General features: G+C 36.3%; 4 protein-coding genes and 1 long non-coding RNA gene across 7 annotated transcripts in view; all 5 read right to left on the bottom strand.

Moving 5' to 3' along the window:
* Positions 1–6692: 6692 nt before the first annotated feature.
* On the bottom strand, positions 6693–8738 carry LOC120292829. Its single transcript, XM_039311273.1, has one exon. It carries the CDS (start codon positions 8736–8738, stop codon positions 6693–6695), a length of 2046 nt encoding a protein of 681 aa, XP_039167207.1.
* A 16458-nt stretch (positions 8739–25196) lies between these two features.
* LOC104457184 (BTB/POZ and TAZ domain-containing protein 3) lies at positions 25197–30544 on the bottom strand. 2 transcript variants are annotated; one of them, XM_039308607.1, is made up of 7 exons: positions 30377–30544; positions 29641–29756; positions 28307–28696; positions 27889–28019; positions 27494–27800; positions 26167–26480; positions 25197–25516 (listed from the first exon to the last, which is right to left on the bottom strand). In XM_039308607.1, the coding sequence occupies exons 3-7, from the start codon at positions 28643–28645 to the stop codon at positions 25387–25389; spliced, it is 1221 nt and encodes a 406-aa protein (XP_039164541.1). In that variant the 5' UTR covers positions 28646–28696; positions 29641–29756; positions 30377–30544; the 3' UTR covers positions 25197–25386. The 2 variants fall into 2 exon arrangements, with proteins under 2 accessions (XP_039164541.1, XP_039164568.1); XM_039308634.1 differs by lacking the exon at positions 29641–29756.
* A 12615-nt stretch (positions 30545–43159) lies between these two features.
* LOC104428038 lies at positions 43160–44112 on the bottom strand. The gene is made up of 2 exons (XR_721938.3): positions 43988–44112; positions 43160–43603 (listed from the first exon to the last, which is right to left on the bottom strand). It is a non-coding gene; the product is annotated as an uncharacterized LOC104428038 (long non-coding RNA).
* A 7588-nt stretch (positions 44113–51700) lies between these two features.
* On the bottom strand, positions 51701–62423 carry LOC120292830. Its single transcript, XM_039311274.1, has 2 exons — positions 61725–62423; positions 51701–51826 (listed from the first exon to the last, which is right to left on the bottom strand). The coding sequence occupies exons 1-2, from the start codon at positions 62421–62423 to the stop codon at positions 51701–51703; spliced, it is 825 nt and encodes a 274-aa protein (XP_039167208.1).
* Positions 62424–67871: 5448 nt separating this feature from the next.
* Positions 67872–72089, bottom strand: part of LOC104457186 (mitochondrial proton/calcium exchanger protein) — a 10377-nt gene continuing 6159 nt past the window's right edge. For both annotated transcript variants that reach the window (XM_039313990.1, XM_039313995.1), the window contains exons 10-15: positions 71516–71710; positions 71358–71405; positions 70725–70871; positions 70545–70627; positions 68600–68715; positions 67872–68322 (exon numbers count right to left, since the gene is read on the bottom strand). In XM_039313990.1, the coding sequence (XP_039169924.1) occupies positions 68240–68322; positions 68600–68715; positions 70545–70627; positions 70725–70871; positions 71358–71405; positions 71516–71710 (672 nt within the window). In that variant the 3' untranslated portion in view covers positions 67872–68239. The remainder of the gene's footprint in view (positions 68323–68599; positions 68716–70544; positions 70628–70724; positions 70872–71357; positions 71406–71515; positions 71711–72089) is intronic.

The raw sequence follows: 72089 nt of genomic DNA on the forward strand, positions 1-72089 counted from the left end.
AGGCGATCACATCGTCAAAATTCAACATGGGATTTTCATAGTGAAAATGAACAACCAAATTAATGAGTTGGCTTCTGTTTTAATAAATTATGCTCTTAGTGAAATCCGATCCAGCTTAATAGGCTTAAACTCTGTCAATTATGCCCCAACAAGAAGTAACAAAGGGGAAGATATACACATCCGTTGATGTTTCGTCCCTCACAAGAGCTTGGGCAAAACATTAAGAAAAGAGGGCCCTACTTTTCTGTATTCTCAATGAACGAAACTAAGTTTTTAATTGGCGAATTACATAACTTGTTTACAAATATAAACAAAAAACAAAAAACAAAAATAGAATTTAGAGCCGGGGAGAATATAATGACAAAAGGAATTGTTTATGGGCTGTGTCGGTAAATATATTGAAGCATATTCTACTGTTCATCTTCTTACACTTGGACAAATTTCCTTATCGGGGATAATTGTCCAATAAGTCTTTAGTACTTTGTGAGCATGTATCAAAGAGATCAATTATGAGATCTGAAGAAACAGAAGAAATAAATGGAAAGACCAACTTCTCACAATTATAGAAAAGATGGAAGAGTTGTTTATGTAAAAACGTGAATCTGACTAGTTCATATCAACCATATTGTTTGTTGACGTTAATGCTCTAAGGCATGACTCTCCTATTTGACTCGTGGTGAGAGCTTCAGATATGGTTTCAACTCTAGCCTAATAGTTCATTCAAGACAATACCTGATGAATGCTAACCTGTAAGAACATGACAAGGACAAGATTCTATGTTGTATTAATTTAGACATCTGTAACTAATTTTAGCCGAGAAATGTTCTCAAGCTTTTTTTTTTTAACCTTAATAATTTGAGTCACAACCTAAACAGCAGCCGAGAGGTTTCACCCAGAAACACACGACGAATTGGTGAGTTTTCGCTATTCACTAATTTTCAATTAGCTAGACAAAACGCATTAGTAACAAATAAGAATCTATCATTCCGCGAACTACTTTAATCTCATGGGTTCGGATATAATTACAATGGCATAAAAAATACCAGCTATTTAACTTCTATGGCTGCGAGGCAACAATTTAGTTTCGTACTTCTATTTAACCTTTAAGACAACTTTCAGTAGAGGGCTTTACATAAAACTATGTGGGCGTGCAGTGAATTTATCATAATGATTCCTTGTCTATGACTGCACGATAGGAACCATGGTGTGATAAGTATCACATAGTGCTAAATAGAGCTTGAAAAGTTATGAAGTCTAGATTAAGCATCGCCCTACTACAGACGTAAATGTTCTCATGAATGCCAATTAAACCAACAAAAAGTGCCATATTTTGCTAGTTGTTTATTAAACTACATAACATTAACTGTCCTGACAGAAAAAGCAAGGTGACCAACTGCGGGAAGTATCGACAATCTTGAGGTTTGCTAAACAGAACTCTTTTTTAGGTCTTTTCATGGCCTTGCGCACAGTCTCCTTGGTATATAACCAACATCATAGTTTGAGTTGGATTTGATTATTAGAGGTAACAGAATAAATTTTAAGAGGAAATTGGTACGAGTGGGCTGATTGGACATAGTAGATTATTGGAACTTATTAGGGAGAAATAAAAATTAAGACTGTGGGAGCCGGGTTTCAACAAAAAAAATTCTTGCAAATGTTTGCAAGAATACTCTGTTCTAACCTTTTCCATTTTCAATCATGCAAGGATAGAAATAGGGTAAGCATAAGCAGTTCAGCAGAGAAATGTCTCAAATAAATTGCTAATAAATGCGACTGGATCTAGTAGCAATGAACTCCCAAGTTCCAACCGCAGATTGTCGAATAGTCTAAATCTGCATCGTTGATGGATTATTTTATGAAGGATGCCGATTTACCAATTGCTTCCAAGCATGTTTTGCAAGAAAATTTCTCAAAAGAATTCCACCGTAAAAAAGCCTTATCATAAGAACTCTGTTAATTCTTGATGCAATGGCAAGCATGTAATCCCTTGACCTAGCATTAGGACAAAGCAAACAACTCTGCCAGAAAGCAAAAAACACTCACATATCAACGCTGAACAGTGTACCAGTTTATTACCATCAGATGTGGAAGTTCACAACTTTCCTGTCACCGTCCATCAATTTGAATCAGTGACATGTTTAGTCCCATGTCCTTGTGAGACTTTACTTGGCAGGTGCTCTTCTTTCCCAACATCATTTTACTTGGCATCTTCTAATCTTTGGTTCATCTCATCGTGCAGTGAGACTTTCTCAGATGTAGTAAATAATTGGACTTCGCAATGCTGATACATGTTTGGTGGGTTAGACATCCGTTAAGTTCCTAACTAGACTGATGGCCCCGAGTTCCTCTTTTTCTTGGCAATGTTGTCCTACTTTTTGAGTACCAATTTCAGTCCCCCACTAATTCTCATTCAATCTGCGAGTAAGCATTGCCGTTCGCTTCAGTCACTGGAGAAGTGTATTGAGGATTAAGTCTGACAACTCTCAGCATCCACACATTCAAGGTTATGCCATGCCTCTTCTTCCATGGATGGAACTTCCTAATACTCAATCCATCATTCAAGGCCTCAGGATGTATAGTTAATGTAAAGTTGAATTCGTTTGATACCAGTTAGGACAATAGATGAGATAACAACAAATTTATTAGGAGTATCTAAGACATAGTGTTCTGAAACCAAGTCTGACAACAGATATGGTAACTTACAGTTCACCATTTAGATAGGGTTAAAGACAGACTTCAGTATCCCTTAACTAGGTGACCAGTTCATTCTTGTTTCACTATTTGATTTTCTTATGCAAGATCATAATGTTAAGGGATGGTAGATAACTTGGGCCCAAAAGAAGTGGGGAGTAAAGAGATATATCCCCTAATCACAGCATCCTTTGACTTCTGATCAGAGTAATGGTATCAAAATTTGCTAAAAGAAAATGTAACACACATGGCCCACTTGTACCTCGCTTGATCTGAGCCCAGGTTGCATCACGTGGGCCACAGCTTCAACATTTATCAGGGCTTCAGCTGGATTGTCAAGCTCCGTATACAGGACACAACATTTGAGGCAGAGAAAATTGCCAACATCCGCCTTCATCCCAAAAATAATATCCTTAATATTATGATGTTCCACTGAACAGATCCATAATTTCACACATATGCGTAAAACTGCAAGAGAGTGAAGGCTCAAGTATGACAAGTCATGCTTACTGAAGACTGACACCAGACATATCATGTAATCATTGCCACAGATCCACACTCAGCAGCTAAGTCATGCAATAGCAGCAGCTAGACATACATCATGTGCTGGATGAGTACTCACAGGTCTCAAGAATTCAACTTGGTCAACTTCAAAGAACCAGGGTGCCGCACCAGCAAAGGCATATGTGGTTGAAAAGGCCAATTGAAAAGCCCTTCGCATTAAAATCCTCCAAATATCCTCCCATGAATATTCATTTGCTGTGAATGGCATATTAATGAGCTCTCAAAACAAGCATCCCTTATCAGAATGCTATCTCTGTCTGCCAGAGCTGGCATATCACAGAAGACACAACCTTCGGCAAATAAAGCTTGGAGCCTGGACAAGTCCTCCACCATAGTATCTCTGTTATGTTCTTCTCTCTTTCTTTTTTCTCATTTTATTCCTTCTTTTCTGTCTTGTTAAAGTAATTTTTATCTCTTTATCTCTGGGGAGATGGCCTTAATTGAGATGATTTCCCAGTTCTAGTATAACAAGCCAAAAATGTGAAATAGGTGGTTAGTGCAACTGAATCTGAGGAATCCTGGATTTCTGCAGGAAATTACCAGTATAAGTTAAACAGCAGAATGGATCAGTAATGAGACTATATCAGGGAAGGGACAACTTTGTGAAGATCTGACATCTGAGTATTGTGCTTGAACAAGTCGAAAACCTTGACAAACTGCCAATATTTCTTGGCAAGAGGATGTTGATTAGCAAGCTTGTCCATAGCTTGGATGGGTTTGTTTTATTTATTTTTATTTTTGGTAATTAGAGAATGGTGAATGGCTCGCAAATTAGCAAACTCCTCCATAGTTTTTATGAGTAGAGTAAAGAAAAATGCAAGAATAAATATGGTTTGCGAAGAATAAACACAAATTTAAGGCACGGCCATCAAAGTGACATCATCCTTCAGGATCAGGAGTAACGTGGGTCCTGCAACTGCTTAGTGGCAGCATATGGAAATGTGTATTCTCGCCCTATAAGCCAATGAAGCAATCATCAACTTGAGGGGAGGAAGTAGCATGCTATCATCGATCGGAAGTACTGCTTCATATAATACCTTCTATGGACTGAGTTACTCTCAGTTGGTACGCCATTGATGAGCACCTGACCCATGTAACAGCTCGCGCTATTTGCAAGTAAGTGTCAATGTGGATTGGCCTCTTGAGAACCATTCTGTCTACAGAAGCAGTGACTAATAATAGAGGCCTTGCACTGCCATTGTCAATGAAGCAGTGCTGGTCCAAAATCAAAAGGCGGAATACAATGGGGATGTTCTGTCACGCGCAATTCTAATGATGACTTCCCACACTACATGAACAATGGCTAATGACTAGAGAACTCAGGCATTCTGATTGCAGAACTTGATATGGACAAAGATTGATGAGAATTTAGATATGCACACACACAAATGATAGAGACAAAGTACTTCTTACAACAAAGCAGCAGCATGTTGTTCAATATATTCTCTAATTACCAGATGATCATTTCTAGATTATTCAAATGAGGACTTGACATTCAAACTACAAATAGCAGAGTACTAGAACTGATTACCCACAGACTAAGCACCAGCATCTGTCAGTTTTATATCAGGAATTTATCAAAGCACCACAAACTCTAATATATGACATTACATGGAATTCATCTTCTGCCGAAAAAGCCCATAGGAACTCTCTTTCTTCCAATGACATGGTATGCATTGCGTTGACACAAGCAATAGGCAGCGACAAAAACGCTCGAAATTCGGTTAAAACCACATTTCAACCATCGAACCATCATTCGAACCGAGAAACTTAAGCTGGAGAAACATCGCAGAAAACAAATGACACCACATTCAGAACCAGAAACAAAAGCATCACCATCCGATAGTTGTTCAAAGCTCAGTTTAATTTACCTTATAGCAACATATAGTCCCGGCGAGAGCATTGACATCTTCCGCCAGCTTCCCCATCCTGATCTCATTCGAAGGATTCCTCTACTGATCTTCGAGCACATAATCACTAGAAAAAAAATGCCGAAAACGCTCGCCCTGCTCCTAGACGGACTCCTCGGAACCAATTCGCTCTCCAGCGACGCAGCACTCTCGGTCGCACTGGCATCGCCGACCTCCCCGATTATCTCGGATCTCGCTTCCCATGAGGCGTTGGTGACGGGCAAGAGAAGTACGTATCGGGCCACGAGCTTGATCGGCTTCCGAATCGACGATCCGGAGTCGATGGGCGGAGCGGCAGCGGAGGCCGCCGGAATTGCGCTCGCCCGTCGAAGCGGATGCTCCGTCGTCCGTCGCGGTGGAGGATTGGGGCGATGGGAGTCCCGTGGCGCGAACGGACGAAGCTTTGAGAAGGGAGGAGACGGTGGACTACCGATACAATGTACGGAGGCCACGATTTGACAAGCGAGTAAAAATTATTAATTTAAGAAAATTATTTTTGATAAATCATAATAACTTATAGTAAAAAAAAATAATAAATCATTAAATTTCATGAGTTCTGATGCTTTAGTCATATCTTTTCTGTACATCGCCACTTCAAATCGGGACTCCAGGCAGATGAGGCTTAGCAATGTACAGTAGCATGGTGCGAGTTACGTAGCCATAACCTTCGATAGATACATTCCAAATTTAAGAGCTGATTTGTGATTCTTTCATATAATCCCGCATCTCGTGGGATCGATCTGCGGATGCCTTAGCTCTTCCCAATTGGCATTTTATCATACGAATTCATATGGCTCTCGATTTGTGTATTGCCAATTGACTTTATACTGTCCTGTTTATGAAGAAGATGAATTGCGTTCAAGCATCAACCTTGGATGCCATCTGTCTATCTCTGCATAATTGATCCCCTTGCTAAAGCTCATGGGGAATTATTGATGTCATATCCATTACAAATATACAAAATCATTTTACACTCACAGCCAAAAATAGTCAAATTAGATTATTTAACGAATCGAGCGAGATTACACCACCTGAATTTTTTTTTTTTTTTTTTTTTTTGTGAAAATTACACTTCCTCATTTCAAATCTATTTCCTACAAAACAATCAGTCAGTTGTCGAGAAAAAAAGTCATAGGAAAAGTAGCCATATGGTCAGCTTCCTTATGAGAATGACAATGAGAGGACGATTATACACATTCGTGTCCTTAAATATGAATGCGAAATCCTGATATTACATCCCATCTTTGAGAAAATTACTATCCCTTGTGTAAATTTAAAATCTAGCATTTTACTATAAGAAGCAAAACCTATTAGACTTTCTTATTTTTTAAAAAATTATAAGTATGAATTAATTATTTACTATCAATAAGAGTAGGCATGTGCAATGCTTATATAAGGAACGACAATCCATTCATTCTCCACATTAGTCACAAAGATACACAAACTAGTATATTTTATTCAAACAAAAATTTGTAGAAATGTCATGAGGGTAAAAATAAGACAATATGGATGAAATATCTGAGTAGATTATTCATCAGATTGCGAACGTAGATACTCACCCCACTCATCCCAGAATTCGTAATACATGCCCCATTCAGGTTTGTAGAAGCAACCGAAATGAGCCATTAACAGCCAAATAAAGGTAAGAAGCTCTCCACCTTTGCTCAGCACCTGCACATGTGCCTCTCCCTTAATATTAACTGCTGCATATAGCAACATCCCAAGCCACGCTTGGCTCATGAAATTCCACTTCATTTTCCCAAGATCTTCCATTTCGTGGGCCAAATGGACCCCTTCGTTGAGTAAGGATTCCGAATGGTAATTACCACCCAACACGGCCCTTGCTCGAAAGCCCACTGTATTGTACAATTTTTTGCACATCCCTTCCGGATCCTTGGTCACATCACTGATAATGCGGTCCCGAAGCTCGCGAAGCGTCTCTGATGATATCATTTGGGCAATACCCACCGCCGCCACAGTGGACATAACAGTAGGCTGATTAAGTAAAAGATATAACATATAATCAGACAAGATCTTGCTAAACTCCCTTTCATCATTTCTTCCAATGGATATCTCTATGTTATACCAAATTTCGGTAGCAATATGCAACCTTATAATATCGATATGGAAATTAGCCTTGGTGATATGCTCTACAACTTCATCGAGATTTCTCGACAACAATTTACGCGGGAAAAACAGATTACCACTAGTCTTAACTATATGCCTCACCTTTTCTGGATTATCCAATCCCCTAGATTTTTCTTTCACCTCGTTAAAGATAATAATCCATAGCTTCTTAATAAAGTGATTCTTGGACACATACTTCGCATTCACAATCATTGATCTTTTACCACAGAATCTTTCAATTGTCTGACCAGCTTGATGGACACAAGAGATGATCTTGTCAACCATTTGAAATGGCAAACTGCAAATATTTTTAATAATGATGATGCCCCAGAACTGATTGCATTTACATATCTTTCTTGGACTCTCCTTCAATGCCTCAGAAAATAGGTTGCAAGCAGAGATAGATTCTGACCACCTTAGAAATATTAATGGTGTATCTAAGACCTCGTAAGTAACATTGGTGTTAGGTTCTACTTCACATGTGGCGTATCGAGGCTTCCTCAGGTAATCCATGGTGGATACCAACTTGTGGAGAAATAAATCTAGTTTAGATGACCATGTGGTGTTATACTTGATTCTGGCAATAGTCCAATCGGAGAAAATGAGCATCAACAGAGCTATCCCATCAAGAATAATCCCTCCGAAAAGAAGGACATGAGTAATTTTCACATCAAGCTCGAGGAGTCCATACTTCTTCAAGCGATTGAACTGGCCCAAAGCCACTGCAACACTAGTGCAAGTTATGATGCGGAAAATGTAGCTCCACTTGTGACGTATTGTCAATGCTTTTGTGTGGAGCTTTTCATAAATGAAATCAAGTTCGACTGATATCACTCTCAACGCATCCATTGCAGAAACTTTGGCAAAATATTCACAGCTCATTTCGCGTTGTTGTTTTGTGAAGATGAGATCTACGATGAAAACCTTAAAGATTTGAAAGAATGGGTAAGCATGCTTTATCACAATGCTCTCATCAAGCTTTGCTCTTCCTTCATCAGAACATCCATGTCCATCCCCTAGAACATTGAGTTCTTCAAGCAATTGTGAGTCTTCGGCCATTCTTAGCTCCTTTTCTAAAAGCGTCGATTCCCTAACCCTTGGAAGGCTCGAGAGATAAAGTGCCAGTGTCCTCTCTACAATTTTTATAACCCCTGCAAGAAACACCAAAATCGTTGGGATCATTAGCGACTTGTCGCTAGGAAATATCCGCACAAAGACATAGATGGCAGTGTAGACTTGGAAGATGAGACTGAGCAGATGCCGTGGCCAAAGTGAACTGTCCTCGAGAGAAAAGGCAGTGATGGTGTCTGGACCGCCAAGATGTAGTAAGAGAAATGAGGCCCAAAATGCTTGAAGTCCTTCATCTACTTCTACTACATGAGCACTTGAATTGCCTTGGTTGTGAGAAATGAGCCCAACCGCAAATGCAGCTACCCAATCAGCCATCAAATAGGCCAACCACAAGAGGAAAACAATGTGGCGATCCGTTGTTTTCTTTCTAAGGGGTGCAAATAAAATGAGAAAAACCTGAAGCAAGAGGCTCAGTACGATGAAACCTCGGATGTTCCATTTTCTCCACAAATCCAAGATAAAGTTTAATGCCATATTTTTGTGTAGTTTGAATTTTGTGTCTTCTCTCTAATATAATGTTGGTTATGACAAAACTATCCTCTCAACATCCATTACGAGAGTTTACATGCATCAAGAAAATAGTGCATTGCAAACTTTATAAGGAAGCCTTGAAGTAGAAATTGACAAGCAAAGCAAATGGTTGGGAGGTGGTTTGGGTGATGTTGGGAGAGGGTCAATGCTTGGGACTTTGAGACTTGGGAAGATGAAGAAGCACGTGCAGGGCACTAGCCTTGCTCTGCCTCCCATTCCCGCAAGGATCACAAGAATTTATATAGCTGGCCTTGTACTGTGGCTGTCCTTTTTCCTCCGTTAGAATAGATGATATTATCACTCTACCATCGTAATGAAAACAACATATTTGCCCATCATTTTTCTTAATCGAAGCTTGAGTTTTAAAACATTGACGCAAACAGACATTTAAAGTCGTGTAAAACTCCATCGTATACTTAAAAAAAATCAACAGGTATAATATTATGGGGACAACTTAATCTTATTTATGGTCGCAGCATATTAAATATTAAACACCTCAAATCCCTCCTTAAAAAAGTTTATCTTAACATTGAAAACTCGACATGAAAAGGTCTGCCTTAGATAGGTTAATTATGAGTCCACGTATGCCCTCCTAATACAACAATTACCAAAGCACAAATGTTTTAATGCCAAAGCTTCAAAAAGACCTAAAGCAAGAGGCTTCATATGATAAAGCCTTAAATGTTCTATTTAATCCACGTATGCAAATTGAGTGCCATATTTTTGCTTAGTTTGAATATTGTTGCTTCACTCTAATATAATATTGGTTACAACAACATACATTGAAAAAATAGTTGGAATATATATATAGAAACACACGTTGAGATTATTCCTTATTTGTTTATCAGCAAATAATTTGTGCTGGGTTGATGTTTTATCTTTATATTAATTCTGTCTCAATTCTACTTATACATCTATCTGTAACCATCCAAGTTTTGAATTATGAAATTTCAGTATGAGTTAAATGAAATATTTGGTGATCCAACATTTAGCAAAATACTTGATATTATTGATGAGTTTGATACCATTGAAAAAGTTATATGAGTGTGCTTTTATAGGATAAGTAGATCGACCTAGTTGAAGAACAACATAGTTATGCAAAATATCAAATGAGCATTCAAATTGAGCATTAATAAAATTATGTAATACCGAAATACATACGAGAAAATATTTATTGGCTGCTAAGGTGGTGTGTGTTTTTTACTAAAATCCAATAACAAATTGACACATGTGCGCTGATGTGGAATAAAAGTAAAACTAAAAAAATCTGCATCTGTCCACCCGTGGAAGCTTCCCCTCCGTCGTGCTCTCCGTCTTCCTCTGTCCTTGCTCGCGGCCGGCTCTGTCATCACTTGCAGTCGGCTTGTGGTCGGCCCCGTCGACGGCCGAGCCACTCCTCCATCATCATGATGGCTCGCAGTGGTTTTCCGTCCAGATCTAGACCGGATCGTGCCTCTAGATCTGGTCTCGTCCATGGCGACGGGAGAGGTCGAGATCTCGAAGGCCATGGACAGAGCCTAGATATCAAGGGGGAAAAAAAGAGGAAGCCATCTTCTTGCAGTCGTCCCTTGCAGTTGGCTCGTGATCGGCCATGGCAACGGGCGAGGTTGAGATCTCGAAGGCATGGACAGAGCTCAAATATCGAGATCTATCGTCCCTTGCAGTCGGCTTGTGATCGGCCATTGATGAACGATAGAGACAACGCCTGACCGCGTTTGACCATGGATAAACGATGACGACGACGGCCATGGACAAGCGACGATTTAGGCCATGGATGGCCAGATCTCGAGAACGACGAGACGGAGAAAACAGAGGGAGCCGGCCATGCTCGCTTGGATGCAGCGGTGATCTGCTTGATCACACCGCCGGCGACTCCGCTGGTGGTGACGGCCGGCGACTCCGCTGGTTTCCGGAAGAGGAAGAGGAGAGAGAGCTGAGGGGTGAAAGTTTTTAAATTTTTTTATTTAAATTCCATGTCAGCTGACACGGATTGATGGACGTGTCAATATTTTAGTGGAATGAGTGAAAAATGTATGCCACATATGACGCTGATACGGTGGTAATAAACCGCCAAAGATTTTCTCAATAGATAGACATTTAATCAAGATACAATGTAGTCATATGTGGCTGAAGAATGAGTATTGTTTAATCACACTACTATATTTTAAAGTATTAATTCCTCGGTTTATAGAACCATATAAAAAAAAAAAAAAAAACAAAATTGATTGCACAAGCATCAATTTGACCAAAATTAAAGTTCACGGATGAAATTGAACATCTACTGAGAATTCAAAGACTAAATTTTTGTTTTGTCTCTTCTTCTTATTAATCTAAAAATACAATACTAGTTGATGAAATCGAGTAGTAAATGATGCAATATATCTTTATTGAATCTTTAAACATGACTCACTTGTTCAAGTAGTTAATGAAAGTTTGTTGCATCATCTCTTCTATAAATCAGTTTATCATTTTCTCTTCACTTTTGCAAAGTGGTGCCCATATTGATTTTAGACTGGGTCCTTTTATTATGGGGAAAATACCTAAAATCTATCTTATTGTTGACCCAATGACTAATTACACCCTCTATTTATGGAAATACAATTCACATACCTCTAAGCAAACCTAAATCATAGACATTAGATTGTCCCTCTAGCAAATTCGTTTTAATATCTTAGTTGGGGGTTGGGTGGTTTGGTTTTTGTTTTGTTTCAAGTTTTTTTGGGTGAATGTGAGAATTTAGGATTTTGCGAAAAGTATTTTAAAGAAAATAACATTTTTATATAGGAACACCAAGATAATTGATGTAAATGTGTAAAGTGACCTCCAAAGATAAAACTCAAGTGTGTATTTGATAGTTTCAAAAGTAGAAGTTTATAAGTGATCATTAGGTAAGACTCGAGGCACATTTTTTTGTATCTTACCTTTTTTTCACTTGGACCCCTGGTCTTTTTTTCTTTGTTTTTCATGAATACCCCACAAAATGTTTTTAACTTGCATATGATTTGAGTCATTTGTTTTCTTCTTTTGATTTTTTTTTTTTTTTTTTTTTTTTTTGCTAGAGTTTGTGAATCTAAGTTGGGTCGACATTTGCATTAGCCTTATGCAAATAAGCTTAGTCAATATCAACCATTGAATTACGAAGGTCTCATATAGAGTCAACATAATTCAATGAATGGGATGCATTGATCTCATCATCAATTGTTTAATAACATCGTCGTTTCTCCTAAAGAAAGATAAAAAGCTTCCAATTTTGAATTTTGTCTCCGGCACTGATGGAATTGGCAGTCAAAACTTCCCACCACCAAAAGGAAATTTAGTAGAACTGTCATTGAGTGAGCAAGCCTCTATCTCGAGGAAGATACCGTGGTTGCATTTGGCCCACTCATTGTCTTCTCTATCACTGCCTGTATTTTCAAATCTATTTCATCCACGTGTGAATCTCTTTCGCATGAGCATCTACTTTGAACCCTTCTCCATATTCGACATCATTTCCCTGAAAAACTCGAAAGAATTACTAAAAAAGACATAAACCTATCTATTTCAATTTTAAATCTTTCAATTTGATCAATTTAGTCCTAAATATTTTAATAATTTGCTAATGCAATCATTTTGACCAATTTTAGCTAGAAATCGCTAATATAGACGTCAATCATCTTACGTGGCACAATCAGCACTAACATAGACAATTTTTATGAATTTTTTATATTTCTTTTCATTTCTTTTCTTTCTTTTTTTTCACCGTGGCCATCAAGAGTCATCAGGGCCTCACAATGGATAGTGACCTTTGCTAATCACTGGGCAAGGGCTGCCTAGCCCATGGCCATAATGGCCTTGTCAAGTGACTGGCAAGGGTTGCAGGCCATTGCCGAAGCCCTAATGACCCTCACTAAACATGGTGGAAACAAAAAAATGAAAAAAAAATGAAAAAAGTTTTAAAAAAAATTGAGAACTTTTTTTAAAAATTGCATAAATTAACATCAATGCCGGCACCAACCATATCATGTAGAATGGCCAACGTCTACATCAATGATTTATTGCTAAAATTGGCCAAAAAGACTAGTAAATCGTTAAAATGTTTAGGACTAAATTGACCAAATTCAAAAATTTAGGACTAAATTGATATACGTACAGTCAGTTTATGATTTTTTTTTTGTACTTATCCCTTATGCGTTTGCTTTTCTATATGCACTTTTCTACATCACTCATACATATTTGACTCATTTATTAATCACGTCATACCTTTAAAATATGACACTTTTATAAAGGAGTCGCACAATATCATAATTTTAAGAAATAAACCATTATAAAAATATGTTCAAATGAGTAATAGAGTGCTTAAGTGTATCTAACTAGATCGCATTGACCCAGGTAAAATGTTAACTCAATTAACTAATCGTGTGTTAGCCTGTCATAGACAGATTGAAAAGGTCTATTAGCAAATAACACATTTTTTTTTATTTGTGTATAAAAAGTTATTACATTTAAACTCAATTTGAGTAAGCTTACAATCATGTGTCGTTTTCAGGTCATGTTGATGAGGGTCTAATTCTCTAAAAAAAACCCAACTTTAGGTACAATTCCAAATTTTCCATGAACTTTTTGTCTAAAAAATTCACCAAAATTTTAGTCTAGTCCTAAATCTGTCCACGTGTCCAAAAATCACCACTAGTTTCTTCAAAATTATGAATATCTAGCCAATTAGAGATTCATTATAAGAACTTACGTCTTCATCAATATTCTCTCCCCATATGAAACAACAACAACCTCCTAATATCGATAATATTGAAGAAACCAATGACAATTTTTGGACAAAGGGTTAACAGGAGTAGATTTGGACTAAGGTGAAAGTCGATAATTTTCTTAAGACGAAAGAAAATTCGGGTTAGAATTGAGATTGACCTAATAATGGGTTTTTTTATGAAATTAGGCTGGTTAATCAGTGGTGTAAAAAATTGGCCATCAGACAAAGCAATGCTACAATTCTTAGCTCGATTCTTTTTCTTTAACTTAGACCCACTTCATATTCTTTTTTTCTTTGGTCCAGCCTAAGGACCTTAAACAAAGGCCGTGGTTATCGGAGCCCCCATTCCACGTAAATAAAACTGAAGGGTTAACCACGGGGGGATTTGTAACCAAATTCAGAAACACCCCCGGCCTGATCCTGGCTCTGTTGCACTAGCCTCTTTTTTTCTTTAATTTTGATTTTTTTGCTTTTTTTCCTTTAACTTAGACCCATTTATATTCTTTCTTTTCCCCTTTTCACCCGATGCTAACTTCTACGAGGTTACGTGGTTCAGGTTTCACGCTTTTTCCTTTAGAAAAAATTTTGACAGGAATTTGTGAGTCACGTTGGTGTCTTATAGTTGATGCACAACTCTTGGCTCTTTATTCCAAAATAAACTTATCAAATAATTAAATTAATAGATTATACGATTGTACCTTAAAATCATTAACCATTTTCCTTGCAAAATTTGGAAACAAGTAGGTGTTCTGAGCTTTGGAAAAAGATAGAAAATTGTATTGGACATTCTAGTATGTTTTCCCTGATTTCGTATGTCTTACATTAATGATTCTTAAAATGTGACAGAGCCATAAGAAAATAAACATGCAAAAGTATTAAGCAATGTCATTTTCTTCCTTAAATCTGCATTTGGGATCATGTAAAATGAAGAAAGAAAGGATGAAGTAAATTATTTGTATCTGTTGAAAGCAGAGGTTTCAATATTGCCTTTTCCTTAGTTCTTCTTGTCGTGCTTTGTGTTTTTATGGAATTATTTCTAAAACCACTATTAGTAGTTAGGGTTACGTGGATGAAAATTCTGTTTAAAGTAATTGAACGGGAAAAAAAAAGTCTATCCAAAGTGAGTAGTAACGTGCAGAAATGGTTTGCGTGCAATTTGTTTTTGCAATTCAAGTGAACAACTACACGTATGAAACTTGAAATATTTTCTCCTTCAGACATTTATTTTATGAGATTAGTGTTCATATCAGCAGATTTCATTAATATTAATTAATGAAATGATGACATTGAATGTTTAGTTCAGTTCAAGTGACTAGTCGAACTGATTGTTTTGCAAATCTTGAGTAATTTAATGGGATTGCAACAAGATGCAACATATACATATTGAGATGACTCTTATTTGTTTGTCAAAAGACTTTATCTATTCAAAAATCTAGGAAGGTAAAAGAATTATTAACCATCATTCCTCGAATATAATGGAGCTCAAGATAGATCTAACTCAATTGGTTGAATCACTAGCTGGTAAAATTAAATGTTTACAAATGCATCATGTGTCCCCAAAAGTGGAAGATGCCATTAGGTTATTAACTGTGAAACCCGAACATTATTAATTATGACCTTAGTTCAACCAGTGACAAAATTCCACAAGAAATTTTAATTTATCCAAAGAAATGGAAAAAAGAAAACTTGCCCCTTAATGTGGAGTTACTATAAGTAAGACGCTCCAAAAAGGCATCCCCACCAAAAGCAAGTGGCAACAGGTTTTCACAAATCTCAAGAATCTCTCTTTATCATTTTTTATATTTTTGGATTATTGTTGCTTTTAATTTGAAGTGGTTCCCTTCCTTTCTCTTCTTTTTTATTAGACAAGATTAATTATCATAAAAATAAAATTTATAGAAATATAAAATTTGTCTTTTAAGATTACATGAGCTCAATAAGCTTTGTCAATATAATGGGCAAAATATTCTTCTTCTTCTTTTTCTCACCTCTTTCCCTCTTTATATGCAGATCTATCATTTAAAAGGATTGAAAATTCCGGGTAAAGATTATTGTTTATTTACAAGTATCCAATGCATTAAATGACAAAAGAAAAGTATTAGATGCGTGAATGATGCTTCTTGCTTTGTGCCAGGATCATATTTTATCGTCAAATCATTCCTAGAGACAACAAGTTTTCCACAAATCTTAGGGATCTCTCTTTCTCTTTCTTTCTATCTCTGGATTATTCATTGCTTTGACATGAAGTGGCTCTCTTACTTTCTCTTCTTTTTATTAGACAATATTAACTATTATATAATTAAAATTTATAGAAATATAAAAAATTTCCGTCAAGATTGCATGAGCTCAATAAGCTTTGTCCATATAACAAGCAAACTATTCTTTTCTTCTCTTTCATCGCCTTTTGTCCATATAGGGCAAAATATTCTTCTTCTTCTTCTTCTTCTTCTTCTTCTTCTTCTTCTTCTTTTTACTCACCTTTTTCCATCTTTATATGCAGATCAATCATTTAAAAGGATTAAAAATTCCAGGTAAAGATTATTGTTTATTTACAAGTATCCAATGCATTAAATGCAAAAGAAAAGTATTAAATGCGTGAATGATGCTTCTTGCTTTGTGCTAGGATCATATTTTATCGTCAAATCGTTCCTAGAGGCAACAAGTTTTCCACAAATCTTAGGGATCTCTCTTTATCTTTCTTTCTATTTCTAAGTTATTGATTGCTTTGACATGAAATGGTTCTCTTACTTTCTCTTCCTTTTATTAGACAATATTAACTATCATATAATTAAAATTTATAGAAATATAAAATTTGTCCGTTAAGATTGCATGAGCTCAATAAGCTTTGTCCATATAACGGGCAAACTATTCTTTTCTTCTCTTTCATCACCCTTTTGCCTTTTGGCCATGTAGGGCAAAATATCCTTCTTCTTCTCCTTTTTTTCTCACCTTTTTCCATCTTTATATGCAGATCAATCATTTAAAAGGATTAAAATTTTGGGTAAAGATTATTGCTTATTTCCAAGTATCCAATGCATTAATGACTGAAGAAAATATTAGATGCGTAAATGACGCTTCTTGCTTTGTGCTGGGTTCATTTTTTATTGTCAAATCATTCCTAGACGCAACAAGTTTTCCGCAAATCTTAGGGATCTCTCTTTATCTTTTTTCTATTTCTGTATCATTGATTGCTTTGACCTGAAGTGGTTCTCTTACTTTCTCTTCTTTTTCATTAGACAATATTAACTATCATACAATTAAAATTTATAGAAATATAAAATTTGTCTGTTAAGATTGCATGACCTCAATAAGCTTTGTCCATCTAAAGCGCAAACTATTATTTTCTTCTTTTTCATCACCATTTTGCCTTTTGTCCATGTTGGGCAAAATATCCTTCTTCTTCTTCTTCTTCTTCTTCTTCTTCTTCTTCTTCTTCTTCTTCTTCTTCTTCTTCTTCTTCTTCTTCTTTCTCACCTTTTTTCCATCTTTATATGTAGATCAATCATTCAAAAGGATTAAAAATTTGGGTAAAGATTATTGTTTATTTCCAGGTATCCAATGGATTAATAACAAAAGAAAATGTTAGATGCGTGAATGACACTTCTTGCTTTGTGCCGGGTTCATATTTTATCGTCAAATAGTTTCTAGAGGCAACAAGATTTCCACAAATTTTAGGGATCTCTCTTTATCTTTCTTTCTATTTTTGGATTATTGATTGCTTTGACTTGAAGTGTTTCTCTTACTTTCTCTTCATTTCTATTAGACAATATTAACTATCATATAATTAAAATTTATAGAAATATATAATTTGTCCGTTGTGGCTGCATGAGCTCAATAAGCTTTGTCCATATAATGGGCAAACTATTCTTTTCTTCTCTTTCATCACCCTTTTGCATTTATTCTTCTTCTTCTTTTCTTCTCTTTCATCACCCTTTTGCGTTTATCCTTTCCTTTTTTCCTCTTTACACAGAAATCTGTCATTTAAAAGGATTGAAAATTTCAGGTAAAGATTATTTCTTAGATCTAGGTATCATGTACATTAAGACTATGTTTGACAGTCAGGATAAAATTTAGGATAGGATAAAATTTATCATATCTTGCATTTGATACCTATTCGAGATAGAATGAAGTCGGATATAAATGGAAAATAAACCGGATAAAATTATCCCATGGAGGAAGTGGGTAAAGACGGATAGAATATCTAATATCCATAATATAAAAGTTTTTTCTCAAATAATAAATTTCTTAAATTAACAAATTAAAATTATATTTCAATATAAATAATATTTGAATTCTAATATAAGAAATTTAAAATAACAAAAAAAATAATTTTTATTTTAATCTTATTTTTATATATATATTCGAATTTAATTCTTTCTTGTAATATAAGTTCAATTTATAATTATATATTGCATATTTTAGGTATTTTAGTATTTTAGGTATATTAGTACAATTTTCTATTTAATAAAATTTTATTAGAGAATGATGGAAGGGGAAGAAAGAAATAAAAAAAAAAAGAGAAGAAAATAAAATTAAAATAAAGTAGATAAGAGTATCGCGAGGGATATTTACCATATCCATTTGTGAAATTTGTGATTCATACAAGCGTTTATACCAAACAATACATATATATATATATATATATATATATATATATATATCCGACTTTATTATTACAATCACCAAATAGTAAATAGAATATAGCAAATTCCCCTAAATTTCATATCTTATCAAATCTAGTCTTATCCTCATTAGAAATTCGAATGACTAAATGTAGTTTAAATGACAGAAGAAAAGTATCATATGAATTGATGATGCTTCTTGCTTTTGACAAGTTCAATTGTCAAATTGTTCCTAGTGGCGATAGGTGTTCCACAAATCTCAGGGATCTCTCTTTGTCTTTCTTTTTTATTTATAGATTATCAATTGCTTTCAGCTAAAGCGATTCCCTTACTTTGTCTTCTTTTTTATTAGACAAGATTAACTGTCAGAAAATTCAAATTTATAGAAATATAAAATTTGTCTATTAAGATTGCATAAGCTCAATAAGCTTTGTCTATATAATTGGCAAACTATTCTTTTCTTCTCTTTCATCACCCTTTTGCCTTTTGTCCATCTAGGGCAAAATATTCTTCTTTTTCTTTTCTCACCTTTTTTCCCTCTTTATATGCAGATCAATCATTTAAAAGGGATTGAAAATTTCGAGTGAAGATTATTGCTCATTTACAAGTATCCAATGCATTAAATGGTACAAGAAAAGTATCATATGCAAGGATGATGCTTCTTGCTTTGTGCCAGTTCATATTTTATCGTCAAATCATTCCTAGAGGCAACAAGTTTTCCACAAATCTTAGAGATCTCTCTTTATTTTTCTTTCTATTTGACCTGAAGTAGTTCCCTTACTTTCTCTTCCTTTTTAATAGACAATATTAACTATTATATTCTTAAAATTTATAGAAATATAAAATTTTTCCGTTAAGATTGCATTAGCTCAATAAGCTTTGTCCATATAACGGGCAAACTATTCTTTTCTTCTCTTAAATCACATCACCCTTTTGCCTTTTGTCTATGTAGGGCAAAATAATCTTCGTCTTCTTTTTTCTCACCTTTTTCCATCTTTATATGTACATCAATCATTTAAAAGGATTAAAAATCTTGAGTAAAGATTATTGCTTATTTACAAGTATCAAATGCATTAAATAATAGAAGAAAAGTATTAGATGCGTGAATGATGCTTCTTGCTTTGTGCTAGGTTCATATTTTATCATCAAATCGTTCCTAGAGGCAACAAGTTTTCCACCAATCTCAGGGGATCTCTTTTTATCTTTCCTTCTATTTCTAGATTATTGATTGCTTTGACCTGAAGTGGTTCCCTTGCTTTCTCTTCTTTTCTATAAGACAAGATTAAATGTCATAAAATTAAAGTTTATAGAAATACAAAATTTGTCCGTTAAGATTGCATGACCTCGATAAGATTCGTCCATATAACAGGCAAACTATTCTTTTCTTCTCTTTCATCACCCTTTTGCCTTTTGTCCATGCAATGCAAAATATTCTTCTTCTTCTTTTTCTCACCTTTTTCCCTCTTTATATGCAGATCTATCATTTAAAAGGATTGAAAATTTCAAGTAATGATTATTACTTATTTATTGATATCACATGTATTAAATGGCAGAAGAAAAATATCATATACATAGATGATGCTTCTTGCTTTGTACCGGGTTCATGTTTTATCATCAACTCATTCTTATCTCCATTCTATTTGCACATCCATCTATAATTACCTGGGTTTCAAACCATCAAACTTCAATAGGTAGCGTAGTGAAATGTTTGGTAATACTACGTCTAACAAGACACTTGACATTATTGATAAATAAGATACAATCTAATAAGTCAAATGAGTGTGTTTGTGAATGATAAGTAAGTTTTCTTCATTTTTATGTTTTTGTTTTGTCTAAAAACATGCTAGCCTAAGTTTTCATCTGAGGAGAACTCAAATGACAAAAACTAAACAAAGCGATATATCAAACGAATTATGACAATATAATCACAAGCAGTACAGTAAGTAGAACCCGAGATATCAGGCAAAAATATAAAAACACTTTGTTTCTGAGCTACAGATAGGACTCCCATAAACTAATGTATATACGCAATCAACTTAGCTTAAGAAAAGTAAATTTTCTAAGTTAGGTGATAACGTTGCCGGATTAAACATAATGAAATTAAACTAAGAATAAATCAAACTTAGCACTAAAAACGCCATTTCTTACCAAATGCCTCTTCGATTTTTAATCATTTTTTTCTTTTTCTTTTTCTTTTTCTTTTTCTTTTTCATCCATGGTAAACATGATTTAAACTCTAGCTATACTATATGCATGTTAAGATATAATAAACTAGATACAAGACTAGAAATTGAACTACTATATTATGCAAATATGTGATTGTGACGTGTAGATGATGTAATCATGTAAAAGGAATGTCCCGAGATAGGTCGAGACCCTTAGCGAGGCCGAATGGAAGCTCTAGGCTTGTTGCCAGCCCCTTAGGCAGTATAGACGGCAGGTTTGGACCTCTATTCACCCACTAGGTGGCCCCAAACCAACCCAAAACACATCGAATGAACACTGAAGAGCCATGAACATGCCATACAAGCCACAGTTCAGCAAGCCCAAGTCTGAACCGAGAACTTCCTATAGCGAACCGAGCCCAAAAGATTTCTGAGAAACATGCTAACTTGATAACAACTTGATTGCAATTGGTTCTAACATGCAACTCCGCTAAAATGCAAGGATAGATAACATTCGTAACACATTAGATGAAGCCAAGCATACCTTCAAATCATTCCTAAGAACCAGTTTGCATGTGACATACGTGGGATATACAAACTAAACAAATGGTTTAATCTAAACATATATAACATCCAACACAAAAGACATCACAACACCCTAATCTAATATTACAAGAATTACGACATCAGCATAGACGAGGATGAGCCTAGATTATCCATGGAGACACTCGGCCAAGCTTCAACACTGGCCTAAACCAAGGCAAACAAGCAATATATCAAAGCAAGCAGGATATACTTAAGCATGACCCTTAAATCACGGGAAAATTGTCCAATAAATTATAAATCTATTGCATTTTTGTTAATTCAGTCATAAACCTTTTAAATTTTCCAATTGGATCCTAAACATTTTCACTTTTTGTCAATCGAGTTCATTCAGCCAATTTTGGCCAGAAATTGCTAATATGGATTCCAACCGTGTTATGTGGCATGGCAAGTCTTGACATTAACAAATTTTAATGATATTTTAATATTTTTTTCAAATTTTAATTAATTTTTTTTTTTCTTTTTTTCTTTTCTTCTCTTTTTTCCTTTTTTTTTTTTCTTTTTTTTTCTTTTGTTTTTCCCTTCTTCCTAGCAACGGTTAACTGGCCAAGGCTAGCAACCTCAAGGAGCATTGAAGCAGGACAGTGATGCTTTCGATTCGACCTTTTCACCTTCTACGACCGCAAAACAAACAGAACAGAGGGGTCCCAGGAATAGCTATAGTCGGTGGTTTATTGTGAGGGACAACAATAAATGACACCGTGAAATCTCCTTGCCACGACTGGGTTGCTTTGATGGTGCTCTCTAAGAAACCCCCAAAAAACGAAGACGTATGGATGCCAAGTCCCAATCTCCTTGAGCGAGCCATTACGGAGAGAGAGAGCTTTCCTCCACAATCGCCATCCTGCTAGCCCAAATCTTGACATTCGAGGATCCTTGAAGCTGCTGGCCTTGACTCAGTCGCCCGTTGCTGGGCCAGGGCGATTGAGCGAGAGTTGCCCTCGCCCGCCCAAACAAGGGCAGCCCTCACCAGTCCAGGCCCAGGCATCCCTCACTCGAGGCTGGCGACCTCCACTAGCCATAGACAAGATCTGGTGGAGGGAAAAAGGGGCCCAAAAAAGGAAATATTTTAAAAATTAAAAATATTACAATATTATTAAATATTGTCCATGTCAAGGCCGGCCTTCCTACATGGCACAGTCGGCATCCACGTTAGTGATTTCTAGCCAAAATTGACCAAATAAACTCCATTGGCAAAAAGTGAAAAAGTTTAATACTCAATTGACAAAATTGAAAAGTTTATAACTGAATTGGCAAAAATACAATAAGTTTTGGACTCTTTGGACAATTTTCTCCAAAAATTACTCAATTGGCAAAATTAAAAAAATTTAATAATTTTTGGATTTTTTGGACAATTTCCTAAAATCACAGCCAAGTAAGAATATCCAAGAAAAATTGATTACAACATTGATCTACGGTGATGGAATGGAACACACTAAACCGTAAACCAAGATGAAACCTAGACTCCGCAATCCTCTATTACGAGTTAGAAATAAACAGAAAGGCGTGAAGAACAACTAAACAAAATGCTATAGAAAAGTATCACTGCTAAGAGGAGAGTTAAAGAACCGGTAGACCGAGGTAATGAGCTTGTAGTGCCTGTGAGAGCAAGGCAAGCTTACCTCGGCCTCAATCTACGATCACGAGAGTGAGGCAAATTCGATCCCTAATTTTTATAAAATGCGTGAGTGGTCCATAAGAGGGGAATCTTAGGTATCTATAAACTACAATACCTCTAATTTCTAACTGTAGAAAAAAAATACAACAAGAAAAATGAATTCAAAATTATGTAGAGTCGCTTTTTTTTTTAGGGAGGTGAATTTGGTCCCTAAATTTTATAAAATGCATAAATAGCGTATGGGAATGGAAACTTGGGTATTAACAGACAACAAAATCTCTAGTTTCTAAATGCAACAAGATAAATAGTGCAAAATTATGTAAAATCTCTGTTTTTTAGAGGTTGAATTGTGTTGTTGTCTGCAAATTCGATCCCTAATTTTTGGCAAATGCAATAAGGATGCACGAGCAAAAATTTAGATTTCAACATGAGGTTATCTTCCATATCAAGAAAAAAAAAAACCCTCTTAAATCAACTTAAAATTGAGAACATAACTTGGCCAAATTTATGTTCTTTCATGGGTTAGATTCAAAGGAGGTAATACCTCGTGCTAGTTGCCTGTCCTCACCTCTTGAATATAAAAAAACTTAACAAGTAAAATGTTTCAAATTTATAATTATATATAGAGTACTCTATTAGATATCTCCAGTGATTTTACATTAATCCAATATAGATCAGCATAGTCGAAGATTTTGGTAGTTCTACAAAATGTCAAATAAACATTCAAATCAAGAATTAACAAAATCATGTAATACCCAATGAATTGGCTAAATATGTATGTGTTTGATGAAGATATGATGGAACCATATTTGAATCTTAGTGTTTCTCAATTGAAATAATCTTTGCACTATGCTCACCATTTTAGAGGTGAAGTCTTATACAATGCTATATAATTAATACAAATGCATACAGCGGTTTGCATGCGTTCATCATAGTATATTGAGCTAAGAAACCAGAAATCCATGCTATTTGTCAAAGCCATATTATATGCTTAAGAATGGACTAGTGTAGTTTAGTCAGATTACTCATAAAATATTATAAAGGATTAATTCCTTGTGTATAGAACCATATAAAAAACGAAATTGATTCGACTCACAGCATACAAATATAAATTTGATTAATTTAAAATTTACAGTCATTGAACATTTATTAAAAGTTCAAGGACTAAATTTGGTAGCATCTCTTCTTTTATTAATGCTAGAAATACATGAAATCAAAGTTGTAAAAGAGGTTGCACATCTTTATTGAATATTTGAAAATGATCCACTCGTTAAAGTAGCTATTTCAAGTTTGCTGCATCATTTCTGCTGTAGATTTGTGTATCATTTGTTTTATTTTGTAAAGTGACGCTTATATTGATCTTAGACTAGGTCCTTTTCTTCTTGGGAAAGTGTCAAAACATCTCATTGTGAACCCAATGATTACTTATTACCTCTATTTATACAAATACCATTCACATATCCTCTAAGCAAAACCATACATAAATTGAAAACACCAATTGCCACTTCTTGCAAATTTATTTCAGCATTTTGCTTAGGCGTTGGGTGGTTTGTGTTATTTTTAATTGATTTTTAGTATTTTGCAGAGTCAAAATTGTGTATTGTCCCGGATAACTAATATGAAGTTCTCAATATATATTGATAAGTTTCTATTAATCACTAGCATGTATGGAATAACTTTTACTTTTTTGCTTAATTTAAATCTTACAATTCACGCACTTTTAACTTTTTTTAAATCCAAAACTTTGGAAACTTTCATAGTACTCAAATGTTAACTCAAAGACTCACATTTAATTTTTTCATAATTTTCCAAAATTTTAGTAATCTTTTAAGTTTTGATGGGAAGTAAAAAAGTACTTTCGAGTTTTATTTAAATCCAAAAGAACGTGCACACCTTTAAAATTGAGTTGGTAAATGTTCAAGCAAAGTTAGTATATTAAGTTCACCATTTCGCAACATGCTTACGTTATTGATTTCGACTTATACGATATATATGACTTCAAAAGTGAAAAAGACGATAGATGTTTATGTCACACAGATAATTGCACGTGTATTAGTAGATATCATTCAAATAACTTTATTAAGTATCCAAAATTTTGGTAAATTCCATTAATATGATGATAATCTTCGAAATGCATACATTTAGATTGCTAATAAGTTCTTCATCAATTCTGACTATTATTAATACCTGATGACAGTTTATGCCTCTCGAATTTTTATATTGTGCTTTCCACTATTAAAGTTTATTTAAAGGGTGATTCATTAAAATCCAATGGAGATTATGCACAAACAGAAGAAATTTCTTGTCTGGCCTGGGACAATACTTTTGATTATGCGGGTCCGATCCAGATCCAATCCCTCTTGATCGCAGTGGGTTTATGGACCTGGGTCTAGGCAAGAATTCTGCCAAAACCAGTTGCACTCATGATACAATTGCAAAAGATAAAGACTTGTGGTTGATGGAGTAAAGCACTCTGATCCGACCCAAAAAAAAAAAAAAAAAAGAGAAGCTAAAAGTCAAATGTGAGTAATGTATATACATTATCCAGCCAACTAATGTACAGGTCACTGTAAAGACTTATAGTATAAAAAAGAACTATAAGTTCCCAGCAATTTATTTATTCTTTTTGAATTGGGATGAATCAAGCTTGTGGACAAGCATGGCTTTTAAAGAAACAAGGATATCACAATAAACCTGAGCACCGAGCTGAGAATGGTCCCAATGTATTCTTAGCTGCAATTACTTTGTTGACCAACATTTTCCACTTGGAGTCATCTTTCTTGCTCTGATGCCGAATCTTCACTCTAAATTGCCTGGCAAAAGCAAACGAGACATAATGTAGAGCACTCAATTTCACTATACAAATCAGTTCAACGATGGTGCTGTTCTTCAACTCTACACCCCAATAAGATGACTCGGCCCCAATATGCATCTCGCATCATCACTTAATTTTAAATCATAGAAAATCATTTGGGAAGAAAAACACTTGTCCTCAAAAGTTGACTAATCAACCAGTTTCTTTAAATCAGTGTTGTACTCTTTTCTGTGCAAGACACTTGAAATGCGAACTTACAAGTCAGCAATGCAATTCTCACTTGACCATCTGAAGCGAGTTTTGCTCAATATCCAAAGCTTTCTAGGACCTAATTAATTAGGTGAATGAACCCACTGGTCCCGGCTCTACAAAAAGGCAAAGTAATGGAATTGGGTAGGCTGGGGACGTTTAGTTTCAAATGTGGGGTTCGACTCCCACCTCTACAAAGTGGCAAAGTAAAAGTTTGAGAGAGAGAGAGAGAAGAGTTAGAATAGGACGGACACCCCCCAAAAAAAAAAAAAAAAGAGGAATAAATGAATGAAAAACAACCCATACATCATGGGCAGTCACATCTAGACACATCCTGCATCCATCTAAACTTCTCCAGATTAAAATTGAGGTGACAAACATAGAAGTTCTTTGACTTACCTACAGAGAGGAACCTTGCAATCATCAGGCTCAGTACACATCCGAGAGTGCAGTTCAAGAAGCTGCCACATGCGCTTGCAGTGTACACATCCTCCAGGAACACGGACCTTGCAACTGGCAAAATGACGTACTAAGGTCTCAAGTCCTTTACAAGCAGGAAATCCACAGACAGGCTGCGATGCTATAAGGAGTTTGTCGCGTGGTCCAATCGTCCGGCAACCATCTCTGCATATGTGAAGGAGGGCTTCCATGGCCTCGTAAAGTTGCAAGTATACCTGTCTCTCTTCCATCTTCCTCAGCCTCTCTTGTTTCCTCTGCAACAACGGTAGTCATAAGACCACAACACAAACAATTCTCAACAGTTAAGTTTATCATGAAAGTAACATATCCACCAGTATGAGAATGATGCATAGTTATTTTCGTAGGGTAGGAGAAATGACCAATCTTCCAGGAATCAATCTGGTTGTCATACCAATAAAAGTGAAATCACAACCTTGCTCAATAGCAACAAGAGGAGCTTGATGCAAAGAATAACGTAACCAAAAAGATAAGAATGTAGACATTCAGTGATTCTTTGCTACAAAGGACTTGGAAGAGGCTAAGAGCAAAATGTTAAAGAAGAAGATCCAATAGAGCTGAAGCATCTCTTAATTCTAGCGCATCTAAAGAAGGAAACGCAAGCATAAAATTGAGAACAATCTCAAGAAAATTTGTCAATGCGGTAAATCAAGGGGGAGAGGATAAAATAGAAGACATCCTTAGTGAAACCCTCACATGCATCTAGAACTGATGAGACCTACCCCATCTATGTGGGAAGTCTTACTACTAACAGTAGTAGCAGCAACAGCAGCTAAAGATCAGTCATGAACCATGGTCCATCGCAACACAATAACACAGTAGCCAAAGATCCGCAAAGTCATAACCAGTTCAGCTACTTATGTATCTCATGTAACCTGTGGAATAAAACCATTCACTGCAAGTAGTAGATGTCGTTGTGAATACGATTGTACCATTTCAAGTTCTAATCCTCACTCCGAACTCCAAGTAATTGTAGCAATGACATTCGCATGAGTTGCACATTATGATCCATAAGCAGATAGCATTCAATAACCTACTACCATGCTATGAGTAGATCAGACATGCAAAATGATTCCCATTTTGCTTGGGTTTTCTTTAAACCTATCATGAAAGCCTTCGTTTTCTAAATGACATTATAGATCACCTCCCTCCATGCAATGATGCCATATACCATAGCTGGGGCCATACCGACTCCTGCATTTGAGAAATGGGGCAAACGCTACTCCAAGGAAGGAGGAAATCGACTTACAGAATCTACTTCAACAACCGCCTCTAGGAGCTCCTGTTCAAGAGCAGGATTAGCACGCTTCATTACTTTCCAACCTTCAGTCAAGGATATACTTTTGAAGTCCTTCAGAACCATGCGGATACAAAAGAGGGAAAGCCTCGGTGCATCACAGTATCTAGCCAACTGGAGCACATCTACAACATTTTCTTTGGTCAGCCAGTGATACTCCAGATAGTGAGTACAAACCCTTTTCAACGATGGAACTGAATAGGAGTGCGACAGAATCAGCAAATGGAGAACATACTTCGTCATTGTTTCTTCTTCATAGCTGCATCCAGATTTATACAATATTAGAGCAAATAATCCAGACAACTGGATGAGGGGGAAAACTGAAATAGAAAGGATAGTCATCATACCAGGATGAGTAAAGAAAGCGAATGAACGCTTGGACGGCTTCACTAGGGACCCCAGGAATCCTCATGTACCTCATACCATTCATAACTGTTGATTGATACATTATATTACGAAGCACTGGCGAAGCAGCAGACTGCAAGGAAGAAAATTAATTTGTAAGACTAAATCTTGACCCGCATTATTTATCTCTCTTAATTGATGGTCACGATGTAATTTGCTCAATGAGCCCCACTAAACTGCCCTCGCAATTAAAGAAACAGATAGATTGATGGACAAACTATAGAAGGTGGCATTTAAAATTAATACAGTAAAATCATATGCCAGTCCAGATCATCTCTAAATCATCATGACTTTTAAAACATCTACAAACAACTGAAATGAAAACATCAGGTAAAGGAAAAGGAAGTGTAATTAACTCACCAGAATACTGGAATGTGCCATAATAAATGAATTTTCTTCCATAAAAATGTAAACATCTGCGCCATATCCATCCATGAAAAGGCTATCCCATGTTTGTTTTGTTTCTCTGGGGACTGAGCTACAATCTGGAAGTCTTGCACGGTTGGATCTTGTAAAGGTTTTAACAGGGGGAGAAGGTGGTTTTGGGATATTATAATTATTGGAGGAGGAAGGAGTGGGAGATTCCAGCGCAGAGGAAATATCGGCTGGATCTGCTTCCTCCAGTTGCATATTGAAATAGCCGCAGAATGTTTCACCTGCAGAGGATGACCAGGGATAATCCACATCTGGTGAAGCCATCAGCTTTGGAACTTTAGGAGAAAATACTAGTTGGCGCTTTTGCAAGTGGATCTGCAGGGTAAAAAAAGAGTAGCAAGATTATATACACTTGCTTACCAGAGGAAAGAGAATTGCATTGGCTAGTTGGAAGAATTCTGTTATCAAGAAATTGACCCCCTAACATAAATCTTAAAAGAGTATCTTCATTCTTTAAGTTTTATCTCGTGGTTCACTTGTAGCAGTAACAGATTACCGAGCTGTTAAGATTTCCCTAAATAAAACTCCAGATTGCGCAGCTGCCTAGATGCCTTTGTTAGGATATCTGACCCAGAGTAAGCATAAGATGCACGATTATAATTCATCACCAACAGCAGTAAGAAGCTACTGAATTGAATTACAGCTAATCTTAGAGAGTGTGATTCCACATACTTTAGTAAAAAAACTAGTAATACAAATGCATGCAAGAGTTTGGATCTGCTAGTTCAATGGATGTAGAAGAACACAAACACAGACAGAACACTGCTGGCATTTTGAGCGGCATCATTATCCAGATCAATGTCGGAAGACAAAACTCATTTGCCATGACATAATAGCCATTTGGCATTCACTAACCACCCCTCATAAGCCAGCAAAATTGCTAGTGGGACATCGGCTGTTGTGCCCCATCAATTATTGCTTACTGCATTTGACTCCATCGGACCACACAAGGCAAGGAGGGAATTCCATTCCTGCTGTGCCTTTTCACTCTCAACCGTCATCGAGTAAATAAGAATGACAGAGAAACATGGTTTCTAGTAACAAGCAGTCCCCAAAAAAAATGAAATCTTCCTCAACTACAATCGTCTTTGGCACTAAATCACTTTAATGACAAGGTTCCTTATGTCCAACAGACTAGCATTCAATTTAACCAACTAAATTCCTCTTTCATGCACTTTAATCCAATTTCTAGCTCCAGCAACAGCGGCAGCTATTGTATCCAGAGAAGCAATCACTTTAGAAGTTAAGGTGCTGCCTACCTTAGAGCAAAGGTAGATGCAAATCTTTCACCCAAAAAAAAAAAAATCTGAGATTTGCTTTCTTCAACACTAGTCCACCCGAATCTGATGCTGTGCATAAACAGGAGCTAAAGAACCTGAAACGAAATGCAAAAAACCAAAACAAAAGAAGTCCCTGAATAAATAAACCATTAAAAAAACGAAAAATCTAGATTATACTTTTCTACTGCACAGGACCCAATAGAACCCTCTGGAAATCCCAAGAAGCTAACCACAACCCAAAAAACGTTATTTAACATCGACGCCATTCGCCTCGAGAGAATTCCAAAGAAAATGCAACGCGGTCTCAATTTCGAGCTACACGGATAAATGCATCGACGGTCCGAAGAGACGACAAACATTTCCAGGCCACGGAAATCGCAGCAGGAACAGAGGCCAAAAAAACCCACCCGAATCGCTATTCAGACACGACATGCAGAGTAAAAATCTAAATATTTAAAAAAAAAAAAAAAAAATCAGCAACGAGCTTAACGACGACGGTATCCGGGCTCCGGATCAAGACGTTCACCACTAGCGATCGAGAAGATCCCCCACGAGCGATCCGGACAGCGGAGAGAACATCCGGCTCCCGTCTCGCCGGCCGTCGTCGAAGGAGGCCGGGGAAAGAACCGGGTTCGGCCGGACCGTACGGACGCGGAGCAGAAGCTGAAACAGTGATGCGAGAGAGAAGGAGAGAGAGAGCGAGAGGAAGACCAACCTGGGTTTGGCTACGACGGCGAGGAGCGGAGGAGGGAGGGAGTGTGGGTCAGTGGTGGGAGGAGGGGAGAGGTGCTGCTGCCACCGCTGCTGCTGCTGCTTCCATTAATGCGGGCGCGAGGGGAGAGGAAGGAACAAGATGACGATGTCTTTTCCGGTGGAAAGAAAGATCGCTCTTGTTTTTTTGTTTTTGTTGAAATTTAAGAAATTAAGAAGATTTTGTTGGTTGGTTATTTCATTTTATTTTTCTTAATTTCGGTTGGTTGATTATTTAATTGTTTTTGTGGCGGGCGGGGGGAAGTACGACGTGGTGGGTTCCGGCCTTGCCTCAGCGTCTACGTACAAAAGAATATTTTGTCCCATTTTCTCATGGCCATCCTTCGTCTCGCCCTATGTTTTCTTCTTCTTCTTCTTCTTTCCTTTTTATTGTTCTCCTTTTTTTCTTTTCTCTTTGAGAAAATCCAATTTTGTTAATGAATCCCCGATTTATCAAATTTTTAGTAACTCTCAATAAATCATATAAATCGAGAGTTAGAATCTTGAAACTAGTGGCATAAATATGGGACGACTCACATTCAATGACAAAATTAATCAGGTCGGCTCCTTCACTTTTGTAATCATAATCATTCGTTGATGTATTTATGTGTCATTTAGATGCAAGAGATCTTTTGTGATGCCTTTATCTTGTTAGAGATATTAATTGTGAATTATGTATTGACTATGAACCCATAATGTATCCCAAACAATTGCATATGCACAAGGAGAAAAGGGGATGGATCGCATTGGAAAGAAGGTAAAAATGAGAAAGAAAATTAAGATTGTTAAAAGAAATTATAAATGTGGTAATAATAAAAAAAATAAAGATAGAATGATGTATATCCAATCCCACATAAGGTATGCCTAATAATGCGAAGGGATAATTATATAAATGGTCCATAATTTTTGTCCAATGTACAATATTATCCTTAAACTTTTAATTTGTTTAATATGATCCCTAAATTTTATTTAAATGTGCAATGTCGAATCATAACTTTTAATTTGTTCGATAAACTTTTAGTGCATGTTCAATTTAATTTCCAAATTATATTAAAAATGTTCAATATTGTCCATGAGCAAATATTAACGAAGAGATAACATTGAACGCTTTTTTTATAGTTCATACACTAAATTGAAAATGAAATAAAAGTTCATGGACCACATTAAGCAAATTAAAAAAGATTATGGATAATATTACACATTAGCTAAAATTCATGAATCATTTGTATAATTTTATAATATTAAATTGCTCCGAAAATATGGTTTGCCCAAATAAAAGCAGGAACGTGAATCAAGCATGGTTGGACTTTTGCATGAAGTGGGGACACTTTTTCTTTCTGGGGATTCTCAATGAGTCTCTCGTGGACTTTTTCCATAAATAAAAATAAAAATACCAAAGTTGAAAAGTAGAGGAAGAAAATGGTTTTGGCTTCTGAATTCCATGAAATTCCACACTTGACTTTTGTGCGCATCAGAAATCAGGCTGAGCTTGCATTTTTGTCCGGTTGTGTTAGAGCAGGCGACACCTATCCACCCCTTATTCTCTCTCTTGTTTGCTCCTTTTTTGGTGATATTATTGTTAGATTGGATATACTTTTTTTGGGATTACTTATTCGCCAAGTGAAATTTATATCGTACGTGGAAAGATATTTCCGTCAAGCAATAATTAACCATTAAAAGAAGCCGGATCTGTAAATGTTGAAGAGTACCCAACCCTGCCCCTTGAATTATAGGAGAAAATAATGGAAGGTTTTTTAATAATTTCGGAAGCGCCTTTCTTCCCCCCCCTCTCCCCACTTGTAATTTAGTTTTATATTTTTTTTGGTCAGTAATTTTATATTTTAAAGAGTTATTCATCACGTCCAACTATGTCAATATTTTTTGTTTAACCGACGGTTCATTCAAATTCTAATGAACCAAAATCAGTATTCTCTCCGAGTGAATGGAAAAGATGACATGGCTCATTCCTTATGACATATAATACACATATAATCGAGGGGTAAATTTGCCAACTAACAGAGTGTTTGAAATTAAATAAAATCATCTTATAGTTCTTCAAAGCATGGCAGGGGTTGAATTTCCCATGAGAATCGACTCACATCTCCTCGTTGTCCTTCGATTGTTATCTTTTCCACTTCTATTCGATTGCAAAGATTTATGCAAAAATTCTAGAAATGAGATATAACCACTTCTAGTCCTAAGCATGACCTTAAAGAGTAGTGCTGGATACAAAACAAGAAAAACATAATTTATCAAAGAGGGGGATGAGGCATGCAGGCATTAGTGCATCAACACAAGAATGCAATTCAGCAGCCCACAGCATTTAGCCCCCACTGGAGGAAACTCCTGGTCCTTATGAGGAACCTATTCAATTGCAAAGACATGCAAAAATCTAAGAGTGAGATATAAGTTGCTTTGACTTTAAAATAACTGAATTTGGGTCAAACCAAATCATCGATGCAAATACATCTTACCAAAAAAAAAAAAAAAAAAATCATCGATGCAAATACAGGACCTAATTCACGTTGGAAATCCGACTTGAAAAAGAAACTCGAGTCCCCCAAAAAAAATTGAGCTAGCTTTGCCTTTTCTACGGATCTCTTTTTCTTTTTTTGGGTCAAATAACATAAATCTATATGCAGGGTTTATGGGACTAATGAATGCACAAGATCCTATTTAGCCAAGATTATCCTAGGTGATTGCGATTGTCTCTTTAAGAAGACAACTACTAACTCCACCTCTTTCTTTATTCTATACATTATATAATTTAATTTATCCAGGATTAAGATAATGAAAAAAAAAAAGATGGATTATGAAACAATCATAAGGTGCTCCTCATCACGAACTTCGAGAAAAGAACGTTCGTGAACCGGATTGTTCAGTCGGCTGTTTCTTATGTTATCCCCTACACCTTCTCAACCAACGTAGGATATACTATTTGTAATTGTAAAATATATATAGATTACTTTTGGTATAAGGTGTTGGTTGTGTGCTTAAATTAGTGGCTCAAGCACTCAACTTTATTCCAAGGTGAATTAAGGGTGCGACAATATCACAAAAAATTTAAAAATTAGAAAATATTTTTGGAGAAATGTTCTGTTATTTCGTTTATCAAAATAAATGAAATATATATTCATCATCAAAATAATCAAGTAGAAATTGCTATCAATAATAATAATAAAACTATTTTTTGCAGACTAATTTTGTTGAACGATATAATTAATTATTCTCTAAAAAATAGTTTCTCCAAAAAATAATTTTTAAATCTTAAATTTTTCATAAAATGAGCGCTTGAAAGGTAAGTAATTCGCCAGTGGCGTTGAGTTCATCGTGACGACAATAACGATGGGACCAACGCGGGATATACGTCCGAAGGGGAGATCCATCAAGCACTCAGAGCCTGACACGTGTAGCCCCGGCAGGCAAAGGTCCAGCAAGTGGGGCGGCGAGACGGAGGACAGGTTAAGCAATGTTCCAAATTCTACATATAAATGATAATTTCTAATTTTTAAAGGAAAAAGTATAGAGAATGGGACCCACTTTGGTCCATACCTTTTACTTGTGATTCACTGATACGAATGGACCACAAAAATGAAATTGAGAACCCTTCGTACTCTTTCATGACAAGTTCATTGACACGACACGATAACATTATTCCCACATGATATATTATCATACACCGTTGTCCATGTCTGCTACTGTTATATATCCTTGTGACATTATTGATGCTTAGTATAAAGATAATGTTTGACTTCAAACTCATTTTCAAATCTAGTGAATGCAACTTATCAAAATATACTAATTGTTTCAATTTCGAGATTGCTTGCTCATTTGTTTAATTTGATGAAATTATTCTCTTGTAGTTATTTCTAATTGTTAACACAATATAGTATAAGTTCCCGCATGCTCTGGTAATTCTCAAAAAATAAAGTGCAGCTGATTGGCTTTCGTGTTAGTGGATTTGTCCAGGCTTTTCATTATGAGCACATTACTTTAAGAGAATGAGAAATCGATTCAATTAGGTAACATCGATTCAATTAGTAACCCTTTCTCCAAAATTAATAAGTATGTATCAGATAAAGCACCTAATTGTTACCAATGCTCCAAGTTATACACCAAACAAATTATTTTATTGTTACAAATCACCGATTTTTTTGCTCCAAGTTATACACCAAAAAACAAATTAAATTTGAGTTGTCTTAAATTGTTGTTGTCTTGTTGTGTTAAAAAGCAGGCGACGTCCATGTATTCTTTTGTTTTTTTTTTTTATTTTCATTTGGAATGGTGTCAGCGTTGTATTCTTTTTCTTTTCTCTTCTTCATTTGGATTGGTGTCAAGCTTTAGTTATTTGTTATAAATATATGCCTCAAGAGCCTCAGATATGTATAGATGAACAATCCAAAAGGCGAATGCATCTTACGTTCATTTTAACTAGGGCGGTCATGCAAAGTGAGTAGGATTTGCCAACCATAGAGTTTTTGAAACCAGTAAAACCATCAAAATATAGTTCCGCACAAATTGAATTCTTGATATCATTACTCGAGACTCAATTCAAATCTTATCATCCTTTGATTGTACGTATTTTTTTGCCTGCTATATTATTGCAATGGTTTATGCAAAATCTAGTGAGAAAAAAAGATGCATTGACTCGAGAATAGCCAAGTTTAGTCTAATCAAATCATCAGTGCAAAATTAGGACCTCACCTCATGGGATTTCCTTTTTGTGAAAATCAACATATGGTTTATGTAACTAATGAATGCACAAGAATAGTAGCTCCTCCATAGATTATCCTAGGTGATTGCAATTGTCTCGACAACTAGGAACTCCACCTTTTTCATTTATTTAATACACTCTAAAGCTTATCCTTAATGGAAAAAATGAAAAACTGATGGACCACAAAACAAGCGTATGTGAGGTTCAAATCTCTCCTCATCACGAACTCCGAGAGGAGAACTTTCTCAAAACGCATTATGCGGTCGGCAGTTTCTTATGTAATCCCTTAACCTTCTAAACCAACATAGGATAAATTTATTGTAAACTTTTTAATGGTTTACATATATCTTTTAACTATTCTTTTTGGGGGATAAAGGTGTTGGTTGTGTAAATTAGTGGCTCTCTGGCGGAGGGACAGCGCCCAACAACATTCCGACGTCAATTTTAAACATAGTTTTATTTTTTGGATTAATGGAAGTGCATCATCGTTTGTACAGCTCGAAGAAAGCAAAGCACACGATAATGGTATCAATCCATGTGGGGGTGTCCAACTCTCCGTGCCCACATCTACACATACAATATCTCCTAACTCAATCGGTTCTTGCACACCAAATTAAGTTTACATCCTAGCCCCGGTCAAGAGGTTGATCATTCAGTCGGAGAAAGAGAATTTGCAAAGCAATGCTTCCTCATAACTTGATCCCGACTGATTTTTTTTTTTTTTTTTGAGTGTGAATTAATTTTTTTTTGTGATTGTGCAACAGAAAAATGCATTCCCATGTCAAATATCTCGCAAAACATCCAACATGATTCCCTTTTCTGTATTACTGGATGGAACTTGGAAGGTTCTGTGTCAATTAGCAAATAACTCATTTCTTATTGAATGTACCGAATACAACTCATAAAAATGAAGTTTATATGAGTATACATATGTCAAATATTATGAGTTTTTTTTTTGGGAGGGGGGTTTCTCTAAATAATATGAATTGGACAGCACTAGTTGTCTGAGTGATTGAAAATGAATTAATGGGCAACCGCAAATAACTGCGCTTAAATTCCATTAATTTGACTTTAGATTAGTAAAAGAAAAAAACAAAACGCGAAAAGATAGGATATAAAGAATTGAGTGGACAGAAACAATAACGATAGGACCAACATGGGAAATGTGTCCAAAAAGGAGATCTTCTAACCAATCAGGATCTGACACTTGTAGTATTGGTGGGCGATGGGACCCACTTTTGTCTACATCCTTGATCGTGATTTACTGATGAAACCATACCCCAAAGTGAAAATGAAGAGAAGCTCGGACCCATCCCGCCGCCCTACCCCTTCGATTCTCCTTAATGACAAGTTTATTGACAATGACACGATAACATAATTCTAAAGTCTTATCTACCCTTTTCCCCACGGTTAATACAATAGCAACGTTCTAGCTCAAACTTGTTTTGAATTGAATTATTTAATCCAATGGAATTATTTCCCCCTAATTATCACTAATCACTTAGGCAATACAGTTCCACTTCGGCATTGTTTGGTAATTCTCAAAACACAAAGTGTAGATAGGCCGATTGATGTTCATATTGGTGGATTTGTCTAAGTATTAGTTTTATACAAATGGTTTTAAGGAGTGAGGGGTTAACTCAATAATTTAAGTTTATTTTCAAAGAATATATATATATATATATATATATATATATATCATAAATTATGTTCCAATTACAGTCACTACTTTGAGTTATATACGCCAAACGGATTAGTTGACTCATTTTATATTTACTGGATTCAACTTCCCAAATTTTGCTTTTGGGGTTTCTCAATGAGTCTAGCTTTTTTCAGCAACAAAAACACGAGGGAAAAGGCCATAGGCACTGTCCGGGTGCTGTAGGGGCCGTGGGACCCCAAATAGCACAATCGAAAGGGGCCGGAGGATCCTCTGGTCCTGTTACCCAAAAAAAAACAAGGGAAAAAAAATAAAGGGCGAAGAATGTTAGATGCATTTGGCTTCTTAAATTCCATGCACTTCCACTGACTTTTGTCTGCACGAAGTCAGGCTAAGTTTGCACTGTCTTCCTGTTAAAGCAAGCGACGTCCGTTCATTTCTTATTCTCTATTTTGTTTTTCTTATTATTTGATATTATTGTTGTTGTTATTGTCGTTGTATTCTTTTTCTTTTTTTTTTCCTTTTTGTTTGGGATGGTGACGAGCTTTTGTTATTTGTTATAAGTATATGCCTCAAGAGTCTCGGATACGGACAACTAAACAATGCATTTTGTTATAAGATGGTTGTGCAAGATGTGGGTCATGCAAAATTAGTAGGATTCGCCAATATAGAGTTTTCAAAAGGGAAAATGTCACCAATGATCCTTGAACTTTTATTTAATGTTCAATTTCATCCCCGAACTTTCGATTTGCTCAATTTTGTCCCTGAACTATTAACAAATGTTCTATCTAGTCCTTCCGTTTGTTCAAACCGTTAAGTGATGACATGGATCATTAATTGATAACGTGGAACTAATTTGGATTACTAGAATTATGAGTCTATATATATCTTAATAAAGGAAACAAATTAGGGGTCAGTTGGAGATGAGAACACTGATCACAAAAGCAGAGAGAAGTGGTTCTATATCTCTTTTTTGGGCGGTGGCCACAATTTGACTTGTTTTAAAGGTAATTTCCATGTGAATATTCCACATGTCCTTTTTTATTTTATATTTAAGAGACTAAAAGCCATGTAAGCCAATTCCGTTAACTTTAACTAACGAAATGACGAAATTGGTCAATTTTCAAATAGTCAGGGACTAGATCGGATATTTATCGATAATTCATGGACCAAATTGAACGAATTAAAAGTCTAGGAACGAGATTGCACATTAAGTGGAAGTTTAGGGATTGTTTGTGACATTTTCCCTTTCCAAAACCAGTAAAGTCATCTTATATAATTCTTAGGAGAATGACACGAATTGAATTCAAGATCATCACTCGAGGCTCAACTCACATCTTATCATCCTTCAATCATGAGTATTTTCTTTTTAGGCATCCTATTTTATTGCAGTGTTTTATGGGAAATTTAGGTGAGAAAAAAGGTGCATCAACTCGAGAATAACCGAGTTTGAGTCTAATCAAATCATCGGTGCAAAATTAGGACCTAAACTGAACCCGAAATCAACTTAAAAGAAACCCGAGTCCCAAGAAAGATCGAACCATTTTTGCCTTATTATAGATATTTTTTGGGTGGTCAACTGACGACAATCAACGTATGGTTTACATAGCTTGCGAATGCACAAGAAGAGGAGCTCCTATTTAGCTAAGATTATCCTAGGTGACTGCAATTGTCTCTATATGAAGACAACTAGGATCTCCACCTTTTTCTTTATTCTATACATTCTAATATTTAATTTATCCTGAATCAAAAGAAAATGAAAAGTTGATGGATTATACAACAAGAAAATGTGTAGTTCAAATCTATCGCATCATCATGACATTGGGTAGCATAGGACAAATTCATTGTAAAATTTTTTATTTGTTTTTGGGATAATGGTAGTGGTTTGCATAATTTAAAGAAATCGAAGCAAAAAATAATGGAAACACAAAATGAAATTGAAGAGAAGCTTAGCGCCAACCCCACCCCACCTTGATTCTCCTTAACGGAAAATCCATAGACAGGACACGATACCATTATTCTGACATCTTTTATGTAATATATCGTTGTCCATGTCTATAGTCTTATTTACCATTCTGATCCGGATGAAATAAGTCAAACTATTATTCATAATGCATGCCCAATTCAAGTCTGTAGAAACAATCGAAATGAGCCATCAACAACCAAATAACAGCTTGAAGCTCTCCATCTTTGCTCAGTACACTTTCCATCTCTTTGGCCAATTTGATCCTCCCAACTATCGTTGATCTACAACCCATTGAAGATGCAATTCCACACCACGCTCAAAAAGTACCATGCATGCCTTCTCCACATCCATGGATGCAACATTATTGATGACGTGCTATTGGTCGTATGACGTCTCCTTTGATCTTTATTGGGCAATCAGCAAACACCACATTAGACTGATTATATACAAGATTTAACATGTAGTCCGAGAGGATCTTACTAAATTCCCTTTTGTCATCTCTAAATGAGAGTTTCTATTTGTCATACCACATTTTAGTAGCAAAATGCCAGATTATTATACTAGAGTCATAAGTAGCCTCGGTGACATACATTAAAAGATTTGTGCAATCAATATCCTCAATTTACTCTCAAGAAACAAAATTTCCTCTAGACTCAAATATCTTTCTCACCTCTGTCAAATCATTTGAATTTTGGTTTATGTCTCACCTCCTTAAAGATAAAGATCCACAACTTTTTAATAAAGGGATTCTTGGACATGTACTTCATATTCACATGAGTGAACAACGTTCAGTGACTGTCTCACCAACATGATGAAAACAAGAGATGATCTTCTCAACCATACAAAATGGAAAATTGTATATATTAGAAAAATTGTTGATGCCCTTGCATCGATCACACCTCTATACATCTTTCTTGAATTGTCCTTTAGTCTATTGAGCTTGTACATCTTTATTAGACTCTCCTTTAATCTCTTAGATAAATTGCAAGCAAAGATGGATTTTGACCACCTCTCAACTTTTAATGATATCTAAGACTGTATGTAACATTGGCGGTTGGTTCTACTTCACATGTGGCAAATCAAGGCTTCCTCAAGTGATAAATGATGGATACCAACTTGTTGAGAAATGAATGTAGTTTAAATAATTCTTTGTTGAGCCAATTGCGCTGCTCAATAATAGTAACAATCCAATATATATATAAAAAAAAAAAGCATAAAAAAGCTATCACATCAAGAATAATCCTCTGATAAAAAAAGGGAATAAGTAATTTTCACATCAAGTTTGGGTAGCCAAGGCTTTTCAAGTGATTGAATGGGATGAAAGCCATCACAATGTTAATGAAGGCTATGAAGTGGATAATATAGCTCCACTTGCAACATATTGCAACGCTTTTGTATAAAGCACCCCGTAAATGAAATGGAGTTTGATTGATATCACCCTTAACACATCCATCACAAACACTTTGCAGAAATATTCACAGCACATTTCTCGTTTTCTACTTGTGAACATGAGGTCTCCAATGAAGGCCAAAGCTATATAATGGAAGAGGTAAGCATGCTTCACCACAATGCTTTGGGCAAGCTTTGGCTTTTCTTTACTAGAATATCCATCCCCTAGAACATCAAATTCTTTAATGATATGTTAAGGGAACCTTCAATTGGGTTCACCACTTCCTTGAGAAGGATAAGGCTCTAGAAAGTAAGTGTCTATGTCCTCTCCACATTTTGTATGACCCAAACAAGAAATACTAGTATTGTTGAGATCAACAGCAACTTATCACTAAAAAATATCCATACAAAGACATGACCAACCAAAATATACTAGTTGTTATCCATCAATGTACATCCATTTTCTGATTTTCATGGTCAAGCCAAAATGATTAATGAATGACTGGAATAAATATGGAATTATTTACATTTGATGATACAACTAATCAAGATGATTTGATGATCTAGCCAATCAAATTATAATACCTCTTATCATATAAAGTGAGAGCCAAAATTTTATGACTGTCTGGAATAAATTTGGAATTATTTACATGACATGATATATCAAATCAAGATTGTTTCTTATGCTTAGGTTTTTTAGTGAGTGTATATTCATTTTTCAATTGTAATCTTCATGCTAAACTAATTTATCATGCCGTTGTAACCATGCATCATTTGGATGTGGGATATCTTTTAGATCCTTTTGTTAGGTTAAAGATATTGATTGGGATTTACGTAGTTAGTATGAACTCATAAAATATCCAAAACCTTTGCAAATATATACACATCATATAAAAAAAATAGATAAAGAAATCAAAGCATAGTCAATTGATATGGAATATTTTCAACATGATAAATGATAATAATGATACGATTATGTATATCCAAGCCCACAAATGTATACCCAATAATGCTAAATTGATGAGGTACATGTTAGGAGCACAAGGTTGCGTGCTGGTGCACATATGATTGCCCATATAAAAGCAAGATCGGGAGTAGAGTAGGGTTGGAGCTATGCATGAAATGGGGACGGGGTTTCTCAATGAGCCTGGCTTTTCTCACCTACCAAAAACAAAGGGGGAAAAAGTAGAGGACGAAAGTGCATTGGGCTTCTAATTCCATGAAATTCCACACCAACTTTTGTTTGCATCGAAATCAAGCTTAAGTTTCAATGTCTGGTTGTGTTAAAGCAGGCGACATCCAACCGCTAAATTCCATGGAATTCCACACTAATTTCGGGATGTTACTGTTATCTTTTTCCTTTGGAATGTGACCATCCAAAAGTTGAAGATTTCAGTGAACGAGACGGCCTCTGTCGGTTGCACCAACCGTGAATTGGGTGGACCGGAAAAGGAGAGTTGAAACCTCATGAGAATGCACTGAATTTCAAGGCGACAACGATTGACGACAGGACCAACATGCGAAACACGTCCAAAAGGGTAGATCCACGAACCAATCATAGGCCGAAACGTGCAACTTCGGTAGGCAAAGCCTAAGGGTAGAGCAAGTGGAGCGGCGAGACGGAGAAGGCAGAGCAACTTCGCAATGTTATAAAAATGCGAGACATGAGCTAATATTTTCTTTTGACCCAAGAAAATTAATATTTTCTATTTTTCAGAGTGAATGGGACCCACTTTTGTCTATAGCTTTAATTGTGATTTACTGATATGGCGGGACTACAAGAACAAAATTGAAGACAAGTTTATTATTGATTTGAGGCAACTAACATGATTTCGATATGCTATATTATTATTTACTACTGTCCATGTCTGTAGCCTTATCTACCCTGTTGACATGATTGATAATCAATAACAAAGCTCAATCTCGTCTCAAATCAAATAGACATGATCAATTTAAATGTACTAATCATTTCAAATTCAGTATAATTCACTAATTTATCCCGACCATTACTAACATTCACACACCCAAGGTTTTTTTATTTTTAATCTAAACACGTATAATCCCTGCATGTCTTGGTAATTCTCAGAAAACAAAGTGTAGGTAAGTCCATTGATGTTCAAACAGTGGCTCTGACATATGATTCTTAGGAATGATATGTTAAATCAATAATTAACTTTATCTCTAAAGACTAATAAATGAATGGAATGATTGTCCAAAAGTCCTAAATATATTGAAAGTCGATCAATTTAATTTCTAAACTTATCAATTTTATTAATTTAATCCTATACATTTTGATAATTTCTTGATATAGTCATTTCAACCAAGTTTGATATGAAATCGCTAAAATGACTTGCCCTACACAATTCAACCAACGCTAACATTAACTATTCTTACAATTTTCTAATTTTTTATTCTTTTCTTTTCTACTCTTTCCTCCCACTATGCATCTTCTTTTTGGGGCCAACAATTGGGCGAGAGCTTCACACCCATGGCAAACAAGGGCTTCACGACCCTCACCGACCCCTTAAGAAGATGAGTAGTAGGGAGAGAAAAAAAATAAAAACTACACAAAAAAAATTGTAAAATTATTGCAAAATAGTCAATGTCAATGTTGGTGGCTATATGAACAATTTCCACCAAATTAACTGAGAAAACTACATTAAATAACTATCAAATACTTAAGATTAAATCGGCTAAATTTAAAAGTTTAAGACTTAATTGGTCAACATACGGTAGCTATTATGACTTTTTGGACATTTTTCCTTCAAAAGGATTATATCAGTTGTCTTATATCTACCTAATTCAACTTATTTCCCAGAAGTTTTCCATTAGTTCAAGAGTTTCCTATAATTGATTCACTCAAGGTCGAGCCATTCAACAACGTGTCATCTTCTCGACATGACTTGTGAAGGGAACACGTATCATCAGCTAGCATCAAAGAGAGATTATGAGATCCAATGAAACCAATGGAAAGATCATCTTCTCACAAATCAGAATTGAGAAAGAAACGACTCTTCTATTTAACAAAATTTCTTGTTTAGTAATTATTGATGCAAAAGAGCTCCGATTATTTTCTTTGTTTACATACAAATTTAAGATCAGTATCCCCGTTCACATGACCAAATATACAGCCACCTTCCAATGACTCGAGCTAAGTTTACCTCTACACATACGAAGTAAAGCTCCCATAATGGGCATCATAGCAAAAACAACGCCCAAGGAAGGTTAAATCAACAAGCAGAAAGAATATTACACTATCCACTAAGATTTAAGCTTGTGTAGAAACTAATCGAAAGATCAACAGACCGACATTTATCAGTCAGCCAAGCTGCTCTTAAAGACCTGAGGATCGCGGAGCAGCCAACAGTGAGTTTGGGACATCACCTTGCACCGTCTTCAGCAGCATTAGTATCATCTGTCCGACTGCCCAACCTGACAATGTCTTCCACGAGAATCTTCCCATCTAGGATAAAATAATTATACACGCTGTTATCCTCACAATATCAAATAATTTAATCGACTCCTTGAACTTTCATTTCAAAGTGAAAAGACCAAAGTTCGACATTTCAATCGATGCCCCATATATAGGAGGACAGTGTCTGGTCAACCTCTTTTTCTTTAACCCCACCGACCTATCAAAGCCCAATGAATATCGACTAGAATTGCATGCTCTAAGCATACAATAAAAACATATTTCCTTTAGTAAACTCTAGGGAAACCTTTCACGGATCAATTATCAAGATGTTACTAAAACAATTTCAACTGTCTCAAGAGTTGTGCTTTGTTCTTTCCAGATAGTTGAAGAAAAAAACCATGTTGCAAGAGAAATCTAGATCTAGGAGCTTACCTATATCTTTAGATAGATTGCTGATTAGTTCTTGAATACCCTCCTTGTCCAGAGTATTTTTCAAATACAAAGCAGCAGCAGCGACTTCCTCAGGTGTCACCTTCCCATCAAGGTCCCTACACGAGTGGTTATTTCTGATTGTTAACACAATATAGTATAAGTTCTCGCATGCTTTGGTAATTCTCAGAAAATAAAGTTCAGCTGATCGATTTTTGTGTTAGTGGATTTGTCCTGGCTTTTTGTTATGAGCACATTACTTTCAGGGAATGAGAAATCGATTTAATAAGGTAACCATATCTCCAAAAATTATAAGTATGTATCAGATAAAGCACCACTTAATTATTACCAATGCTCCAAGTTATACACCAAACAAATTATTTGAGTTGTCTTAAATTTATCAGATTCACCAATTTTTTTTTTTTTTTGGGAGGTTTCTCAATGAGTCTGGCTTTTTTTCAGCAACAAAAACGCTGGGGAAAAGACAAAGGACGAAAAATGTGAAATGTATTTGGCTTCTAAATTCCGTGCACTTCCACGCCAACTTTTGTCTGCACGAAGCCAGGCTCAGCTTGCATTGTCTTGTTGTGTTAATTAGCAGGCGACGTCCATCCACTTGTTATTCTCTATTTTGTTTTTCTTTTTTTATTTGATATAATTATTGTTATTACTATTACTATTACTATTACTATTACTATTACTATTATTGTCAGCGTTGTATTCTTTTTCTGTTTTCTTCTTCGTTTGGAATGGCGGCAAGCTTTTGTTATTTCTTATAAGTATATGCTTCAACAGTCTTAGATATGTATAGATGAACAATCCAAAAGGTGAATGCATCTCACATGCATTTTAATGAGGGCAGTCATGCAAAGTGAGTAGGATTTGTCAAACATAGTTCTTAGGAGAATGACATCAATTGAATACCTGATATCATCACTCGAGACTCGATTGGCATCTTATCATCCTACTATTGTATGTCTTTTTGCCTGCTATATCATTGCAATGGTTTATGCAAAATCTAGTGAGAAAAAAATATGCATTGACTCGAGAGTTTGAGTCTAATCAAATCACCGGTGCATAATTAGGAACTCACCCAAACCCGAAATGGACTAAAAAGGAAACCTAAGTCCCAAGAAAAATCATACTATTTTTGCCTTTTTACGGGATTTCTTTTTTGTGAAAATCAACATATGTTTTATGTAACTAATGAATGCACAAGAGTAGGTAGCTCCTACTTAGCTAAGATTGTCCTTGGTGATTGCAATTGTCTCTTAATGAAGACAGCTAGGAACTCTACCTTTTTCATTTATTTAATACATTCTACAGCTTATCTTAATGAAAAAAAAATGAAAATCTGATGGACCACAAAACAAGCGTATGTGTGGTTCAAATCTCTCCTCATCACGAACTTAGAGGAAAGGACTTTCTCAAAACGCATTATGCAGTCGGCAGTTTCTTATGTTATCCCTAAACCTTCTAAACCAACATAGGATAAATTTATTGTAAACTTTATATTAGTTTACATGTATAACTATTTTTTGGGGGGGATGAAGGTGTTGGTTGTGTAAATTAGTGGCTCTCGACGGAGGCACAGCGCCCAACTCCATTCCGACGTCAATTAAACATACCTTTCTTTTCTGGATTGATGGAAGTGCATTGTCGTTTGCATAATTCGAAGAAAGCGAAGCACACAGTAATTCTATCAATCCATGTGGAGAGTCTCTAACTCTCCGTGCCCATATCTACAAATACTATATCTTCTAACTCGATCGGTTTTCGGACACCAAATTAAGTTCACATCCTTGCCCTGGTCAAGAGGTTGATCATTCATGTCGGGGAAGGAAATTTGCAAAGAAATGCTTCCCTGTAACTAGACCCTGGGTGATTTTTTTTTTTACTAAGTGTGATAATTTTTTCTGCAATTGTGCAACAATAAATGTGTTCCCGACCCAACCGTGGGTAGCTGTGTTGGTTAAGAATCTATTTTTCATCGCCGAGGTCGAGAGTTCGAAACCCGTAATTGCTAGCGTTGTAAGTGAGGGGCCATGGTATTGGGGTCCTATACTAGTCTCCCCCGAGGTATAGGAGCCCTGCCCTTCGATGCTGTCCGGGCATGAGAGGCCCGTGGTGGAGTCCTCGGTTATCAAAAAAAAATGTGTTACCGTGTTAAATATCTCACAAAATATCGTCGATTCCATTTTTATATTACTGGAACTTGGAAGGAAGGTTTAGTGTCAATTGGCAACTAGCTCATCTCTTATTAGATGTACCGAACATAAAGCATAAAAATGAATTTCACATGAATATACATATACCAAATACTATGAGTCTTTTATTTTTGGGTCTCTAAATACTATCGGAGTTTTTTTTTTTTTTCTGGTCGTAAAATACTATGAGTTGAACAGCGCTAGCTGTCCAAGTGATTGCAAACGAATTCATAGGCAACTGCAAATTTACTGCGCTTAAATTCCATATATTTGAGTATCAATTAATAAAAAATAAAAAAATAAAAATTGGTGGACAGATAAAATAACAATAGGACCAATATGTAGGGGTGTGCATGGTCCGGGCGGACGGTTCCCGACCTAAAACCAGGAACCGCCCGCTAAAGACCGGTTCCAAAAAATTGGAACCGGGATCCACCCGTTTGTTGCATGGATCCACCGGGAACCGGACCGCTGGTCCGATCCGATTCCCGGTGGATTCATGGAACCGTCTCACCGACCACGATATGAAAATCTTAATTAGTTTCAAATAAAATCCGAGAAATGATATTCTTATATAAAAGGCCAACATTCTGCTATAACCTCGACAAACAAACCTAAAGAAAAAATAAACAAAAGAACTAGGAAAGACCGTATTGGAAAGAAAAAATAAACAAAAGAACTGGGAAAGACCATATTGGAGTTCAAAGACTCACCAGAAGAGAATTTTGTCCGCAAACACTTCGGCAACTCTAAAACATCCATAAGTTACAATAGTGAACTACTACTATAAGATATGACAAGGAGTGTGGGCAAGCAATTCAGATTGTCAGCCTCCACGATGTCCATATTAGATATGCTGCGGATACTAGCAAAAAATGTGGGGACATTAGGATGAAACCACACCATCGATGCCAAGTCATTGTCAAGCCTCTCTATTACCAACAAGCTCCAAGGCCTCATCCTGACTAAAAACCATTACTTGCAGATCTACTAAAAAAGCATTCTAGTCCAAGATGTACCTAACAACATCGCGAGTCAAATTACTTCCTCAAATGCCTATTATACTCGCATCACTTGCATCATCGTAGCAACTTGCTCACTCAATCACAAGGACGGATGAGGCACGCATTTTAAACACTCCATCTGACTCATCGAATTCGGTTTTGGTGGTGCATTCGCTTTCGACAATCGCATCCAACTACAAACAAGGGAATCGGCAACATCCCCTGGCACGCGCGACAGCAGAGCACGATCAAATTCACGCTCTCGACGTGACGAGAAACCGAGGAACGAGAAAACAAAAAAGAAAAGAAAAACAAACGGGAGGGCTCGGGAGACTCATGGGTCGTGGCGTATTCCTCGAGAGGGATGGTCTTCCGGTTGCGCCTCTCCCTGGCCTCCGACTACCGCAGCAGCGAAGTGAGCGCGAGCGTGAGCGGCAGCGACAGTGAAGAGATCAAGACCTCGAGCCTCAGCAAAGCGCCGCAAGCCGGAGGGGCGAGCTGCTTCGCGACGTCCAGCGGCTGGTTCGAGGCGGCTGCTGGATAGAGAAGACGACCGTCGAGGGCGGTTGGTTTGTGGAAGCTCCAGACTAAAAGAACACTTCAACCAGTAAACCGGAGAGACACGGCTGCTAAGTGCTAACGCAATCTAGGGTTTGTTTTGTTTTAGTAATTTTTTTATATTAAAAATTAATCGGTCTCCTGGCCAGGCGGGCGGATCTGCTCAGTGGGCCGGGAAACCAGACCGATTTCCTCAAGAACCGGCAGTTCCGGGCTGTTCCGGTCTGGTTCCGGTCCGGTTCCGGGCGGTCCGGGCGGATACCGGTTCTTTTGCGCACCCCTACCAATATGGAAGATGTGTCCAAAAGGAAGATCTTCTAACCAATCAGAACCTGACACATGTAGCATTGGCAAGCGCGATGGGACCCACTTTTGTCTACGGCCTTGATTGTGATTTACTGATAATGACTGGACCCCTAATGAAATTGAAGAGAAGCTCAGACCCACGAACCACGAACCAACAATAACCTACCCCTTCGATTCTCCTGAATGACAAGCTTGTTGACACTGACACGATAACACTATTCTAAAGTCTTATTTACCCTTTTCCCCGCGGTTAATACAAATAGCAACGTTCTAGCTCAAACTCGTTTTGAATTGAATTATTTGATCCGATGGAACTATTTCCCCCCAATTATCATTGGTCACTTAAGCAATACAGTTGCACTTCGGTATTGTCTGGTAATTCTCTAAAAACAAAGTGTAGATAAGCCGATTGATGTTCGTATTGGTGGATTTGTCTAAGTATTGACTTTGAGCATATATTTTTTCAGAGTGAGGTGTTAACTCGGTAATTTAAGCTTATCTTCAAAGAATAATATATGTCCCGGATCAATTACGTTCTAATTGTTGTCGCTACTTTGAGTTATATACACCAAACGGACTATTTGAGTCATCTTCTATTTACCAAATTCGACTTACTTCCGAAATTTTCTTTTTGGGGTTTCTCAATGAGTCTGGCTTTTTTCAGCAATAAAAACATAGGGGGAAAAGATGAAGGACGAAGAATGTTAAATGTATTTGGCTCTTAAATTCCATGCACTTCCACACTGACTTTTGTCTGCACGAAGTCAGGCTGAGTTTGCCCAGTCTTGTTGTGTTAAATCAGGCGACATCTATCCACTTCCTATTCTCTCTTTTGTTTTTTTTTTTTTTTTTTTATATTATTGTTGTTGTTCTTTTTTTTTTTCCTTCTATGTTTGGGATGTTGACGAGCTTTTGTTATTTGTTATAAGTATATGCCTCAAGAGTCTCAGATAAGGATGACTGAACAACGCAAAAGGTGAATGCATCCTATATGCATTTTAACTAAGGCGGTCACGCACGATACGGGTCATGTGAAATGAGTAGGATTTGCCAAATATAGAGTTTTCGAAACATCCTAAATAATTCTTAGGAGAATGACACAAATTGAATTCAAGATCATCACTCAAGACTCAACTCGCATCTTATCATCCTTCGATTGTGAGTATTTTCGTTTTTGGCATCCTATTTTGTTGAAGTGTTTTATGGGAGATTTAGGTGAGAAAAAAAGGTGCATCAACTCGAGAATACCCCCTTGAGTCGAATCAAATCATCTGTACAAAATTATGACCTAAACCAGCCCCGAAACCAACTTAAAAGGAAACCCGAGTCCGAAGAAAAATCGAACTATTTTTGCCTTTTTATGGATATTCTTTGGATGGTCAACTGACGACAATCAACTTATGGTTTACGTTGCTAACGAATGCACAAGAAGAGGAAGTTCCTATTTGGCTAAGATTATCCTAGGTGATTGCAATTGTCTCTTTATGAAGACAACTAGGAACTCCACCTTTTTCTTTACATTATAATATTTAATTTATCCTCAATTAAAAGAAAACGAAAAGTTGATGGATTATACAACAAGAAAATGCGTAGTTAAAATCTATCTCCTCATCACGACATTGGGCAGCATAGGACAAATTCATTGTAAAAAAATTTATTTGTTTTTGGGATAATGGAAGTGGTTTGCATAATTTAAAGAAATCAAAGCAAACAATAATGGAGATGATTAATTCATAACGAGGACATATATGAATCCATGTGGGTGAGTCTCCGACTTTCTGTGCCCACATCTACACCTGATATCTTTTAGCTCGATCCATTTTCGGACATGAAACTTAAGCTACATTCTCGCCCAGTCGGCGAGGGGAACTTGCAAAGAAATTCTTCCTTCCAATTTGACCCCTTATTGTAATTAATGATATGACCAAACCACAAAATGAAATTGAAGAGAAGCTTAGAGCCATCCCCACCTCACCCTTGATTCTCCTTAACGAGAAATCCATAGACACGACACAATACCATTATTATGACAACCTTTATTGTTATTATTTATTGTTGTCCATGTCTATAGTCTTGTTTAACCTTCTGATCCGGATGAAATAAGTCAAAGTAGCATTCATAACGCATGCCCAATTCACATTTGTAGAAACAATCAAAATGAGCCATCAACAACCAAACAACAGCTAGAAACTCTCCCACCTTTGCTCAGTACACTTTCCATCTCTTTGACCAATTTGATCCCCTTGACTAGCAAGGATCTACAATACCATTGAAGATGCGATTCCACACCATGCTGAAACAGTACCATGCATGCCTTCTTCACATCCATGGATGCAATATTATCGATGACGTGCTCTAGGTAGTACAACATTTCCTTTGTTCTCTGTTGGGCAATGCTACCAAAGCAGACACCACCTGAGATTGATTAAATACAATATCTTATAGTTGAAGAGGATCTTGCTGAATTCCCTTTGGTCATCCCTAACTGTGAGTTTCTATCTATTGTACCACATTTTAGTAGCAAGATGCCAGATTATGATACTAGAGTCATAAGTAGCGTTGGTGACATGCACTAAAAGATTCATGCAATCAATATCCCTCAATCTATTCTTGAGAAATAGATTTCCTCTAGATTCAGTTATCTTTTCTCACCTCTGTCAGATCATTCACATTTTAGGATTTACATCTCATCTCTTTAAAGAGAAAGATCCACAACTTTTTGATAAAGGGACTATTGGACATGTACTTCATATTCACATTAGTGAACAACATTTGGTGATTATCTCATCAACTTGGTGAAAACAAGAGATGATCTTCTCAAGCAAACAAAACGGGAAACTATAAATATTAGAAAAACTAATGATGCCCTAGCACCGATTGCACTTGTACATCTTTCTTGAACTGTCCCTTAGTCTATCGAGCTTGTACATCTTTCTCAGAGTCTCGTTTATCTCTCATATAAAAGGTTGCAAGCAAAGACGGAACTTGACCACCTTCGAACTTTTAACGGTATCTAAGATCATGTATGTAACATTGGCGATTGGCTCTACTTCACATGTGGCAAATTAGGGCTTCCTCAGGTCTTAATGGCGGATACCAACTTGTTGACAAATGAATCTAGTTTAGTTGGTTCTTTGTTGAGCCACTTGCACTACCTAGTAATGGCAACAGTCTAATTGAGAAAACAAGCATAAACAAAGCTATCACATCAAGAAAAATCCCTTCGAAGAAAGGGGGAATAAGTAATTTCCACATTGAGTTTGGGGAGCCAATGCTTCTTTGCGTGATTGAATAGGATAAAGGCCATCACAATGTTAGTGAAGGCTATGAAGAGGATAAAAAGCTCCATTTTCAACATATTGCCAACCCTTTTGTATGAAGCACCTCATAAATAAAAAGGAGTTTAACTAATATCACCGTCAACACATCCACTCCAGAAACTTCGCAAAATATTCGTGGCACATTTCACATTTTCTACGTGTGAACATGAGATCCCTTATGAAGACCGAAGCTATATGATGGAGGAGGTAAGCATTGTTCACCACAATGCTCTCAGCAAGCTTTGTCTTCTTCATCAGAATGTCCATCCCTTAGAACATCAAATTCTTTGATGATCTCATTAAGGGAACCTTCAATTGGGTTCACCACTCCTTGAGCACCAGAAGGCTCGAGAAAGTAAGTGCCACTGTCCTTTCTGCATTTTTTATGATCCCGGCAAGAAACACCAATGTTGCTGGGATCACTAATGACTTGTCATTAGGATATATCTGCACAAAGACATGACTAACCAAAATATTATAGTTGTTATCCATTAGTGTATATTCATTTTCTGATTTTGATGTTCTAGCCAAACTGATTTAATGAATTACTAGAATAAATATGGAATTATTTATATTTGATTATATAACAAATCAAGACGGTTTGAAGATACAGCTAACCAAATTTTAATACCTCTTAATAAACCATATAAAATGATAGCCAAAACTTTTTGAATCATTGGGATAAATTTGGAATTATTTACATTCCATGATATAGCAAATCGAGACAGTTTCTTACACTTAGGATATTCATTTTTTTTATTTTGACGTTCAAGCCAAATTGATTTATCATTGTTGTAACCACGCGCCATCTAGACATAGGATATTTTGAGATGCTTTCATTTGGTTAAAGATATTGATTGTAAATTACGTAGTGACTCTGAACTTATAAAACATACAAAACCTCCACATATATATAAAACGAAAGGAAATGGATCACATTAGAGAGAAGATAAAAGGGAAAGAAAATTGATCGGCATATTAAAAAAAGATGGATAAAGCAATTGAACTCATAGTTGAGAGACGAGGGATATTTTCAACATGATAAATGATAATAACGATATGTCGATATATATCCAAGCCCACAAATATATATCTAACAATGCTAAATTGATGAGGTATATGTTAGGAACACAAGGTTGCTTGCCGGTGTGCATATGATGTGCATATAAAAGCAAGATTGGGAGTCGAGTGGAGTTGGAGTTACGCATGAAATGGGGACAACTTCCTTTATGGGATTTCTCAATGAGCCTGGCTTTTCTCACCTACAAAAACAAAAGGGGAAAAAGTAGAGGACGAAAATGCATTGGGCTTCAAACTCCATAAAATTCCACACCAACTTTTGTTTGTATCGAAATCAGGCTTAACTTTCAGTGTCCGGTTGTGTTAAAGTTGGCGACATCCGTCCCCTAAATTTCATGGAATTCCGCACTAACTTCATGGGATGTTACGGTTATTTTCTTCTTTTGGAATGTGACCATCCAAACGGTGAAAGCTTTCAAAGAACGAGACGACCTCTGTTGTGTGCACCAACAGTGAAATGGGTGGACCGAAACAGAACGAGAAGGGAGAGTAGAAACCTTATCAAATACATTGGATTTCATGGCGACAACGATTGACGACGGGAACATGCGAATACGTCCAGAAAGGAAGATTGACGACCAACCAGAGCCCGAAACGCGAAAGTTCGGTAGGCAAAGCCTAGAGGGAGGGAGAGTGGGGCGGCTGAGACGGAGAAGAAAGAGCAACTTCACGATGTTTCAAAAATCAGAGAAATGAGCTAATATTTTCTTTCGGCCCAAAAAAAATTATTTTTCATTTTCAGAAAAAAAGTATAGTGACTGGGACCACTTTTTCTCTATAACTTTAATCGTGAATTACTAATTCGACTGGATCGCAAGAATAAAATTAAAGACAAGTTTATTATTAATTAGACACAAATAACTTGATTTTGACATGCTGTATAATCAGTTATCATTGGCCATGTCAATAGTCTTATTTGCCCTGTTGGCATGGTTGATAATTAATAAAAAGAGTAGTGTTTCAAGCTCGAACTCGTCTTAAATCAAATAGACATAAGCAATCAAGATGTACTGATCGTTTCAGATTCAATATAATTCACTCATTTATTTAATCTGATGATATCATTTCCCCCCTTGATTATTATCAGTCACACACACTTTGGAGTTCAATCCCTGCATGTTTTGATAAGTCGGTCGATGTTCTTATCGGTGGATTTGTCTAAGTATTCATTCTTGGCACTTTGTTCTTAGGAACGGGATGTTAAATCCGTTAATTTAAGTAGTCTTTAAAGATTAATAAATATGTCTCGTAATCAAGCACATTCCGATTATAGCCAATATTTCAAGTCAATACACTAAATGGATGGAATAATTGTTCAAAAGGTCCTAAACCTATTGTAAGCTAGCCAATTCAGTTATTAACTTTTCAATTTGACCAATTTACTCTTTAACTTTTCAATGATTTTCCAATGTAGTCATTATGTCTAATTTTGATTGGAAATTGCTGACACGACCACCGGCTTTCCTAGGCAATGCGGCTGGCATTGACATGAACTATTTTTGTAATTTTTTGAATTTTTTGAATTTTCTTTTCTTTTCTCCCCAGACTAGAAATCCCTCACCCTCCCGAGTCCATCCGAGTCCTATGATGAGTTGCTTCACGCAAGAAATGCTTCCACCGTCCGAACCCTACGATGAGAAGCTCCGAGCGAAGAGTACCTCAGCACATAAATCCTGCGACAAAAAAACACTCGAGGAACTCGACTTTGAAATTCGAAGTAACTAATTCCAGGTACATTTGGTATCCCTCTTTAGTTTATATTGGCAAAAAAAAAAAAAAGTATTTGCATTAGCATTTGGTCAGTATTGCAGTACAGTTCGATGAGTGGATTTAGATATAATTTGTTTGTTTTTAAAAGAAAACTCTTCGAACTCCCTTTAAAAAAGGGCAGCTGCTAACGTTGAAGCTTCACACCTGTAGATCTTGCAAAAATTAGATTGAATTTTTGGAGTTCTAGCTAAAAACATTTATGTTACACTCAACATTTCTCGCTACATTTCATTGCGCATAGGGGGCAGTATAATTTTATGATTTTGACTCTGCCTTAGGAAATTCAATTCGACAATACGGTGGAGGCTTTCGAATCATTTTACGTGTTACGTGAACTTGAATTTTCATTTTCTCAATTTTTTAATTCACTTTTACATCGTCAAAATTCTAAACTTTCTATCTAGCGATGCCAGTCGGTCATGAAGAGTAGGCCAGTCACGAGGAGGAATAATTGGGCCACAATAGATACAGGGCCGGCCTTGCCCATTAGAATCAAGAGATCCAAGCCCACTTAATTAGACTGAATCGGCCCACTTGGAGAGGCCTTGGTGGACTGCTGCCGTACATACATCTAAATCGGTATGCATGGAGTAAATGCGAAACAAACTGAGCCTTAGCGTTGGGTTTTAATGCTAAACGATCCTTCTTTTTGCATTACGTAATGTGTGTGTATGTTATGTGCATCGAAGCCCATTAAATCATCCACATTTACTCCATTCATAGTAAATTCTAGATTTGGTTTTTTATATTTTTATCTTCTTGATCTCATTTTCACTTCAATAGGTCATATCCGCATGTATCTGGATTTATGCACATGCGGCAATAAGTACATTTTTTGTTACGACCTTTATTGTTGATTTTTACCTGCATGTTAAGCTGAGGTATTAGACCGCTTTATGGCTCTGTCCACATCTTGGACACCATGTATATGGTCTCTTCTGGTTCACCTGGCAAGCCCTGAGCCAACCCTAGCAAATCATCATGGCCCGGGGATGTATCGGGTTGATTTCTAGTCATTTTTGCACGTATTTCGAACTCATCGAACTTAGATGATCACCAACCGGATATGTGAAGTGCTGGTCGAGGAATATTTAGTTCGATGACGATCTTTTTTCACGTCTTCAGTTCATTTTGAATAATTTGCGCAATTGTCCAGACCAGAGATGGTGGGCGTTCGGCATTGTTTAGTTCATTCGACAGGTCCCGGGCCTGTCCTTATGGGCCCCGATGGCCCATGGAGGCTTTGGGATGTTTTAGTGAACGGCCGGCACTGTTTAGGGCGCGTGAAGCGGCCGTAGGCGTGCTGGGCGGCCCATGACACGGTGTGGACAAGCACGGTGACGGTCCCCCGCGGGCCCGGGTAGCCTCATACGTATTCATGAAACTTTACATTTTGGCACGTTTTGCTCATTTCTAGTTGGGATGATAACCCTAAATTTTTAATTTGTTCAATGTGATTTTTGGACCTTTGATACATGTTTAATGTAGTATCTAAACTATATCAACATATTCAATATAATCCTTCCATTAATTTAAGATCAGGGACAACACTAAACATTTTCATATAGTTCAAGGACCACATTGAACATTTATGAAAAATTCAGAGGCTGCATTAAATAAATTAAAATTTCAAGAACCACATTACACATATGAGCTAAAGTTTAAAGACTACATTGCACATTAGGCCAAAGTTCATTGAGCATTTATGTCATTTTGCCTTTCTAATTCAATACATAGCATTTCGTTCATTCTCTAGACATTGCATTTAGTCTAGATTATTATTTAAGCCAGTGCTATCATAAAAGGAAAAGAATTAAAAATAATTAAATGAAAAATAGAGTTTCCTTTAGGTAAAGGTCACATTTTTAGGACTCGGCTTCATACGTGCTTAGCCTGGTTTTATTTGTTTCAAAATTTCATTACTTTCATAGGTTAATCAAATGCTAGATTTTGCCCTATACAGCTCGGTTTTTGTCTTTACCACACTTCAGTTATATTGACATTATTATACTATATTTGGTTGTTTCTTTGTTTAAATTTGATTGTGTGAGTCCCCGTGCATGTTAACTTAAGCTCCCATCGTTGGGAAATTAAAAAGATAACGCTAAAAAGATCACATGAAATGTTTTCACGAAAAGAAATAGTTATAAATGGATATGCAAATAGAATTGAGATAGGATCAATTATAATAAAACTACAATCTGAGGCAAAGCAATAAGTATCACCCATACAAAAGATACTTTTCTTTTGTCATAGTGCATGAAATACTATAAACAAGCAAGAAAGAATAATCTTTACTCGATTCCATGCTTGACAAATCTTTCATTCTTTTGAATAATAAATCTATAACCTATATGGGCAGGATTAAATATATGATGAGGTTACCTGATAAAGAGAAAAAGGGGTGAGAAAATTGAAGGGAAGGAATGTTGCCCAGCATGGACAAAAGGCAAAAGGTGAGGAAAGAGAGAAAACGAATATTTTGGGCTTTATATGGACGAAACTTAGTGAGCTCATGCAATCTTAGCTTACAAATTTCGTACATCTATAAATTTTAATTTCGTGATGGTTAATCTTGTCTAGTTAAAAAAGAAAAGAAAGTGAGGGAACAACCTCAGGTCGAAGAAATCAATAATCAAGAAATAGAAAAAAAAAAATGATAAAGAGAGATTCCTGATTTGTAGAAAATATATCGCTACTTGCTTCGGTGGAATACAAACATGCCTTTTGGGAGCGGCCCCCTTATTTTAACTCCAGTTTGGCTTTGGCTTATCGACATGAAAAGAAAAGTCTTTTTTTACCCATTTCTTTGGCTATAGCTACTTTTTTGTCGAATTTTGACATTGGTTGAATCGATATCAAAATTGAGTGAAAATACATTGTCATTATCTTCCCAATTACATAATAGTAGATGGTCTAAAAATTAATAATCTAATGGTTTCTTCCACTTTCGTGGTTAGTGAACATTTACTTTAATCCGCCTTCATCTATCTTGAGCTCCATTTCATTCTTGGAATGATTGGTACACGATTCCTTTTACCTTCCTGGCTTTGGAATAGATAGCGTCTTTCGGACAAATTAGTAAGGAACCATCTCAACGAAATCTGCTGCTATAGATAACAATCTCATAAAATTAATGTCGGATGGAGAAAATCTTATAAGTAAGTTTTATACATGTAGTTATCCACTTGAACTGCCAATAATGATGATGATGAACAACAACAATAATTGAATGCATTACCATCTCCTCATATAGTACTTTGGATAGACACGATAAAGAAAAAGAGTCAAGCCTGTGGCATCGCTTTGTTGGACGGTTAATTTTTTACGCAACTCACTAACACGAAATGAAATGGACACATGATTGTAAGCGTATTCAAATTGTGTTTGAACGGATTAATCTTTAATGCACAAAAAGTTAAATGTGTCCTATGCTAGTTGATCTTTTCAATCATTTGTTATGATACGCTTAGACACGACTCATCAAATGAGTTATATGTTACCCCTGTTAATGTAATCTGATTAGATACAGTTAGGCACTCTGCTACCAATTAAAACATATTTTTATAAGGTTTATTTCTTAAACATTTAATGTTGTGCAACTCGTTTGACAAAAGTATCGGGTTTGATTCTAAAAGATATGACACGGTTAATAAATAATCGAATATGTATGAATGCTGCAGATAAGCACATATTGAAAAGTAAGTGCATAAGAGTTATGCGGGGGAAACGATGTCGAATGTTTAGAAGAGTTCGAAGCTGTTTCACCGGTTTTGAAAACTGCAACGATATATCTTCCACCAAATATTACCTTTAGTTTTTATTTTGAGGGCACTTAGGTTCTGCTCTAATAATACATATGTATGTATGTATGTATAAGATTTTGATTCCAACGAAATCGTACAATACAGGTCCAGAATCAATGATATTATATTTAGACTTTGCCCGATTTAATCAACGGCTCAATTTAAATGCACTTCAACACACTATCAAAAGCTAGCTATGACTAGATGGATTAATGAATGCAAGTCAGAATTTAATTGATGACGCCAGATGATGGGGAAAAAAAGCAGGAAGGCACTACTCCTAGATGGATATGGGAATATAATGTCATAATCTAATCAACAACATTAAATGATAGAAACAATTTCAAGAAGGCATTGCTCCTAGATGGGAATGAGGACACAACGCCAAAATCTAATCGATAATGTTGGATGGTAGAAACAACACTGGGAATGCACTACTCCTATATGAGTACAAGGATATAACATCGAAATTTAATTGACAATACTGGGTGGTAAAACAACACTTGAAAGGCATTGTTCCTAGATGAGTATGAGAACATAACATTGGAATCTAATCGACGGCACTAGACAACAAAAACAGCACTAGTAAGGCATTGCTTCTAGATGGATACGAGGACATAACATCAAAATCTAATCAACAACGTTGTACGATAGATACAACATCATAAAGGCATTGCTCCTGGATGGGTACAAGGAACAATGTCAAAATCTAATCGACGATGTTGGACGGTATGACAACACTAGAATCTAATCAACAGTGCTACCTAAGATATTGATGCTGGCCAGAATTGAATCAACGATGGGAATTTGAAATTACAACTAAATTAGACTAACACGATTAGAGAATAAGACAAAAGACTTTTGTTGTATTATTCCCGAGGGGGGGGGGGTGTCGCCTTCTCGTTGTAGAACTCAGGGAATTTACAAAGTTGTCTCCTAACCGTCGAGCGGCTATTAATTTGACTTGCCCCCTCAAGCTTGTTAGAAGGATAGTCGGCAGAGGGAAACGACTAACCTATTTTACAGAGTTGTCTCATAACCATCAAGTGGTTGTTGATTTGAATTGCTGCCTCAAGCTTGTTGGAAGAATAGTCGGCGGAAGAAACGACTAACCTACTTTGATACGCAATAAACAAATTACTCACGAGTGTACGTTGAATCACTAGCGAACAATAGACGATATTATTTCACGATGGTCCGAATACAATCACGAGGTAAGTATTCTAGTTCCACAGCATTAATGCCTCTTGTTTTCTCAAAGCAATAATGGAATTGTCTTTATTCATTGATGGAGAGAAGAAGAAGAGTGCACAGTTTATCATAACATTCTTTCTGCCAACCATACTAGCCGTTATCTCCCGAAGTCATTTATATAACGTTTCTCTTACTCTTTTAAAATGTGTCTCTCCATCATATCAAGATGAACCAGTGTATCTTTATAACATCTCATCATGGGCATACCAACGTAATGTACAAAGCTCTTGCCACGTTCCCTATTATTCAGCTAAATCATTCTGTAACCGCCTCGATCGTGCCCTTATCCATTGATGATAACTTCCTCAGCTGGGTTTTTATCATCAACCGCCTTCGTTTCACATGCCACTTTGGCTCCCTTTTGGAGTATTTTTGAAAGCCTTACTCTGAAGTTTACTGTTAAAATTACCCCAAGACTTGCATCATGGCTGGACACATGGCTCCTCCATCGTTGACCATCAAATCTCTATTAGTGTACCCATTGACAACCAATCATTCGTCAATATTTATACGGCATATATGCAATTCTCTTTGGCCTTGAAGTGATTTTCGCCCATATGACCGGCACGTGACAGCATGACTAATTTTAAGCATCAACAGAAGCAAATGCTCTTGCAAAAGAAATTCACGTGCAAATGAAATAAACATGAAAATCGAGACGTGATAGTCTAGACAATGAGCGGGCCAATGCAACCACATTAACTTCCTCAGGATAAAGGTTTGCTTGCTCAATGAGAAAAGTGGCTGCTTATTGTTTTTCTCGTTTTCCTTTTGGTGGTGGGAAGTTTTTTCACTGCCAAGTTCCATCAAAGCCATGGACAAAATCCTCAAATCGAACCTTGTTTTCCAACTTTGGGAAAAACAATGATAAATCAGACAACTTATGATGAGACCAATGCATCTCCGTCGTTGACTAATGCGGACCTCACATGGAATCCACGTGATTCGGCGCATGTGACTGAAGGCTTGTGTGCACCTGATTTATGCAAATAGAGCTCAAACGCAACTCACGACTTTTGGCAAAACAATTCAAAAGAAGAAAAAATTCGATTCACCGGTCATGTGCAAGTTAAGAACATTTTGTGGGTCCTTGTGAAAAGAAAAGACAGAAAAGAGGAATATTACATGGGGTCCAAGTCAATGAAAAAAGAAAACATACCGGAAATGTATCTTAACTTTCACCAAATGACCACTTATATATCTCTACTTTACCAAATACATACCCGAAATTTACCTATGGGGGCTACTTTAAATCTTGACCCCATCAACGAAATTATCGTTTCCTTTATAAATGTCAATCATCCCCAAATTCTCACATCTACCTGAAATACTCAAAACCCATCTTCTCGAAAACAAGTAAAGAACCATCTCAACTTGTATATATCCACATTGTGATGTAACCAAAACTCTATTGGAGAGGAGCGGTAAATTTCATATTAAGCAAAAACATGTGGACATGTCTTTTTTGGGGATCAGACTAAGCAAAGAACATCTCTACATGTCTTCATACTGCTGAGGTTGCGGACCAGCGGAGGGAAATCAGAAAAAAAAAATTAAAATAAAAAGGAAAGAAAAGAACAAGCAAAAAAAGAAAAAATCAGAAATTCTCAAAATACAAAAATTTTCCACATCGGCGTTGGCCGTGCCGCATAGGATAGACAGCATTTACATCTGTGATTTCCTGGCTAAAATTGGCTGGAACGAATGCATTGGCAAAACGTTGAAAGATTTAACACTAAATCGGTCAAATTGAAATAAAATTTGATTAGCATCCGTATAATAAATTTACAATTTTTTTTTTGGTTATTTCCCAACCTTTTCACATATTAGACAAGCGTACGTATACCAAATACTCTAACACCATCAAATGTTTCCAAGTGAAGACATAGGCAACCACAAATTAACTGCGCTTAAATTCCACAAATTCGAATATGGATTAATAATAATAATATAGCTTTCGATGGATGAAACGAGCGTCGTTGTATCGAAACAATAATGATATGATCGATAGGAGGAGGATCTACGAAACAATAAGATCCCGACACGTGTAGCTTTGGTAGGAGAATGTTCAAAATCAAATATATGAATGATAATTCTTATTTTTCATAATATTATATTGAATGAGACCAAGTAACAATATACGACCGGACCACGAAAATGAAACTGAACAGAAGGTAGAGCTATCCCATCCCCACCTGACCTTGATTCTCGTTAATGGCGACTTCAATGATATGACACAACAACATTAGTCCAACAACCTATATCGATATATCTTATTGTTGTCCATGTCCAAGTTCTATCGACGCTTCTGATTCGGATGAACTTAAGTCCAATCTGTCTCCATAATACATGCCCAATCCATGTTTGTAAAAACAACCGAAATGAATCATCAACAGCCAAACAAAGGTAAGAAGCTCTCCCCCTTTGCTTAGAACCTGCACATGTGCCTCTCCCTTGACATGAGTCGCGGCAAAAGCCAGCATCTCGACCCACACTCCACTCATCACCTCCCACTTCTTTTCCTTGAGGCTTTCCATCCTCATGGCCAATTTGATCCCCAGGAAAACCGCGGATCTAGGATACCGGGGAGAAGGCGGTTTCGCACCACGCTTAAACAGTTCCATACATGCCCCCTCCACATCCTTGGATGCAACACCTAGGATGATATCCTCTAGTTCATAGAATGTATCCCTTAATCTCTCATGGAAAATTCCCATCACAGTGGACATCACATTAGACTGATTAACTAAAAGATAGAACATGTAGTCAGAGAGGATTTTGCTAAATTCCCTTTTGTCATCTCCAACTATGTTTTTCTCTATGTTGTAACATATTTCAGTAGCAAGATGCCAGACTATAATATTAGCGTCATAAGCCTCGGTGACATACTCTAAAAGATCGGTGTAATCACTATCCTCCAAACTCTTGAGAAACAAATGACCTATAGACTCAAATACTTCATTCATCTGATCAATCTTATTCTTGGATTTACGTTTCACCTCTTCAAAGATAAAGATCCATAACTTCTTAGTCAAGGGATTCTTGGACACATACTTCACATCCACATTCAGTGAAAGAGACACAGTGATTGCCTCACCAACTAGACGGAACCAAGAGATGATCTTCCGAGCCATACGGAATGGGAAATTGCAGATTTGGCGAATCGGGTCCAAGCACCAATTGCACTTGTACATCTTTCTTGGACTATCCTTTAATCTATCGAGCATGTACATTTTTCTTGGACTCCTCTTTAATATATTGAAAAAATATTGCAAGTAGAAATGGATTCTGACCACCTTTGAAATATTAACAGCTTATCTAAAACCACATACATAAAAATGGTGTTTGGCTTTACTTCACATGTGGCAAATCGGGGCTTCCTCATGTCATAAATGCCAAATACCAAGTTGTTGAGAAATGAACCTAGTTTAGATGGTTCTTTGTTTAGCACCTTGCACCTCTCAAAATAGACAACAGTCCAATCAAAGAAAACAACCATGAATAGATTTATCATATCAAAAGCAATCCCTCCAAGAAAAAGAGAATAAGTAATTTCCACATCAAGTTTGGAGAGCCAATGCTTCTTCAAGCGATTGAATAGGATGAAGGCCAATGCAATGCAAAAGAAGGCCATGAATTGGAAAATATGGCTCCACATGCGATGGATTGCCAATGCTTTTGTATAGAACACCTCATAAATAAAATGGAGTTCGACTGATATTACCCTGAACGCATCCACAGCAGAAACTTTTTGGAAATATTTGCGGCATATTTTGCGATTTTGAGGTGTGAAAATGTGATCTCCAACGAAAACCAATGCTAATTTATAAAAGATGTAACCATGCCTGACCACAGTTCTCTCGACAAGCTTTGCTTCTTCTTCATTGGAATATCCATCCCCTAGATCGAGTTCATTTTTGAATTTGCCAAGGGGATCTTTAATGTGAGTCACCATCTTCTTGAGCTTTAGAAAGGTCGATAGATAAAGTGACCATGTCCTCTCCAAATTTTTTATGACCCCGGCAAGAAACACCAATAGCGTTGGGATCACTAGCGACTTGTCGCTAGGAAATATCTGCACAAAGACATAAATGACGAATTGATTTGGAATATAAGACTGAGCAGGTGCCGTCTCCAGAGCGAAGTGTCCTCCAAAGAGAAGGCAGTGATGGTGGTTGGACCACCAAGATGTAATAAGAGAAAGGAGGCCCAAAGTGCATGCAATGCTCCATCTAGTTCAGCTGCACGAGTGCATGAATTGCCTTGCTTGTGAGAGATGAGCCCAATTGTGAATATAGCTACCCAATTAGCCAATAAATAGGCCAACCACAAGAAGAAATCGATGTACTCATTGGTTGTTTTCTTTCTAAGGGGTGCAAATAGAAAAAGATAGAACTGAAGAGAGAGGCTTAGTAAGATGAGACCTTGAATATTCCATTTGTTCAACAGATCCAAAATGAAGTTAAATGCCATGTTTTTGCGTAGTTTGAATTATATCGCTCCTCTCTATTATAATTATGAGTACAACAAAATGAACAGAAGGAAGAGAGGGGAATGTATATATAGATATTGAGATGGTCCCTTGTTTGATTGTCTGAAGATAATATCTATTGAGAAATTTGAGAAAGTAAAAGAATCAAGAACTAACTATTTCCTTGATGAACACAAGTAAGGTATCTCATTTATTAAATAACACAAGAAAAGTATTTCATTCATGACTTATGATTATTGCTTTGTGTCAGGTTTTTTGTTTTATTGCCGAATCGGTCCTTTCTCGATTTTACTAGACATCCATCTATTTCACGAGCGAACACCGTTGAGAAAACCTCGATTGATATTGTCACGTGGGTAAAGACTGAGCCGATACGGCGATACCCAATGTGAGCTATATTGTCACGTGCCGATCGCATGAACAGGAGGTTGAAAATCACACCATCATACACGGGGCACGCAGGTAGGAAATACGGAGCAATTATACACCATGGAGGTATAACTGATTGTCGACGAAACCTATGAAAGAAAACCCAGTGATCGACGATGAAATAAGGGATTGCCATGTGTCCGGTTAACAAAAATACAATGAGGAAGATCAAAATGGCTGCCCAAATAGTGGTGGCGGTAGGTGTTTGATTAAGGTATTCAAAACATTCCAAAAGGCGCCAAGGGTTGATGCCGGCAAACTCGGAAGCATTGAGACATGATCAAAGCAGTTATCCAGAAAGTGGGCAAATTGGTTACAGTAAGAATGTGTTTAAAGATGGAAGCGGTTACCAAGAAGTGAGCAGTTATTAAATAGTTACCAAAGTACCAACCCCGGCGCAAACTGAAACAATACATCAAATGTCTTCATTTTATCTCTACATTATCTCATTTTAGCTTCTCTAATTATAGCTCTCAGATTCTCGTCATTGATCAGATTCCAGCGAGTATCTTTAATGTCGATTAGGTTTGGTGTTGTACCCTCGTCCAGTGTCATCGATTGAGTTCCGACGTTGTCCTCTACCCAAATACGTCGTCATTGATTAGATTCCAGCACTGTATTGGCATATGTATAAACAATGTTGTTGATTGAATTCCAGCACAGTTTAAGTTCAACATTGGTCATTAAGGTTGTATAGTTTGTTCATGACTAGAGATTTTATTCTATTGTATTTGATATTCTCTGTCTGGAATTAAGCAAAAAACCTATGTCTCCTTCAAATAAAAGCCAAAAATATCATTCGATGAAAGGTATTTCGTTACAAAATCAAAACCAGCGAACTAATACCAAATATTTGTGAAATTTGTCTTTTGCTTCCTATATTCCTACGGCTGTTATTTTCGTCTTACGATTTGTTTTCTTATTCTCATTTGTTTTCTTTTTTGAGAGTATCCACATTAAGTGAATGATTTCCCATTTATCGAATTATAATACAACTTTAAATGTTGATGTTCGAGCCAAATTGATTTATTGTCAAGGTAACCACGTCATCTGAGCATGAGATATCTTTTCGATGCTTCTGTCTGGTTAAAGATATTGATTGTGAATTACATAGTGACTACGAACTCATAAATTATCCAAAACCCCCATCTATATATAAAAGGAAAAAGGAAATGGATCACATTAGAGAGAAGATAAAGGGGAAAGAAAATTGATCAGCATATTAAAAAAGATGGATAAAAAAATCGAACCCATAATCAACCGATGTGAGATATTTTCACCATGATAAATGATAATAACGGTACGATGATGCACATCTAAGCCCACAAATGTATACATAATAATGGCTAAATTGATGAGGGGCATGTTAGGAACACAAGGTTGCTTGCTGGTGCACATATGATTGCCCATATAAAAGCAAGATTGGGACTCAAGTAGGGTTGGTGTTATGCATGAAATGGGGACAATTTTCTTTATGGGGTTTCTCAATGAGCCTGGCTTTTTTCTCAGCTACAAAAAAACAAAGGGGGAGAAGGTAGAGAACGAAAATGCATTGGGCAGATTTGATGAAATTCCACACCGACTTTTGTTTGCATCGAAACACTTCTTTTCTTCTTCTGGACGAAAATGCATTGGACGGAAAGGTGAATTTAATCTTCACGAGAACGAAGAGAACGAGGCTTTCGATGAACGAGACGACCTTTGTCGTGTGCATCAACACTGAACTGGGCGGACCGAAACCTTTTTATACAAATGCACTAAATTTCCATGGCGAAACGATTGACGACAGGACAACAGGCGAAATACATCTGAAAATGTTCCAAAAAAAATCCCACACATAAATTAGGGTTAAAATTACGAGAAAATTCAAATTGATATGTATATGATAAATTTTATTTCAAATTAATTTTTTTACTATCAAAAACTTTAAATTGGCATATTTGTAATAAATTTATTTCAAAAGACCACAAAAATCTTAAACTAGTATACTAAAGTGATTTTAAAACCGATACGTTTGTGACAAATATACTCGCCGTAAATTGAAACTTGTATAACTATAAAAAAAAAAATGGAGAGTAAAAAGTTAAACCGGTACACTAGTCAACCGCCACGTGCCATTCAACTCAAAGAATTTGACAAGAAATATAATATAAGTTAATAAATGGTAAATTTATTATAAATGTATCAATTTTAGGTAAATTTGTCAAAAGTGTATTACTTTGGAGTTTTTCATGATATTAGTCCCATGAATTAATATTTTATTTCATTCAACCAAAATAAAATTAATATTTATTATTTTTTAGAAAAAGTTAGTGAAAGGGACCCACTTTTATCTATACCTTTTATTGTGATTTACTGATATCACGGGACCACAAGAATGAAATTAAAGACAAGTTTATTATTGATTTGATGAAAATAACATGATTCCAACATGCAATATTTTCACCTATTATTGCCCATTTCTAATCGTAGCTACCTTGTTGGCATGATTGATAATTAATACAAAAGTAACGTTTTTTTTTTCAGAATACAAAAGTAACGTTCGAAGCTCAAAATCTTCTTAAATTATGTAGACATGACCAATTTAAATGTACTAATTGTTTCAGATTCAATAAAACTCACTTATTTATTTAATCCGTTGATATCATCTCCCCCTGATTTCTACCGTTCACACACACGATGTAGTTTTTTTTTTTTTTTTTTAAATCTAAACACACACAATCCCTGCATGTTTTGGTAATCCTCAGAAAACAAAGTGTAGATTAGTCGATTGATGTTCAAACAGTGGATTTGGCATATTGCTTTTAGGAATGATATGTTAAATCGATAATTAACTTTGTCTCTAAAGATTAATAAACGGATGGGTTCATTGTCCAAAAAAGTTTTAAATAAGTTATACATCAATCAATCAATCTTAAATTTGTCAATTTGATTTAATCATAAATATTTTAACGATTTCTTAATATAATCCTTTTAGCTAATTTTGGTCTAAAATTGTTGGTGTGACTGTTGAATGTCCTATGCACTTTAGCCAATATGAACTATTTTTGCAATTTTTAAAATTTTTTCATTCTTATCTTTTCTTTCCTTTCACTAGGGAGAGTGCTTCACACCCATGGGAGGCAAGGGCTTCACGACCCTCACCAACCCCTTAAGAAGATGAATACTTAGAGAGAAAAAAATAAAAAAATTATAAAAAATCAGAAAAATTTTGTAAAAATATTTCAAAACAAATCAATATTAGCGCCAACACTTACATCAACAATTTCCAACAAATTAGGTGAAAGAACTACCTTAAAAAACTATCAAAAGGATTAAGATTAAATTGACCAAATTTAAAAATTTAAGACCTGATTGGTCAACAACAGTAGCTATTAAGATTTTTGGACATTTTTCCCTAAAAAGGATTATTTTAGTTGTCTTATATTTACCTAATTCAACTTATTACCCAAAAAAATTTCCATTAGTTCAAGAGTTGCTCCTATAGTTAATTCACTCAAGATCGAGCCATTTAACAATGTGCCATCTTCTTGACATGACTTGTGAAGGGAGCACATATCATCAGCTACCATCAAAGACAGATTATGAGATCCAAAGAAACAAATGAAAGATCATCCTCTCACAAATCAGAATTGAGAAAGAAATGACACTCCTATTTAAAAAAAAAAAAAATTCTTGTTTAGTAATTATTGATGCAAAAGAGCTCCGATTATTTTCTTTGTTTACATACAAATTTAAGATCAGTATCACCGTTCACTTGACCAAATATACAGCCTCCTTCCAATGACTCGAGCTAACTTTACCTCTACACATACGAAGTAAAGCTCCCATCATAATGGGCATCACAGCAAAAACAACGCCCAAGGAAGGTTAAATCAACAGGCAAAAAGAATACTACACTATCGACTAAGATTTAAGCTTTAAGGGTAGAAACTAATCGAAAGATCAACAGACCAGACATTTATCAGTCAGCCAAGCTGCTCTTAAAGACCCAAGGATCGCGGAGCAGCCAGCGGTGAGTTTGGGACATCACCTTGCACCATCTTCAGCGGCATTAGTATCATCTGTCCGACTGCCCAACCTGACAATGTCTTCCACGAGAATCTTCCCATCTAGGATAAAATAGTTATACACACTGTTATCCTCACAATATCAAATAAAAATTTAACCCCATCGACCTATCAAAGCCCAATGAATATTGACTAGAATTGCGTGCTCTAAGCATACAATAAAAACATATTTCCTTTAGTAAACTCTAGGGAAACCTTTCACAGATCAATTATCAAGATGTTAAACAATTTCAACTGTCTCAAGAGTTGTGCTTTGTTCTTTCTAGATAGTTGAAGAAAAAAACCATGTTGCAAGAGAAATCTAGATGTAGGAGCTTACCTATATCTTTAGATAGATTGCTGATTAGTTCTTGAATACCCTCCTTGTCCAGAGTATTTTTCAAATACAAAGCAGCAGCAGCGACTTCCTCAGGTGTCACCTTCCCATCAAGGTCCCTGCACGAGTGGGACCATGAATGTGTCAGTGTATGATATACAGTAGTGATAACATCTAATTTATCAACTTACACTCTTCAAAAAATACCCATAGTGACATGTATCGTACAGTTCATATTCAAAGTTTTTCAATATAAAGGCACTATTCTGTTTTCATAATTTTAATAAGATAGTGAGATGTACTTAAACAGCTAAAACAAAGAGAGCCTTTGACTTAAACTATTAAATGCAATATTTATGCTGTTCTTTTTTATATGATTGTAAACCAGATTCCAGTCAAGTGACATTACTGGGATTCCCACCCCAATTATTAGGAAAAGACTGGGTTAATGTCATTGTTGTAATTGGTGGTGGTGGTGGTACCAAGCAAATGCAGACTCTCAACAATCTCATGCATGAGTAGGGATTAGCGCTTCTAGGTTTCATTCAAGTTCCATCCGGAACCTAGAACCTTCCCAGTTGGAACAAATTCCTCATATTTCGAAACCTCAAACCTACCTTGCATGCCAAGAACCTGAAACCTACCCTATCACAGGTTTTAAGGTCGATTCCAGGATCTACTCGGGTTCCACCTATATTATTAATTGAACAGTTGCAGTAAATTAAAACCTTTAATGACCACCATTTGTCATTACAATTCATTGACCATAAAGACATATGGAAAATATAAATAATAATGAAGTTAAAGTCTTAGTTATAAAATGGAAACTCAAATTAGTGCTTCTAAATTATACATTCATCATCAAATGATATGAAATATCGTAAGATCTGTGAAGACATGAACCAAGAAAAATATTAAAACCTGTTCCAAATTCTAGATCAAATTCTAGATTACAGATTCCCAGTTTCAGATTCCTCCAACTAAGAACACAGTACCTACCTGTCCTACATGCCGTAAAACCTAAAACCTATAAGTTCCCACCAGTCAAATTCTCAGGTTCCAGATTCTACCCTGGAACCATGCTTACCCCTATGCATGAGGCACATTGTCCATTATATCTAACATACCTTGTTCCAATCATGGTTAAAAACAAAAACAAAAAAAGTTCGTGTTGAAGAGCAAGGAGTCCATCCATCGCATTCACAAGATTACTCTCTCCAACCCCAAGCACTCTTCTGTTCCTTTTTTTCTTTGGTGAAAAAAAAAATTTCAGGTAAAGATTGTTGCTTATTTCTATATATCCTATACATTAAGACTGTATTTAACGGTCAGGATAAAATTCAGGATATGATATATCTTCTATTCCTTTTTCCTCTATACTAAAAGTTAAAAGTACAGATCACATGGGTCGTTTCCCTTAAGTTGCTCAATCAAGTAACCCAGGCCTTCACTCCTTCACAGATGTTATTTCTTTGTACTCTCTTCCTCTCATATCTAATCAAATGCTCATTTTCCTTTTATAGAATTTAATAAAACTTTTCAAAACTAGATCTCTTCAGGGATCTTTTTTAGTGCTTGTGTGTTCCTTTGACCATACAGAGGTGGTATATGCTATCATTATCATACAATTAGAATGAAATGCCTTAATTTTCAGTCTGACTTCAAATTTTGTCAAATTAAAGTATGCACAAATGTCCTACCATTTGTTGTTTTGGCACTTGGTCGGGTCAAATGAGTCCCCATCTTTTACAATATGAAATTGTGCGCCAATTTTTTTTTCAAACTAGATTTGCCTTTTCTCCTTCTATAATATATGGCCAACTAGAGCACTTGATAACAGTTTAATTTAGAGACGTTAGTCTATAAGATCCAAAACCCATCTAAGGCACAGAATTCCTATATCTTATAAGAAATGGAGCAATTAGAGTGATGTAAGCATGTTCCAAACCTATCAAGTAGTCGCCAACGGTCACCAATTACAGCATCAACAGTGTCAATTTCCTTCTCTAGATTCTGAAGCATTGCATCAACCTGAAGAATGACAATGGTTACAAGAAAATCATGTAAAATGTGACAGTTGTATGACAATTCCACTCAAGTAGCCACTTTTGGGGGTACTAATTTTTACCTTGTCTATTAGTGCAGATGAAACTGCATCCTGTTCAGCGACTTCATCCATCTGATCATTTTCCTCTCGTGCAGCCTTATATACCCTCATAGCATCTTTCTCACCATCTGTCCCCTCTTTGTCCACAATGCTATTATAGAGTCCTATCTGGACATATGAAGAAATGCATGGAACATTGTAATGATAGACCAACAGGATCCTCTACTTAACCATAGAAATATAGCACACAAATCCTCAAGGATCTGCCTGAGTAACGCATCAAAATCAAAAGAATTTTTTATTGCTACATCATTAGTACTCAGATAACTATTGTCCACATATTATAAACCACCAAAAGCAACATGGTAGTCTAATATTCTTGGGCAGATAAATCTCCAAGTAAGGGGGCAGTGCAAAATAGGAGAAATTCCAGAACCAATAAGCATCTCAAGAAAACCTAAAAGAAGGTTGAGAATGTGTACAAAAAGACAAAACTACACTCCGGTCAATGACAAAAGTACAGGCAACTTCGATGCAAAATTAGATAACAAATGATCATTCCCGCAGAACAGATACATAACAGATCAACTTCTGTCAATGCAGCAAACAGACTATAAAAGATGCAGTTTTCCCTAAGGCAAAATAAAGCCATACCTCTTTATTGACAAGCTGCAAGAACTCCTCACGCTCCCTACTCACTGACTGCAAGAGTTAACAGAGGACAGAAAACCAATTGTTGTCATAAACTGAGAGGACTGTCTATAACAATGGTTTAGAACACAAATCACAGCATTTCAGGCTCTGATCCTTACAGATGCTGAAGCTAAAACAGCCAAAGCCTGACTTATTTTGCAGAGATGCTCGTGCTTTTCTAATGTTCTTGTCATAGCTTGTTTCTGTGCTTCCTCTGCTGTTGGCAGAGCCATCTCCTGTAAAGCCACATCTACCCTACTAACTCCAGACTCCTTAGTCCTAGCTTGCTCTTCTTCTTCTCTCTCTTCCTCCTCCTGCAGAATAGAAGTCAAACAACTAAATTCATGACAAGCTGCAGTACAATAGAATTCTGCAGCAACTAAACTAGGGGTGGGTTTGTTTCACAGAAAACTTCATGACAAAGGAAAATTCTTTCCAAGAAATCATTTTTCAGGGATACATTTTCCCCTTTTTCAGGTAAGGGAATTCATTTTCCAAACTTTAAGCATGTATTATTTCTTTGATCCTAAATGGTTTCCAATGACTGATCATTTTCAACAAACCAAGCACGCAAAAGTCCAAAATACTAATTTCCGAAAAATTCTTTCACTCAAACAAAAACACCCTAAATGAAATGCATAAGGCAAGGCTTAAGCTCAGGCCCTTAATCGCAGAAATAAACTAAGGAGACCT

This window comes from Eucalyptus grandis, chromosome 1 (assembly GCF_016545825.1).
Source record: "Eucalyptus grandis isolate ANBG69807.140 chromosome 1, ASM1654582v1, whole genome shotgun sequence".
Lineage (NCBI taxonomy): Eukaryota > Viridiplantae > Streptophyta > Magnoliopsida > Myrtales > Myrtaceae > Eucalyptus > Eucalyptus grandis.

Bases quoted from the DNA above. Each gene is read 5' to 3' on its own strand.
- LOC120292829 (XM_039311273.1), bottom strand. From the start codon at position 8,738: ATGGCTGATTGGGTAGCTGCATTTGCGGTTGGGCTCATTTCTCACAAC.
- LOC104457184 (XM_039308634.1), bottom strand. From the start codon at position 28,645: ATGGCTTCACCAGATGTGGATTATCCCTGGTCATCCTCTGCAGGTGAA. The intron at 28,020-28,306 runs GTGAGTTAATTA...TCTTCCTTGCAG, and splicing joins TGGCACATTCCAGTATTCTG to TCTGCTGCTTCGCCAGTGCT. The intron at 25,517-26,166 runs GTAAGTCAAAGA...TGCTTTTGCCAG, and splicing joins TGCAAGGTTCCTCTCTGTAG to GCAATTTAGAGTGAAGATTC.
- LOC120292830 (XM_039311274.1), bottom strand. From the start codon at position 62,423: ATGGCTCGGAAGATCATCTCTTGGTTCCGTCTAGTTGGTGAGGCAATC. The intron at 51,827-61,724 runs GTTCTAAGCAAA...GTCTTTGTGCAG, and splicing joins AGGGAGAGGCACATGTGCAG to ATATATCCTAATGACAAGTC.